At 40.8% G+C, this 72,089-nt stretch overlaps 1 protein-coding gene across 1 annotated transcript; it reads right to left on the reverse strand.

Moving 5' to 3' along the window:
• Positions 10,597 to 34,482, reverse strand: RAB12 (RAB12, member RAS oncogene family). Its single transcript, XM_021385866.1, has 6 exons — positions 34,239 to 34,482; positions 22,008 to 22,068; positions 14,747 to 14,885; positions 14,147 to 14,236; positions 13,193 to 13,297; positions 10,597 to 12,714 (listed from the first exon to the last, which is right to left on the reverse strand). Exons 1-6 carry the CDS (start codon positions 34,480 to 34,482, stop codon positions 12,601 to 12,603), a joined length of 753 nt encoding a protein of 250 aa, XP_021241541.1. The 3' UTR covers positions 10,597 to 12,600.

The raw sequence follows: 72,089 nt of genomic DNA on the forward strand, positions 1-72,089 counted from the left end.
ATCTAATATCAACTCATGCAATAAATTGTTTTAAGAGAAATATAAGGCAACGTTAAAGAGATGATGTCTGTGAATGGAGAATGAAAAGGATTATTTTTATATATTTTTTTCCCACGACAAAGATATTTTGAGTCAGAGAACACTGCCCACATACATTGGAGCAGTCTATAACCCACATACACGGATCCCCCAAGCCTGCTTCAGTTCCCAGCAGTGTAAATCTAGAGGATTTCCACTGGAGCCTGCCAAGTTAAAGCGCTGTGAAAAATGCTCGTAAAGGCCCAACAGTTCTCATTTCACAAGACCATATAGGCAAGGAATGACAGGCCCATGGGTAAAAACCAGCCTAAAGGCTCCAGATGGTATACAAATGAAAAAGTGACAGAAAACTTACCCTGACCACCAGTGCCACAGGCAGGGAGACGGCAGCAGCGTCCTGCTGCAAGGGCAAGAAGAAAAGGACACTTCATTACTGGGTGACACCAAGAGAAGCAACCCCTAATTCCTCTGCGCTCTAATTTAGTTGAGAACATAATCAATTGCTGAAATTGTTTAACTATTTTTAAACCTAAGGGAGCAAATGGAAATTGCATTTTAAAGACAGAAACTTAATTATGCTTTTTGAGAGCTAGCTATTTGCCAAAGGAGAAGAAGCAAGGCCAGCGCCACATTCCTTACCTCTGTCCTCATCGGTGGAGGTTTCTGATGCCTCCTGCCCACTCACCAAACGTGAGATTCCACCGTGCAGTGCTTCCTTTACTGCAGATGAGGCTGCAGTGGCTCCTGGCAAATGTTTTGACATAGCTGGTCATCAGGATTAAAACAGAGTAATCAATGGGTTTTTCATTTTGTGTTTGTTTTTGTTTTCCTTGTTGCTTTTAGGAATGCCTGTAATTTGCAAGATCACATCCCGACCTCGGCTCTCAAGATCTTCTATTTCGCAAAATACCTTTGCTGTAATCAAAGTTGCCATTATAGCACGGCTAGGTGTACTTGCTGTGGCTTTCATCTAGCTAGATTCAGATTAAAGGTCTCTGTGACCTTTGGGCTGCTGAAGGCAGCAGCAGGGAAGCTGCAGCAGCACACGGTCCTTTACAACCCTGCTGGGAAGGGCCACGGGTGCAGCGGCCCTTCCTGCAACAGCTCTTGCCTGCCTGGCTCTGCTGGAGTCATGCCTTTCCTCCATGAAATACACTGTTGGCTCCACCACCATTCGATTGCCTGTAGTTAGATCTTCAAAACCATATGTTCTTTGGTCCTTCAGCCCATTTATTAAATGCATGAACAGTTCTGTCAAGGAATGTTTAAACATTGTGCCGAGAGACATGGTTTAGTGAGAACTATTAGTGATACGTGGATGGTTGGACTGGATGATCTTGTAAGTCGTTTCCAACCTTGGTGATTCCATGATTCTGCTCAGAAAGTTCTCATGGTTCAGGTGGGCTGAGAGTTCAGCCCCTATTGTAGCTCTGGGCCACACCTTCAGCTTTGTCTCTTCAGCTCTAGATTTTTTTTCTGAAAAAAAATGTTCCTTCTGGCTTTCTTGAGGTTTCTCTGTTGTTCATTGTTAGATACCAAAAGAAGACATGCTCATGTACTTTTGAAAGTTCAGGAGCAGCAGTTTGTTTGCAGCTTAAGAAGTTGAAGACTGGGGAGAAGGAGAGATACTCACAGCAATGTTAAAGGTATTTGATACATAATCAAATACAAATATTTTGATATATAAATTAGGAGCACAATTTCTCTTGACTTTCCTAACAGTGAAAGAGATGATCACTCCTGAGAATGACTTGGTGTAGAAACCTAATTTAAGCATCCAGATTTCAATGAGTTAAGTATGTGATGCGATGACTCCTTCTCACTCCTTTCATTTTTCCATTGCTCACACGCAGGAAATTCAGATGTATGTTACTACTTCTTTTAACCACACAATGTGACCTCGTACTACTAATGAGATTAACCTTTTGAAATGTGAGGAAGAAATTAGTCTCTTCAAGACTAGAATCATGAGTGAATATAATCAGAGGTAGCTTTGTGAAGAGCTCTGGGTACGCCAGAACCCTAGATCTGAAATTTGTGTTTATAATGAAAAAAACAAAACCTTATTAAAAAGTTATTGAGCAGGTTCAGAGTCACAATTCCAATCCATTCTGCTTTCATCAAGAAGAGAGAACAGTTACTAAGGATGTGAACCAAGATGTGAACCCAGATCTCCACCCACAGCTTCAGTGGGTGTCAGCTGGGTCTTGCCCTTGGCTAATCATACAACAACAGGTATTTTGATTCTCATCTAAGTCTAAGAACTAAAATGAGCTCTTAAAATGCAGCCCCAACACTGTTTGGAACTGAGTTTTGGGTGTGTCACATATACTCATGACAGTGTTTGGCTGTACTATGTTTTGACCACAGCTGCAAGCACTCATGTAGTCATTCCCTTAGAAATATCCATCTGGGCTATGGAAATATTAACAATATTACCAAATAATAATAGAAGGGAGCTTATAAACAGGAGGGAAACCAACTTTTTGGTAAGTTAAGATAGTGGTAAGACAAAGGGGAAATGGTTGTAACTAAAAGAAGGGAGATTCAGGTTAGATGTTAGGGGGGAAATTATTTACTCAGAGGGTGGTATAGCAGCAGAACAGGTTGCCCAGGGCGGCCGAGGATCTGGTGAGTGGCAGCCCTGCTCGTGACAGGGAGTTGGGATTGGATGGACTTTAAGATCCCTTCCAACCCAAACCATTCTATGATTCTATGATTCTCTGAAAATAACTACTATTCATTAAGAAAGAGCACCATCATCTGAATGAATGAAAAGAATTGTGAAATATAAGCAATATTATCCGGAAATTAAGAAAGAAAAAGAGGGGAGAACAAAGAAAAGCCAAGAGAGGCCTTTTTTTTTTTTTTTTTTTTTTGAATGTGTGTGTTGCAATACCATAAAATACATATAAATGTGATAAAGTTTGAGGAATTCCTTATGTCTCTGCCAGAGGTGAATGGTCAAGGACATGGCCCTTCTGACTTCTGTCATCATTTTCAAAGCATTTTACTTATATTTAGGTGTTTGTGTATCCACAGGGGAGGAATAAGAAGGTATAAAGTAATGGCATTATGTAGGTTTATCCCATGCAGAAAATACTTATCTACTTTAATCCATCTCCCTTTTGGTACTGTTGTCCTTTGTAGCAGATGGGACGTCAAGTCAAATATCGCAATGCTAGAACAAGAGATTTTGCTACAGTTACTGGCGTAGTTTTAGCAAAAGTAGAATTCTAGCTCTACATATTTTAGAAATGACCGAAGTACATACAGAAGGATTCCAGTTGAAGGATTCTTGAGTCGTACGTTAATAATTTTGTTGTCAGGACCTAGAGTACATTCTTAATAATAAGCCTGCGTGCAGCTGCTGCGGTGCCTGCTGGCACTGACTGGCAGGACGCTGCTCTGGTGGCTCATGGGGGCACACCAGGAGCTCGGCTCAGCTCAGCTAGTGCTGACAAGGTAGGTATCACCCCCACGCATTCTGACAGCCTGACAGTGCTGGCTTAATACTAACAAGCACAATTTCGTCTTCCAGTAGCTCATTAACATTTGCTTCTTTAGTCTTGTTTCTACTCCGGTTGCTTCCCCACTTCCATTCCCTCATCTAAATGCAGTCTGCAATGCATCCAGTCTCCATTTTCTCTTTGCTTTCTCCTCAAACACTAATTCTTCTGCCTAAAGAAAGAGTGGCCTACCACCTGCCTTTGCTTTCACACAAAGGACCTAAATGAGAAAGAAGGTGACATGCCAACTCATGGGCTTGGGAGGGAGGTCAAGGCGCTGACCATGGCTGAGATGGTTTTTGCTGAAGAGCTTTTAAGGGAGATCAAAGATGAGGCTGACCACAAGTGCCTCATATGCAGCATGCCAGAGGAAGAAGGAAACAGGCCCAGCTCCCTTAGGTCAGCCACCACTGGAGCCACCCCAAAGGAGGCTGAGGGGATGGAGAAGAAGAAGGGGAGCACAAGGCACTGAATGCCCCAAGTGAAACAGCGTAGATGTGGCTCTTAGCTGAATTACTACATGGTATGCCACATTTAAGATCTGAGGGTTGGCTGTCCTACATCCCTACTCACATTTGCATTCTCTGCCTATTCATTTCATTTACTCTTCTGCCATGCAGGAAAATGGGAACCTCAATGCTCTATTAGAAGGTGTAACACTTTGAGAACGACATCAAAGCAGCCAAACCTCCTCTTCCTCTCACTGCTGGCATCCTGTTTCTCTCCTCATGGCAGAGCTGGAGCACACTGGACTTCAGCACTCTGGGACCAGTAATTAGGTTTTTTATATTACTGAAACGAGTCAAGAAGATCCACATTAATTTGGTTGGACAAGATAGACCCAGAGGTCCTTTCCCACCTCAGCCATTCTGTGATTCTGTAACTGCTTTCTCACCGCTTCAGAGATGGGCAGGCACCTGGAGACAGCTGCCTACCACTTGAGTCAAAGCCCTCTGATAGCCTTTTCTCTCTCAAACCAACAGTTATTTATGAAAGTTATTGAGAGTTGGGCAATGCATGGCAAAAGTCAATGTTACTGCGGAAAATCTGAAATTCTCTTTGTCTTCCTGACTTCATTGCATGGTGTTTCCATTTACTGGGAAAACAAAGGTTTATCTGGTCAGGATATCTCTCCTCCATCATCCTTTTATCAGCACCATTTTCAATTTCAGCAGACACCTATATGTTAGGAGTGCCTTTACGAGCTCCTAACCCAGCCTAGCACAACTGCAATGATTTAAGTCTATCCTATCCAAATACATTTTATACTCCAGTATCTTATGACCCAGGAAGACATAAAACTCAATTTACTCATTAACCTTAGCTTCCTGAAACAGTAATTACTGCGCTGTGGACAGTCAGTAATTGAACTGAATGAGAGTGGCATGCAAATGCTGATAGTAGACATTGCTAAGGGATAACCCCACATGCTAAAAAAAAAAAAGGTCAGACAGCAGAGCAAAGCAGCAAAAAAGGAATGTGAACAAAGTAGCACATACAGGGATTAAAGAGATGCAAATGATCAGAATCATAGGAACATGGTGGCAGTAAGCACAATATTAGATTAAGTTTACAGTTACAGCTAATAGCATGCAACTATTACTTATTACAGAACCATTAGGGTTGGAAAAGTCCTCTAAGGTCATCAAGTCCAACCATCAGCCCATTCTCACCATGCCCACTAACCATATCCCTCCGTGCCACAACCACACGGTTCTTCAACACCTCCAGGGGCGGTGACTCCACCACCTCCCTGAGCAGCCTGTGCCAGTGCCCAACAACTCCTTCTCTGAGAAGAAATTTTTCCTAATATCCCATCTACAATACTTTTGCATTGAAAAGCATTTTCTGCTGGATCTTTTCACCAGAGAATCAGCTCTTGCTTTTCACAGCACTGTCTACAGTTGCAATTCAAGATGTCAGGCTACATTTTATATAGCATAGTACACCTTGCTCCAATTGCAGCAAGACATTACAAAGACTGGAGTTAGCAAAACAAGATTCAGTTTGAAGTACACTTGTCTTCCAGCACTGTTATTTCCCACTTTTCCCCCCCATCCATTGAACCATGAGTGCATATCTTTTCAGGCCCTTGGACAGTACTTTTGCATTTTTAAGTTTGACCTAATTTAAGTGCACAGGACCCTGGTCTCTTACAGCTACATTTCACATCTCTTCATGGCACTTGCAGAAATTTCTCAGTGTTCAGATGAGCGCACTTATTAGGCAACTTCACATTCTTCTCACATTTTATTTTAAACTTGTTTTTGTTTATTTTTCTGGTTCCAGCTCTCATTTGGTATTTTCTTCCCTTGCTACTAGAACGCTCTCCCGTAAATACAAAACACTACTTAAGAGCTTTCACCATCGGAGTTCTGAACTCATACACAATTTGGGATACACTTTCCAGACATTTCTTCTCTTAGATTTTGAGGCCACTTTATTCACTGACCACAGAGTCCTTGAGAGTTTTTGTTCTATGAGGATCATGACTGAGGCCAGAATGGAAACTTTGGTTCAGTTTGTTTGCCAGAACAGTGATCATATAGCTATATCCCATCTGTGTACTTTAACTTATTTTAACCACATGGTATACACATTTTTATAGGGTCAGTAGTGGTAGTTATTCTGTGTAGAAGGAAGTATTTAGAACTCATACATAATGCTGGAGCAGTTACATAGGAATAGAGGCAAGGTATGATATTAAAGGCCTCCAAAGCGGGGACCTTGGACGTGATTTAGACATATAGAAGCCTGGGCTGATAACAAAGTGGGTTGAGGACAACACTAAAGATGCAAGTATATGCACCAATAGCCAAATAAAGATATGTAAAATTTGAAACTAGGCTAAGTGTTAGGAATAAAAGAACATACATCCAGTGCAGAAACTACACATCTTGTTGCTACCTCCCTGCAAATTCCACTGAACAGAGATTTGTCAGGGATATCAGACTGACAATGACTTTGGGTACTAGGTAGATTCTGTAAGCAAAGCTGACGTGTAATAAAATGATATTGGTGATCTGTTAGTATATATGGTGTCCAGTCATCATAAACCACCACATGAAAAGGGAGAGCCACTTCATCAAATCCACCTGGATTTGCAAAAGCCATTTGGTCATATCCCTCACTGAAGGCTCTCAGATATACTAAGATGCCACAGGATAAAAGAAACAGCCCTTTTCTGGATAAATTACTGATCAAATGATAAAAAGCTATTGTGTAAGCTTCTGCTGAAACGACATGTTTTAATGCAATGCTGGCCTTCTTGAAATAAGATGGTAATAAAAAAAAATGTACACAGGAGAGCTGTAAGGATGCTTAAAGGTATGAAATGGTTTCAATAACAGGAACAACCTATGATATTAGGACTTTTTGAGCCTGGAAAGGATATGACTGATGGAAACATTTGATAAAAGTTCTTAAAATTATGAGTCATATGGAAAAGGTAAAAAGGAAACAACTGTTCCGTGTTTCTTCCAGTATGAGAATGATGGGAATGAAATGAGCTAACAGATGATAAGTTCAAAATAAAGGGAAGCACTTTTCCCCACAATGTATATTTATTCTGTAAAATTAGAGCAGATGGCAGGTACTGATGATCCACACGGATCTAAACAATTGTAAGCAATTGATCACACATATTCTTGGAAGAAAAATCCATTATGCTATTAAGATACCTCAGCTCACGAACAGCACAAGTCTAACATCGAAATGTTCTAGGCAGTTGGGAAAAACCCTTACTCTCTTTTAATCCTGTCTATTTCAGGATTGCAGTGTGTGTATGTGTGTGTGGGGGGGGGAGGTGAACAACAAAATAGAAAAATCCCACACCTCTACATTACATTTGTCTATAACCATGGGGGTCTGAGTTCAAGAGGCCTGAGGCATCCCTTCCAATTTCCAGTTCTTAAAAATCGAAACCATACTGGAGGAAACAAAGCCACTCCCTTACATAGGTCATCACTGGCTGCAGCTGAATGTTTCCATCTCCTCTTTCTGGTGATTATCAGAGCTCTCTGGATTTTGTCCCTCTGCTGACAGACCACTGGAAATTCAATCTTCAGCAGCTGATACCTCTTCCAAGGAGAGGTGACTGTGGTCATCTGTAGCATAAAGTCATTTTATGGTTTGTTAGACAATGCATTTTTGTTGCCCTACTGCCTTCTCCTCCACTTTTCACCCAGGCCTGTATAATTCCATACTGTCTGTGTTCTCATAGCTACTAGGAATTTGCCTCGCTGTTCCCAAGAAAGACAACTGACTGGTTGCTGTAGTACTAGCTGGCTCTTAGAGACCCATAACTTCACGCCAGCTAGGGAAGGTGTCTGCAGGACTGCAAGTGCTAGCATGTTGAGATATACACACAGATTTTATAACTTGTAAATGCAACATTTAGAAAATGTAATAAAGAACTCTGGGTTAGAGGAAAAAAATAAAATTTTAATCTAAAAGAAAATCTGAATTCCCTCATATCAAAAATCATACCCAATAGCAAACAGTATTCCACCTAAGAGACCACAATCTTCTTCAGTAAATACAAGCTTAAGATTATAAATAAAATAAGAACAAAATGCTTCCTAGCTACTTGTTAGGATCCACAGGAAGCTGACTTCTGCTAGGGATGGCACTTGACCACACTGACAGAAAATTTTGTTTTAATGGCATTGACTCTGTGATCCGCAATGACAGAACAGCACCCTTAAATAATAACTGTATCTCTGAAATACCCTGAAGTCAAAATTTTCCCTCTGTAATTTTAGTGAATAACAAAACCCCTTAACTAGAAATAGTCATGTATATTGTGGCTGGAGTCAGAAGAGAAAATGATTTCGCTCAAGAACACCTAATCAAGTAATAGCATAAAGAACAGATAAAAGAGGCAGATCAAAGAATACAATGAATAAATAATCACTCCTAGTAGAATCACAAGTAAAAAAATCACCTTCTGGGGAGGGGGTGCATTTTGATTCATGTATTAGGAAGCAAAGGTCCAGTCGGGGACTTGATGTTTAAAGAAGTTAAAGAATTGGGCCCTCCGGAAGTACAAATAAATAAACTGCACCTATCACACAGGTCACTGGAAGTTAGGTAGAAGGTTAGGAAGAAGTATCCTTTCTGTCAGAGATGATACCTGAGCGTATATAACTTTGTAAACAAAGAAAATGCTCTTTTTTTTTTTATTATTATTCAGATAATTATTTTCTGGTATCAACACAACACACCAGTACGCTTCTTTGGCCATATTTCCAGCGCCCACAGCTACTCACCACTATTTTATACTTAAAACTGCTACTTTTGAAAGAGGAGTTTGGGCAACGGGTGTTTGCTCAGTAGGAAAAAGAAAGCAGCAGCGGCAAGCCCAGCAGGACAGCGCTCAGACTTCTTCACTGGCGGAGCTTCAGTGACCTCTAATGGACAACTTCCATCAGTGCGCCTGCCCTTACAAAAAAAAGAAAACAAACCACATCAAAGCTAGTCTGTAAAAACTCACTAAGAACTGCGCGTTTCAGCCTAATATGAAATTGGCACTTCGAAATATTTAGAACTATTATTCGAGACCACTGTACCTGTTAGGATACCGCCTTCATAACCGGTAACACTAGCCCATGGGATAACAATTAGCTTCTGGATTCACTAGAAATTCTTCACACGCTTGGGCCTACTTAATTCCCAGTCTTGCTTAAATCTAGCACTTAAAGTAGTGATCATCTTACAACATCACTTTCACAAACAAGGATAAAATGGCAAACCAATTAAGGCAAAGCCTTTGTTGCCAGAAATTGCTGGTAGTAAAAGTTAACATCGGTTGTGTCCCTCTGTTCTGCAGATTTGGAGAACAGAAGTTGCAACTGTCACAGCCCCTTTAGAACAAAAGCGTGAGTGCAAGTCCAGAAAATAGCTGTGACTATCAAGCAACTCAAGATGTGCTCCTAAGCCAGTAACTTTCAGTTCCTTCTGTATTGTGACTCACCATTACACAAAAGAGAAATTTCCAGCCTTCTCATGTTGCCTCTGTTACTCTATATAGAAAGAAATGATCTGTGAACTCAGCCCACTGTTTGAATGTCCGTTATAAGCAGATCTAAAACCTTTACGGAAATAATCAAAAACTGCATCAGTCTCTTGACAGAGAAGAACCTGAGCTTTGGTAGAAGATACAACGCTGACTGGAAATACTACTAACGTTGTGCCATTTCAGGAACTTACTGGATTAAATCCCAACCAAACTGAAATCAGTTGCAAAACACCATTATATGGCCAGGATCCACTTATCACTATTTCATGAAAGTCAAGAAACCATCACTGCTTTGGAACAGAGGTTACAATTCTTTTTCTGCCACTTTTTTTTTTTTTTAAATTTCTGCTTGCCATGCTTGTTTATCAAGAGACGCTGCTGTCTATTTTCTGTAGTATGAAAAAACTACTAGGGACTAAAAGACCTAGCAGCATCTGACAAGTGCAGTGGTAAAAGCGATTAAGTGTGTTGGGCTCACTGTTGTAAGGAAACAATGCATACACACACCCTGAAGAAGGGGAATGGGTTACTCCAAACCACAGCTCCTGAAGAACGATGATCTACTACCACAAGTTAGAACAGATTTAGAAGTGTAACTAGTCCTCAGCTTTCCCCCCATGATCTCCCAATGGTTGTCCAGGTCATTCTAATACTCCATCATTAGAGATCAGCAAGGGTTGGGTTGACAGCTGAAATTCTATATGAGGAAACAGGACGGTAAGAATCATTTTCTTACCCACCCATCCTTCCACTCCACATTGCAAATGCTTGTTAAGATATAAACAAACATTGACTCACAAAAAGTTGCAGAGATCAAAGCAGGAGACAAAACTCTCTTTAGGGTCATACTAAAATGGATCTGAAGCAAAGGTTTACTGAACTTTTTATGATTTCCAATGAATAAACAAATACATTCAAGCATTCTTAAATAAATATGGCTCTCAAATGCAATAATTTTTCTATTTTAGTACAACAGAATGGAATTCCAATCTACCTATATACAAACAGAACATAATTACAAGAAGAAAGTTTATCTAAGTCAGATTTCTTATTTTTATTAAATTCAAAAACTGCAGAAAAAAATCACAAGATTCTAAATACATATAAAATAAATCAGCTAAAATAGAATTATTGTCAAGTTAAAACCCACTTTTCCATAATTTGTCCTTCCATGCTATTGCCCACAGTATCATCAGAAATCCTACAAGTGCTTTAGAAATTGATTTTATCTTATCAATATGATAGTAAACCATAAGTTTACTACATAAAAAAAACAAACTGTTTAGGCACAAGGTGGCAGAAGACATAAGCACAAATATCAACCATGCTTCCTTAATTTGTAATTGAAATCAAAGTGTGCTAAGACCTGCATGGTATTGTATTCAGAATGTCAGAGCTTGCTTACTGAAATGAGGGATTAAAAAAATATCTTTTTAAAATGTTCACAGTTCTGTGTGTCTTTTTTCCTTCCACAAAACACAGAGAAGCTGCTTAAGTCAGTGGTACAACTTACTGTTAAGTGTCAGTGTTTCAGCTAGAGGAGTGGCAAAAGTGACAAAATGGGATCCAGCACCAGAGAATGAGAAGTAGAAAAGCTGTAGTGTGATAAAGACTGGTTAATATTTGTGTTGCCAGTGTAATTAATAGTTTTGTGACCACCAGCTAAGGTAACATGACAAGCAGTCACATGCTGTTTGAAGGTATCAGCTGGACTAGGTCATCCCAAGACAGCAAGTTATCAAGGTGAACAGTTAACGTTTGCTGCTCTTCTAACTAGACCCAGATGAACTGTCAAACAGAAAGTTAAATAATAAGGAAATTAAAACAAAACTGGATGTTCCATACTGTAGATTTTACCTTTTACCCACGATTTGATACTTGCCATTCTAATAACAGGTGCAGTTCCACTGTCATTCATAAATACAAAATTTTATTTGCACTTCATTAGTTTAGAAAGACCACAATGTTTTTCAATACCACAAACATTCAGGACACACCAAGTTATTCAAATATGTAACTACTGATTTACCACAGCTAAACTAAACAGTGCATTTTAATAAAAGATATACCAAAGATATAATTCACAAATTCATTATCAGACAAAAATCTAACACAGTATTTGCTTGATGGGAATAATTTCTACTATTAGGAAAGAAAAACCTTTTTACCTTTATTTCCCCTCCCCCCAACCCTACAGATGTCCAGACAAATACACATATATATTCCTTGACACAGGAAAATCATTATTTTTTTTTTAATAAGAATTTGTCTAGGACAGCAGCATTGCTTTTTATACCTTCTTATAGAGTTTGAATATATCTCAATTCTTTTATTGAAACTTATTGATTCTCGCAATTAGGTTTATGCTTACGCAGAAAATTATATACGCAATTTCAGCGCAATCTTAAATTTGCACCAGATGTGATGTCTTAGTACACAAAGGATGGGTTCAGCATTAAACAAAATAAATAAGGCTGCCAAAAATTAAACTTAGCTTTTCAACAAATCCAGTCAGCAGAGGATGCTACAGCCAAAAATGTTTTCACTACATTAAAATGAAACATAATGCTGATTATGGAAGCTTTGTACATAAAGTCCTCTGTTTTTCTTTTAAAAAAATTGTCTTTAAAATAGTCAGCAAAGCACCATATACTTATCTTCATACCAGAAGAGCTTCTGCTTGCCTGTTTATAATAACAAGAACTATTACAACATTTATGTCAAGAATAGGTATAGATTTAACTTCTTTTTCTTTCCTCAACTGAAAGTGTGGTAAATCTCAACCAACTGTACAGTATTTATAACACTGGGGCAATGAATGAAACATCATTGTGAGGGTCAAGGGTAATAATTAAATGTTATATAGTTGAATCCTACACAGGATTGCATATTTGCATATTTACAAGTTAGTGTGTAGCTCTGACTCGAATAACAAAGTGCAACAAGAAACTGCCAAATGATTGTAGTGCAGAGTAGTACAGATACTTTCTTTATCCTCCCACTCCTATTTTTCACTCTGTATGGCGTAACAAGTCAACAGCAACGGACATGTGGCCTTGGAGGAGGCAGTTCTGGTGGGATTTCTGGCTCTGGTTGCAGGGACAGGATACTGTTGGACAACTCATTTCTTATAACATCCAGTGGCATCTTAAAGAAAAGAAAACATCACCTGTAAACGATCATCTGCACAGAACTCAGCACAATGAGATAGTTACAAGAGGTCACTGTCAGCCAAAGCCTCCACCTAAGGATTGTCAGATCTTACTAATTAGTGATCTACATTCAAGCAAGTTGTGCTAATCATTTATTTTTCAGTGAAGTCAAGAGACTCTGTCAAAATAAACTCACTTCCAAAAATGACTAGAGTACAAAAGAAATGCCTGCAAACGAAAGCAGGCAAGTGTATAGTCAGCTGCCTATATGAAGTTATAAGAAATAGGAACCACAGCAAATAGAAGCAGATGTCAGGCAGTAGAGACTGCAAACTACATCATGCTCCCCACATATTAACTTCACCTGACAGCGTGCGCTTACCCTCTATGCCTTCCCGACAAAAACAATCAGAGATTCAGTATTTAAACACGGACCACTTATGTGGGCAGAAACTACCACCTCAATATTTTACCTTTTTCAGAATGTCATCAACAAGCTTTAGAAATATTTCATCCACATTAAAATTGTCCTTGGCACTTGCTTCACAGAACCGCATCCCAGTTATTTGCTGTGCAAACTGACAGAAGAAAAAGTAAAATAACTACAAAAACAACAAACATACATTCCTCATTAAACCTTTAATAAGCTTCCCTGAAATCTGTGACTGATCTCTTATGCAAGTAATTACTCTGAATCTCTAAGGTACAGCAAATATTACCAGATATAGCTAATTTTCACTTAGATATGGTTTAACAGAAAAGTGTGCCGCACTTCTCTAGACCTAAGTTTGAGAACTTAATATCCTCAGTTGGCAAGGATTACTCAGATTGCCAAGGAGTAAGAATTTTTCAGAAGAAAAATGTTTGTATATGTCCATATAACTAGTGTCCTGATCAAGATAGTGCTGTAAGTCTCATGGCAAAACATTCTCCCTTCAGTTTTCTTACTACTTTTGCAATGAAGAACAAGAAGAAAAACCAACAACTATGGAAGCAAAGCTGAATTAAGTAATCAAGCAGGACTCTTGCCAGGGTAGTACTGAAAGACCAATATCTGGAAGAAGGATCACAAAGATGCGCTGAAAAGACGTATCTCTTTTTATGACTCAAGTCTTTACTATATCCCTTTTGACAGTTTACACGCCAAAAAGAGGTATTCACTACACTACTGTGTACTGGGGCCAATAATCAGACTAGCAGTTTATTCCTCTTTTAAAGCAAAGGCATACTACTCCAGTAAGAAAGCACGTAATGCACGCTGTATAAAAAGAAGTAAATAGAATATGAATTTTGACAAAACATCACCATTCGCAGTACGCTCCTCAGGCCTAACAGTCTGACTAAGAATAGCCATGGACTCTCAACAGCAATGTCACAGCAGTTTTGCTTTCAGCTGTAACTTAGAATTTACTTATACCTGTTCTTACCTTTTCTCCCTGCTGTCGAGTAATCTCTCGATCAACTTCACAGTCCAGTTTATTTCCAACTAATAGAAGCTCTGCATCTTCTGAAGCGTACTGCAAGTAAAATATTTTAATAAACTAAAGCAAAAAATGTAAGGCTTCACACAAATACTAAAAACAAAAAGGGCAATTCCTTTACTAAGGAAACATCTATACAGTTTAATATGTTAACGTTCTTTCAAAACATTATTTTAAGAATTTTCAATTTCAATTTTGAAATATCATTTGAAAAACATTATTAAAGAACCAGTTGTTCCAGTTTATCTTGGAGTGAACAAAATGACTTATTTCTAGAGACCAAAATTTGTTCTTTCCCCAGTGCATAATGTTACAGATTTCCACTGGCACTTCTAGCTACTTTAGTCAAAGGAAGCAGGAATGGACAATCATTTTGCAACGGAACACGTCAATGTTAAATTCCTGCTAAAAGAATCCAGTGCAAACCAGCAGTCATTAGTTTAATAATCCTATAACTATGCTGTTAGAAGTATATATTACTGAGTCCTTTTGAGAAAGAACTACTTCTCCAAAAAAAAAAAAAACAAAAAACTTAAGAGAGCCTACCTTATCAATCATTTTCATCCATTTTGGTAAATCATCAAATGTTTCCTTCTTGGTGATATCATACACCAAAATAATTCCCTTGGCACTTCTGTAATAAGCTGAGGTAATGCTGTTGAATCTCTCCTGACCTGCTGTGTCCCTAAGAAGCAGCAGCAAACATTGGCACAAACGATTCATGGATTTGCAAAGTACACAATAACTTCGTTTCTATTTTCATAAAGACACCCTTCCACACTCATTAGATACCCCACACAGAAAATTGAATATGTGTGTGTATTTCAGGAAAAAAAAAATGGAGCAGTACTTTCAATTACAAAAAGTTTTCACATCAGAACTACTTATCCCCTCTAATTTCACCAAGAAAGGCCACCAAACAGGTCTACATGTGTCTGAAAATGAAGCTGTCCAGTGAAAATGTACCAGATCAAGCTGGCTTTGTGGTGTTTGGTTGTTTCTTTTTTAAATAGCCCTGACAAAAATGAAAAAGAAATGGATACATGCTTAGCAAACTAAAACAGCTGGACATCCAACAATAAAATGTGCACTGCATTGATTACTATGATTTGAACTTTCAGAGCCTTTTTGGATCAACCACAGTAATTCAGCCATGGTTTTATGACTAATGCAGAGGATAGTGGCAGAATTCACTTCTAAAGAAGTGACTTCTAAAATAAGTAAACAACCCCCTTTATAGAACAGCTTTTGTAAGTAGATTATTGCCTTTCACGCTTACATCCACTAACCTGAGGTGGTCAAATACCATTTCTGTCCTCACTTTCAGTGTTGCAGGCATTTCTATCACAGCGCATTCACACTGGAGATCATTTTCAAGCAATGTCAACAATTTGCCTGTACTAACTATAGTTGATACTCCAAAGTAGAAAAGACAAAATTGTTTTTTACTAAACCCTGTCATGGAAGATTTTTGGCAGTTACACTAACAGAACAGCTGGTGTATACCTTAAGTCTTAAAATGTGACTGGTACCAAAAGCAAATAGTAAGTTATATAGTGCTTTGAAGAGATCAAAAGATAGGTCAAAAGATGGAACAAAATTCAGAGTGCATGGGAGAAAATGCGTTCACGTGCACAGGGACCCAAAAGCTCAAAAGGAACTCTATTCAACAGTCACATTTTAGACAAAAGGATAAGAATGAATTTGGGAATGAGATTAACAATGGAGAACTGAAACACTTGTTACCAAAAAGAAAAAAAAAATGTTATGTTCACAAAATGCCACATTGATTTTCCTGAAGAATTCTTTTAAGGTTTATGCACAACAAGTAGTAGAATAAACTACAACAAACCTATCATGCTCTTCACAAAATCTTTAAGGATCTCAACTAAGCAGGCTTAAAAGCGAAGTACTTAACTTTCTCCTGAAATTGCCACAAGTGTACTTGATAGCAACAAATTTTTGGCAGGTGATTTCACAAAGTAAGCACTGTCTACTAGAAAAAGATGTGAAATCTCTGCTTCACAGCCTGTGGAAAAATATTGACTAACGCTTTGCTACAAGCCAGTAGCATCACGATATGGAACTTGGGGTAGGGAGGCAGGAAAGAACAAATTCCTACTGCATACATTTTTATTCATATCCCATTCTCTACTCAAAACTTAAGAACTGAATTCGCACAAACCTTTGGGACCCTACAGAAGGTGAACACAGGTAGACTGTTTCAATGAGATCAAGTTCTAGAAATATTTCAGACAGTTTTAGGGGTTAATTGGTTGCTTTCGTATCACGAATGAAGTGTTTTTTATCAAAGCAATACAAGTTCTGGCAGCTGAAGTCACATACGTAAATATTACTTAAAAGAAACAATTCTATTTTCTCTTTCCTTTTTTTTTGTGATGGTCAAGTTTGTTTTTGACAGATCCTTTGGAAATTCATTCCATGAAAAATTTATAAATTCTAGTATGAACCGTTGATTTTCCACATATGGATAGCATTGCTTCAGTACTTACAAACAGGCTTCTCAGAATTATAACCGTGTAGAGCAGCCTCTGCCATCTGTTGCTAATCCAGCCTACTGACCAAGTGTATTAGGGATGGGATCCCTTTAGCTCTATCACTGCATAGACACAACCAGATGGTAGGGCATTCCCCGTATGGAAGAATGCATCAATTCAAGTTGTGGTCAGACTAACAAAAAACATTGCCTTTTTTGCTGGCCAGTCTTCCCTCTCTTCTTTGTACCCTTATCAGAGCAAAGAAATAGAGGAGCCATTTCAGAACTAACTGTGCCTACATGTCAATGTTAAGGGCTTTTAGCAATTCCATCACAAAGGGGCTCCTTCTGAAGTACCAGATCACTCAGTTCATACGTTAGGAAAATACACAGGAGAAATAAACACTAACATTCAACTACTCTTTCTGAAGAGACCAACCAACACGAGGTACACTTACATGTAAGTACTGGAGTCAACATTAAACTCAGCTACTACAGTTATCTCCGGCCCCACATTCCCCCTAGCCTGCTGAGTGCTTTATCTCCCAGTCTACCTGGCATTATCAACCTCTCCTCACAACAACCTCAAGTTCTTAAAATATTCATAATACTGCCAGAATCTGTCCCCTCCGGTCCTGCACTCCTCTTTGTGTAGATCATTTGTGTGTAGTCTGCCTTGCTGGCTAAACGAGACACATCGCGTGCTGTGGTTGGTTCGAAAACCCCACTATACATTCAACGAACAGATGGCCACCAATTGTCACCTGCCAGTCACACTAATCACACTGAATTATGGCTGACTTTCTCTGTCTTGCTCTGATAATCACGATGTCCACACACCTTGTGTAACCAATGCATCCACTGCTGCAGCGAATTTAAATGAAACCAGACAACGGGTTTCTGATTGTAAGCACGATCTGATAATACTTGTTTCCTCCAAAAACTGGAAGAAAATAACATTGTATTATCCTTCAGTAGCAAGGAAAAAATTGGAACATTATCTCTAAAATAAGCAATAATCAGCAGTGAGCAGTAAATTCAGAGCGCAACCCCAAACTAGCTAAATAAGCTGCCACTGAGTATCAAGTTGATCTTACACAGGGAAACTTATCTTGTACCAGGAGCTATGGCCTATTTTTATAAAAATGTGTGGCAAATTCTTCCAGCATTGAGGAAAAAAAAATAACAAGCCCTAAAGCAGAGCTAATGTTAAAAGCATATCCGTCATAAAATGTCTTCCTTTCATGTGCTGTACTGAAGAAATTAAGTTTGTTACACTATCGTCAACGTATTACTCTCCCACAGTGGGGACACTTGAATAAAGATAGCTGTTGCAAGGACCAATGGAAAGCTGCGAGACGAGCATTATTTAACTGCACTAACAGCATGCAACTTCGTGGATTTCATGAACAATGCTAATGCTGCTAGTTCCTTATTTCTCTTGCAAGAATCAACATAAAAGTACAAGGCAGTCCAATTTCATTCAAACTCCAGAAGTCCAAACAATAAGTTACTACAGCTTCATCGATGGTTTGCCATCAGTGAGAAAATACAACAGATGTCTCCTTTTTTAAATACTAAAATAAGTTTCCTTTTACCGATTTTTCCAAGAACTTGTTTTAATGGAAAAAGCACTGCAATTTCCAAATGCTAACTACAAATATTCAGCATATGACTCCTTCACCAACTACAGTCTACAATTAAAAAAAAAAATCCTGCTTGACTCTTTTTCTGCTTCGTTAACAGAATCTAGACACCACTCCAAAAAATACAGACAAACATTATGCCAAACAAAAGCAAATTAAAAAACACCACCACCACGACACAAAGCCTTTTTTCAAGTGTTGACTTGCTGTATTCTCAGACTGCAAAAAAAATAGATAGACTCAAAACTGTCCTTGGCTCTGAAGTTAAATTCATTTTTTATGAGTGGTAGAGTGAAGTGGTAATAGGGAGGGGATGTATTTTTAAACAGAAATAAAAAATTTAACAATAATTTAACATTTGCACTTGCTTTACTTGGAGTCATTTAAAAAACGTTTTTAAGTGATTTTAGGGTTAATTCTACTTGTTAAGCTGAGCTTTCTTTCCCATTAAAACAAAACAAAAACCAGAAATTATTTGCAATTTTTTTATTGCGTGAAATAATTTTTTGTCAGAGGTACTAACCTGTAAGAACTACATTCTGTTACATTTCAGGACAGATGATTCTTCACTCACATTACTCCGAGCCTCAGAAAATTTACTGCAGTACTGCCCATAAAAACTCTGAGCTGGCAGCATTGCAACTTTTAATGACAAACAACTTTCTGAAGCAAACCCCAGATTTCTTGCCAGGCGTCAATGGCCTTCATGGGCACGAAGCCCACAGCTGCTCTGGCAGCCCAGCAGGACACTGAGCACAGCAGCAGGGCACCGCTGCCACCAGCAGCTGGGTGCCTTCAGACTGGAAGCCTGACCTGGATGCTTTTTGCCTTAGCTAAATGCTCAGATTACTCAGGTGACGGGGCACAGTCAGATCCCGCTGTCCTGAGCGACTCCTGTGCACCTACACTCTGAAGCAGGAAGGTGGGTTTCCTATCATTTGGTCTGGCTCTGAAGAAGCACTAATGCAGAGATGCTCAGATTCACTCTGATGATCAGGCAGACTGCTCAGTTACTTCACCCATTGCCTAACTGCAACAGACACTACTTCTGACAAAACATATGAGCCAGTTTCAGCCAAGAACTGCAACTCAGAAGCTGACCTATTGTATCTACTACTTCTGCCAGCCCAAGGGTCACTGCTACTGCACTGGGAGGAGCAGAGAAAATGAACGCTACCGAGCATCCTCAGTGCTGCTCTACTGTTTCATCTTCCAAGGAGCAGGAGGTTGTTTCCTGATTGAAAGTCAGGGAAATAGGTTGAAGGTAGCAGTGCTACTACAAGGTAGCAGGGGCTGGATAGGAACAAATAAGCTAGAGATAAGAACAGAAGCCTCTTTGATCCTCAAGTGTACAATATTCCACTGTAAAAGCAATATGGAGAAAGTCTGATCTGTATGCCACTCTACTAACAGCAACCAGGTGGCAGCTACTTTCAAAAGGAAACATCATTGATCAATACATTCAGTGTAGTTCGCTGCTGTTTTTTTTTCTTTTCATAAATAGAATTGGCAGAGGTCTGTGGAAAACACTGCTGGCAGAGCAGTCACAGAAGAGAGAAGTCAAGTGACCACTGAAAATCCAATCTGGTATTGAAAAAAACAAAACCAAACAACCATTCTTGTTTGATTTCTGAAGTAGAATTATCACATGACTGAAAAAATAAACATGTTTGGATGCTTCAGAATGCAACCTTCACTTTCAGGAATCAAACACACACATTTTAGAAATGATTTGTTCATTTAATTGTTCATTTGTTCAAAATACAGGTTTTTGTGGTAATTACCGTGATCTTTATAAGTAAAGACCACCAGGAAGTATGAGGCAACCTTGTCTCTACGCAGGTAGGAAAGGAGACTGAGTTGGGATCAACCACATGACTTAGGCGGACATTTTAAAACTTTAAGTGCTTGACTTTGTAAATTGCTTTCCTGTTTTCATCTAACAACTGAAGGTACAAAAAGAACAAATAGGCCCAACAACACACTTCAAAATAAATTAGCGAAAGTGGTGGTTATTTAATTGCTTTTCAAAAATTTTACAAGCATGCCATGGCAATTTTAAGTGTAATCTGTAAGAACAGCATTTTAACAGCAACTGTTGGAGAGAAAGTGACACTTGGGAGCTGGAAATTGTACTCATGGATTTTAAAATATTTTCTCTATACAATGTGTTTTGTTCACCATTTTAGCAGGTCTTTGCACAGGACTACTGGTCACTTTTTAGCAACCTATCCATTTTTAGTTTTGAAAGTTTCCTGTAGCCTACTAGCATATTCTCAATATGTGGAAAATAATGGTTTAAACATCTCTTTTCCAGCAAAACATCTCTTATTAAGTATTTATTCAACATGAAAAAAAAAATTGATTGGCAAGCTCAGCATATTTCATAGCAAAATTTTAAGTTAGGCATATGGTAGCATCTCCTTATCAAAAACTTCTGTTACCTCCGTCAGCTTCAGCAGACCCTGGCTAGCAACTGCTGGCTCAACTGCCAGCCTTGTGGACATAGGTTTCCAAGCAGGGACACGTGATGGATGAAGACATGCCAGTAACATTCAAGTGTTAGGTGACTGATGATACCAAAGATGATGCAGCAGTTAACTCAGAGGGAAGCAAGACAGACACATGGTGTGACAAACAGAGTTGATGGTGACCTGCCAAGAGGAGTTAGTAAGCTGAATTCACTGCATCCATGTAGTTAAGAATGAGAAACCACCAGAATATCCCAAAAGTGTATCAGAGAGTATTCAGAGCTTTTTTCCCCCTCTAAAGATTGTTAGCAGCTGTATCAGCTTAACTACAATGCCAATTATGCATCAAGTACTGTTAATCAACCAAAGCTAAGCTTCTACATAGTAGTATGTAAGATTAATGTATATTAACATAGCTGGTTTATTCTCTCTTAACAATGCTTATGTATTAGATGACTCTGCAAAACAAAGGAGTACTTAAGCTCAGTAAGTCCTAAACAATTTAAATTCTATCATTAGCATGGGGAATTGTTATGAGGACACATGTATCCTACTCTAGAACAGAAAAGCTTAGCTCAGACATCAAGCTTTCTGCAGTAGGACACCATTTTTAGTTAACGTATACTGTCTTAGTTGTATGAGATCATTTTATGTCTCAGTGCTGCTGTAGGGGGTATAATTTGCTTAGTCTTGAATGCTCTTCACTTTGAAGTTATCAAATGCAGTGACGAGGAAACAGCACAAGTTTTAGAAAAATAGTTTCGCAAATATTTTATGGTTGCCTTATAATTGCTTTTGTAGCAAGTCAGTTTAGAACAGTCCAGAAAATAATTAAAAAAAAAAAATCCAACTGTGTCTATTTAACACGGTCACTTTCTTTTGTTTGTTGAACTCCTATTTCTTGTGTAGATGATTTCACACTTCTATAAAAAAGTCCTTGAGATCTCTGTGACGCATTAATATTTCAGTAGTTATACTCATGCCCTATTTCTAACCCTCTTCCTCCTCCTTCATCCTCCCAAAAATCTAAGAGCTATTTGGTTTTGCTTATGTCAGGTGGGAATGGAGGAGAGAAACAAAAGGCTAAGAGCTAAACCAGCTTATAACAGTTAATAGAATTAGACAAGCATACTGATCCATGCTATAACATAAAAATTAAAACATACTGCTGGTTGCACATTTGTTTTACTTACCAGATTTGTAATCTAATTTTCTTTCCTCTTAGCTCTACTGTTTTGATTTTAAAATCAACACCTATAAATAAAATACAGTAAACAGAAAAGTAGAAATAAGAAGCAAAAGTAATGAGGGTGTAAATTATTACTATTATTTTTGGATACACTTTTTTTTTTAAATCAGCTTTTAACAGGTTTGTAGTAGGCAAGATCATCACACGGATTTGACTACAACTAAATAGTCCATGAGCCTTCCAATTTGGCAGCATCACAACATAAACTTTCCACTTTGTGCAACAGTTCCAGCAGCAGGTGAACCCAATACAACTGCAAAACAATAGGCATGGCTGGTTGTTTCTCCCTTATTCACATTGACTGTCAAGGACAAGCATGCTCTACTTTCAAGTAGAGCTTGAAAGCTGCCTCGGAGGCACGAAGCAAACCCCATCCCTCCACACCAGCCTATGAAGTGGAACAATACACATCTATACCCAAGCCAGATGCTTAGTCTGCTACAGTGGAAGTGCTGGAATTAAGGTTGGTTTACGCAGTTTGTCAGCACCGTCATTCTTCATTTTTACAAATGTTTATGAGTAAACTGCTTAAATTTTGAACAACTTTTAAAATTCCTTTTATACCAGTACGTTACTTTCAACCATCGTCTCAAAATACCAACCAGATTTTGAACACAAGCTAAAGAGCAAAGATAGAACCACGAAGACCTTGTTACACAGAAAGACTTTAAGTCCATAAAGATAATGCCAGCAATCAACACAAAGACATAGTATGGTCAAACAATACCTAGACACAAAAGAAAACCACCTCAAACACAAAAATATTTCAGGGCACAAGCATCCTAGAATATCACAGTACTCATAAATTGTACACTACATGAGCAGGTTAACATTTGTATAAATACTTTTGCTTTACTTCTTCCTTCTGAACACCACCTCTTCTGACAGCACCAAATCAAAAAGCACGGAAATAAAAAGACAAGAGAACATCATTCAGACTGGTACGCTTACACCCACACAGAAGTGCAGAAGCATGCTGTGTTGGAAATACTTTTGCCATTTCACATGCAAGTGTATACCAAGGATAGGCACGGAAGCGAAGACAAAGAGAAGATATGCATTTCCTCTCATAGAAACTTAATATTTTCCTAATGTCTGTCCTTAGTAAAAGCCAAGTGCCCTTGCTGATACTGTTAGAATCGATACCAGACTGTAATTTCTATAGAAGGAACTGAATTTGGCCCTTACATCACCTTTACAAAAGTCTCAGGGAAACAGAATTACATATCACACTGGCAAACTAGTCTAAATATGTGGAAGGATCATTGATCTTCATTCCGCTCAACAAAAATGCCTTCAAACCAACAGCTCACAGTTGTGCGCTGCATAGTGATAAAAGCGTTGGTTATCACCACAACAGTTCTCCTTCCCCAGGTCCCATTCACACCTCAGTAGGGTTCTTGGGCAATACAGCAATCAAAGTAATACACCGATTTGTTGCAGTCTACAATTTTAATAGCAATTTAAAAGTACTCAAATGCAAATTGAGAAAAAGTATAAGAATTACTGAAGTTTCAGAACCTTTATTAATCTTAGTTTTAAGAAATATTTTTAGCACTTTTGAAAAACCAGTATCTCTGTTGTTAGCGTGAAAGTCAAAGAAAGTGAAATGGACACGCTATTGCTCTACTATCCAAAATGTGGGAAATAATAATTCTTGTCATTACTAGTTTTTTATTAATGTTCTAACAGTTGCTTTAAAACACCAACTATATATACTGCTAAATGCCTTTTCTCCAATAATTGCATTTAAAGTATAAAATACACTTGTCTTAATGGCCACAACTTGCCTACTACGCAATAGCAACTTTACTTGCAAAGGAGATCATCAATATTAACATAAATAGTTTCAAATCTCTGCCTTCCTCAAGCTTCAGTATAAAAGTGCCCCATCACCTCAAGTTCCCAATCCTACTATCGTATGAATACAACTTACTGTAGGATTTATTATTCATCTGAGAACTCTGGTTAAAAAAAATAAGAAAGTCTACCTTTTCCCTCTCACTGAAATATTAATAAAGAATCTGTGGTGCTGGCACAGGTGGCATAGTTGGCTTTGGTTAACAACCGCGCTTGCAGAGGAGCTTGACCTGAGTACAAAGTCAGAGAGAATGCAGCTTCTGCTAAAGAAGTCATCATGCTGTCACACAAGGAAAAGGCTCTATCAGCTCTAACCCAAAACTGTGTATTAAAAAAATAATGAACTACAGAGAAAATCCAATTGCGGTAATACAGGAAATTTTCAGCTCGGGACTTCTTGGGAACATGAGGCACACCATATGCTAATGAAATCAAGCAGAAAAATCCCTACAGATTAAAAGGATTGTTTCAAAATAAATACTATGTCCCTATCATTCTTGGAATCACAGAATCATTAAGGTTGGAAAAGACCACTAAGGTCATTTAGCCCAACCGTCAGCCCATCCCCACCATGCCCACTGACCATGGCCCTCAGTGCCACATCCACATATTTCTTCAACACCTCCACGGACAGTGACTCCACCACCTCCCTGGGCAGCCCGTTTCAGTGCCTCACCGCTCCTTCTGAAAGGAATTTTTTCCCTAATATCCAACCTTCTTATTCCAAAGGCAAATCATTCTGTTAATCACCTTAAAGTCACAGCATGAAACATTTCTTTACTGTTAAATTTTGCAACAAACTGTGCAAAATAGTAAGTTTCGGAGAGGTATGTTGTTCTATAAAACTGTTTGAATCATCTAGCACTTCAATCAGACAGCTTGCCAGAGCTAAGCAAAGGTTGCTCAACCAATTTTTATAATTAGTAATGCTCTGCAAGCATCAACACAATTCCAAAAGTTTAATGTCTGCCAATACTGAAGGAAAAATACTGGCAACTGTTCTCTTGCAAATGAAGAAATGAATTCCGATGCCTGTCAGGTTTCATTACTGTGTTTCACCACAGACCAGTCAAAGGTTATACTTTGAATTTACATACACATTAGTAAACAAACATTTCTTTTCCACTTTAATTTCAAACATCAACTTAAGAAAAAGTTCAATGAAATAAATAATTAGCCCGACTAAGGTCAATGAACGTAACTAAACCAAGTTGTGCTATCGATATAATTCCTCCAGGTACTAAAAACATGAGGAAAGCCTATTAACAGGTCTCAGGAAGTCAATCAGGAAGCAAATGCTTTCCACCACTGCGGATAACAAACACTTGTTAGTCACACATGACAAGAGGTAGACAACTGGATCTATCCATTCGCGTACACCAAGCACAAAGAGCAGTCTTATGTGTTCTTATAGCCACACTTGCCGAACACTTGATTTGGACCAACCGCTGAAATCTCCCATTCAAACTCCAAGTTTAACAAACTCAGGCATTTGTTCCGTTTGTGCTTAGTCCCACCAGAGGCTGCTGCAGTCTCGAAGCTGTGTGCTGTACAGTGTTGTGCCTGAACACAACCAGTGACAGGCCTGGCATAACACCCTACTAGCACAGCCACACAGCGCATGCCCCAGTGATGGCAGGCTCTACAAGGATGTCAACAACAGTTAACACAAACAAGCCACCCAGGCACCTTCTGTCCTTAATTAAGCAAACAGAATCCAGTATGTGGTTTTATTCATTCATAGTTCAATAAAACTGAGGAATCAATAATCACCGTTGACAAGCGCATTAAATCTGAACAACACATCTTATAAAAATAAAGGATTGTAAAAGGCTCTCTCCAATGGCAAAATGTGGCTGGTTTTCACAATACTTAATTTGCATTTAAATGCTTACTGATGATTTTATTGACAACAAGTCATCAAATGCACACAGCAGAGCCGGCAGGTGCATGTTTATGGTTACTCTGAATTGAGTACCCTTTGTCAGGCCACACCAGAAGCCTGGCTACCATCTTCTCCTCCACTCCGGCAGTCTTACACACACCACTGGCAAGCCATCCATTCAGTTCTTCTACTATGATATTCCAACAGCCTTCTCTTCATGAATTAAAACTGCTACTTTGGATGTCAGATTCTGCCACAATTTTTTTCCCCCGGCATGGCCTTTTTCAGCAATCCTAACGCACATCCCATAAATATTTAGGAGTTAATGAAAAAAGGCACAAAAACACAGATCCCAACCTCAGCTTTGAGCTTCTGATATGGTATCTATGAAGCATTTTGAAATCCCCTGATTTAGGTTGCACTACCACCAAACTGCAGGTAAGCCCTTCCCCTGCCCCTGGCTGGAGAGATGATGAGCAAAGCATTAAGTACAGCAGCAATTATGCGGCACACTGAAGATAATACTATTGATTCGGTATTTTGAAAAAAAATCTACAAAATACACTGCTTCTGTTGTGAAAGCACATGAGCTTTAGATTTAAAAAAGCTATTTCATGCAAACAAGAGCATCTACTTCAATGTGTACCCAGCTGAAACAACGCTTTTCCAGGAAAAAATAAAGGGCTACTGGACTATGAGGCAATTAGAGGGGTTCGTTTCCTTTATTTTGAACTCTATGCAACAAACAGCTAAGTGAACTGTCTGCACTCCTTTCTAAAACAAACAGCCCTAAAAGAAAGAGAGCAGGCACTCAAAATAGAAGTGCACTAATGAAGTTCTAGATAAGGGCAAGTCAGTGTGAGCAACGTATCTCGTCACTGCACCAAACTAGAAGTTGCTCCAAACTGAAAACAAATCCAGTACAAAAGAAGTCTAGCCCGAAACAGGTTATAATATACAAATTACTTCTTACTCTTGTTTGCGGCAAGAACTCTACTAAAACATACACTGGAACACATACAATGGTGTCCACTTTCTTTCTTTAAAACAATTTGCCTAGAAATAAAATAAATAGTGAAGAAACTTCTTACTCTGCATTCTGCATCATGGCTTTCAATTTTTTTCTCCCTTAAGTGGCAGAAAAAGGAAGTGGAAGCTGTTTTGTTCACACAGAGTGACCTTAAGAGGCCAAGACTTCCCGATCACAAAGTTCAGGCAGGAGCTGGGAAAACACATGCAAATAGAGCACACAGAACCCCTCCAGCGAAAATCAATTCCAATAGATTGAATTTTCAGAGGCCTATTAGCTATTCCCAGCAAAGCAATGCAATCAGTGAAAAATAAGCAGACTGTATTTGAAGAGACACAATCAGTTTAAAAATTCAGAGTTTGCATACTAATTGATCATTAGAACGGACTTAAAATGCAAAAGCTGGGACCGTTTGTTTACTTTGGACATCTGACAGCATTACTGAGAAGTTTTCTTCCTTCCGCTACAGTTGACGACCGTGCTTCTAGAGGTAAGATCCAGCTCTGCTACCAGCTCATTCAGCATCTGCTATAAGAGAGTCCTCATCTGTAAGTATTGATTGCAATATGGTAATTAATTGAAATGACAGTAGTACGGAACTACTGATGTCAAGGAAAAGACACTCGATGGCTTTGATACCGACTTCTACCATTCATCTTTGGGGAAAAAATATACAAAGAGTATAGTACATGGGTGTGGAGGTAGAATAAGGTTACTAAAATTGTTTGAAGAAAAAAATAAAGCAGTTCTTAATTGAAGTTGCAAGATATGTAGTTAATTTTAAGAACCACCAAAGCGGAAACACCTCTTTCAAACCACACGTTCTACACGTAAAGATTAAAAAGAGATTTGGAAGCATTAAGCGTTAGTCGCCTATGAGCCAGTTTGGGGATTATTTTGGAGGCAGGTAAAGCACGCTGCTCATAGGGCTCTGAAGTGTAATTCTAGAACAATTAACATGCAGAAACTTGAGACTGCTCGCCTAAAATAAGAGCGCACACGTAACTCTACTGGCAACTGTGCTACAGACCAAAGCAAAACAGACGCACTGACAACAGGAAAAAAAGAACTGGTTACGTATATGCAGTGGCTGAATTTTAAAGGTGCAATTATTCGGATTTTTAGAAAGCCACAGTGATTTTGGAATGCCTAATGCACACTTACGAAAGTCAAAGATGTTCAGTATTCCCAAACTTAATGAAAACAGAGGTTATTTCTTTATAATTTTACCGTCTGTGAGAAAGATAAGCCTTTCAGAAAGTGTAAACTTTTAATCTATTTACAGCACTAACTTCAAAGCGTGGACCAAATTTTTGATAAACAGAATGAGGTGAAGGACAGAACAGAATGACTAAGATACTCTGGGCCTTCTTGAAGACGAGGTATTTGCAAAACTCCTGCCTGCGGAAATGACAAACATAGCAAGCCAGTGATCTACAACTACTTGACCTGAAAAGAAAACTGAATGTGAAAGACAATTAATGACAGTACTTTATATTTTAAAAATGCAGAACCTATTTCAAAATGAGACTGAACACGGCATTTTGGTTTGACTACTGTTTCCCATTCCTCGTATATCAGAAGAAATAAATTGTCGAAGTGTTGCCACGTGCTGTTACATAGTTGCAGTCTTAACAAGTGGGAATAATAATACTCTCTCCTGCACAAGGACAGCCTGGTGAAGAAGCTTCACAGAGATTGAAGGCTTTTTTGCTATGAAGGGCACTCTACGGATTCTCTTCCATTTCACAGGTCAGCTAAAAACACAAGTATTCCACAAAGTGCACATGTCATCAAATGAACATCTATTTAAGTTCACAGCTTTCAGAAAGAAACATTAAAGTCCATAACTGAGAATCATATGCCCCCTATATTTATTTTTTGCTTCTGACACGCTCAGCTGTTCACAGCCCAGACTGAGTTTGACAGCTGCATTCCACTCTCCTTACAAATGAAACTCCACATTCGACACCATTCAAGTGGGCTCTTCATGCTGTCTGTTGGTGTACTTGCATATTCTCATATATGTACTGTCGATGGACTGTAAGATATTTGGATAGCTCTACTGTCTTGATAAAACCCAGCACCTGGATATTTCCCTCACTTTAGGCTAGCAATTGGTTTACAAATGAGAAAAATGAAGTCAATTTCATATTTACTCATCTTCCCAAACTCTGGGTAATGCAAAAAATAAAAGTAAGAAACCAAAGAGCTCTCTGCAAATCCCTGTTCCCAAACCCTGATCATTTACAGCATCACCCTACTACATTTTCTTATTTTAAAACCTAGATTTGTTACCTTCTGAGGGCTCAAATGATTATGCATGGAAAATACTTGCTGACTACACCGATGCCATACAATATGCTTAGTTGACGCATACTGGGCATGGAACTATGGATAGGTTCTTTCACTTGTGGTTTCCAGTGCCAACTACAAGTGACAACAGTACTAATGGTAAAAGGCAGTTCCCAAAGAGCACGGGCTTCTGCTCAAAGCTGCGTTTCCTGAACTTATGGTTACAGAACTGAAAACAATGCAAGTTCCTGCATGCTCCTCAGTTTTCTTAAGGTTTTATGTAAGGTCAAATTGGTTTCTGCGCAAAGCTCAAGCCTCCTGCTCTATACTATTTGTACTTCATCAAACTACTGCAGCACATCAGCAAAATATTTGTTGCTTCATTTATGCTAATCTACACTAGTCAAGAAGCCAATAAATAAAAATAAGTATTAATATCCTGAACAAATGAAGATGAGGGCTATTTCTCACATAAATATCTAGTACTGTTGGCCAGAACTTACTTCCTTTTTTTTTTTTGTGCAGCAAAGATTTCAGTCTGAGTACAGAGCTGAATTAGAGTATAAAGCCAACAGAAGGCTGACTGCTACTTCATTATGATGTGGAAAAGCAAAAGATATTTACTTCCACCCTTTTTTTCTTTCTCTCCATCGCTGTTTTTAGTGCCATCTTATGGAAGGCAAAAGAAACCCTCACAGAAAAATTAAAATGAGTTAAATTTGTCAGAAAGAGTCTAAGGTGAATATAATTGATATTATAGGAAAAGCTTACGGGAACGAAACCTAACATTTGTGTTGTTAGTCCAAAGACGATGAAGAAAGAGGTTGAACTGTGACAGAAAACTGAAACATAAATACATACATGTACGTATATATTTATGTATCACGTATACATATTAAAAACAGAAGTTGCCTTATTTAAAGTTGGTCTGATTAAGTTAAACTGAAGTTTTCACCATCGCTATTGCCTATTTGTTGGAAGTTAAGCATTTTGCATGCATATCTTAGAAAGAATTAACAGGAAATCGACTGCTTGGAAGAAAAAGCTACGGAGCTCTGTAAATCTAGTGAGTTCCCGACGCAGGCCAACATTCCACTTCACAGTATATTAAAGCAAAGGGAATCAAAGCCAAAGTGCATTTGTGAAGCCAAAAGGATTTTTCCCCATAGCACATCTGCATACCCACAGGCTATACAGTTAGTCCAAAGGAGATCACAACACTCCCATCCTGATCTACAACAAAACTTCCCATTACAAACTCGGCTGAGTAGCTCCACCTATGATTTTCCTTGTAAACCAGGCCTGAAGGAGGCTTTGGCATTTGCTACAAGTGGTGGTGTAGCGTCTGGAGAACAGCTGCTAAAGGGAGCTGGCCACGAGCCTGCAGAGACACCTCAACTCTTACACTACAGAAGGTAAGGCTTCTTTCCTGGGATGCCTTCATGATGGAAAAAAAGCTGAAGGATGGATGAGATTGGGCCTCAGAAACCTTACATAGGCCAGCACGTGAAAGATGAATGGAGGAGCTCAGCATGAGGTGGAGGAGCAGGAGAGGCGGCTGTCTGAGCAATGAGTCAGTGCAGGGCCTCCTCTTTGGGTGAGCGGGAACCTCAGGTCCTAAGACAAAAACCAGGAGGGAAGGGTAACGCTTAGGTGGCTAGGAAATAATGCCAAGTACAGGAGTTCAGTAGATCTGTCACGGAAACAGCAGAAAGAGTAGCAATGTGCAAAGACTGGGATATGGATGGGACAGCAGCTGGAGAGTACAGAGGACTTGAAAAATAAAAGGACTCCTGTTTTTCATTGTTAAGAGTCTGAAAAACCTCCTAGCAACAGCTTTAATCCTTCTCTTCTGTGAAAAATACAGGTGTGTGGAGGTAAAGTACCGAATCGCAACTACAGATCAATTTTTATTTTCAAATAAAATGTATATATACATTCATTGACAAAATTAATTAATGATGCCAACACTACCCTCGCATAAGCATTCCACCATCATGGAAAAGGAGTTACCTTAACTACCCTGGATTTAACACTGGTGTAAATGAGTAACTTCACATCACTGTAGATACAGAGGAAACATTTCTAAAGAAAATGTCTCTGTCCAAACAAGTAATAAAGATAAGTTATAACCTAATAATAAGAACAAACATCCAAACCTAGCACATAAAATCGTGAACAGCAAAATCTATTTCTCATTTGACACCAGTGTGCAGAAGTCAGTAAATATTTGAGCACACCAAGTATTCTCAGGACGATGTAAACAGCAGATTAAGGAGACACAATATTCTATGCAACTTAATGCCCAAAATAAATACATCAAAAGAATTTTAGATCAACAGCACATCGTGTGCTGCTATGAATAATGTGCTGAAATCTGCCAAGCTATTTTCAAACGCTTTCAAAGAACTTCAGTGTTTTGAGATGAGACAGAAGACACGTTGGTGTGTTTGTTAAATTCTGTAATAAAATCCGGCAATGAAGGCTTTGTAAATTAACATTAAAATGCTGAATATTTCTTAATTGAAGCCGCATCTCCCTGTTTATATAGAAACACTCAGTGGCGTCCCATTAATAACCTAAACAGCAGCTGGGGACAGAAGTAAGCTGAACTCTTCCAATAAGCTTTGGGCATGCAAAGTTTTAGACATTAGCAATTCCTCCACTGTCAGAGAAGACCTCTGAGCAGCCTGTACACTTCCATACAAGAGGTTAAGGTGTCATACATGGTTCTGTTTGGCCTACACTTCCACAGGTTTAGTACAAAAACTTAAGAATTAAGGTAGAGGCCACCAGTATCAAGATAAGGGAGTTAATGATATGCATACCCAGCTGTATCTTCCTAATATAAGAAGATACAGCAATGTTTAATTGTTCTTATATTCTTATATCATCTTTTCAAATTTAATTTGAAAGTATATTTGGTTTGTATTGCTTACTCTGAAATTGCGCATGTCAAACTGTTTCAAATCATGTTTCAAAACATCCTCCACTTACAACTCAAAAAAAAAAAAAATCACTGCAGAAAGCAGTTGCAAAGGAAGAGTGTATCATTTGAACTGTGCGTCAAACTCTGACCCCAGATCATTTCTGAATGTGGATTATTTTCCTTCTACACAACATACAAACAGCAGAGGTTATTTTTTTCTTACGCTATGGTGCAAAAAAAGCAAGGTGCAAGCTTTCAGTCACATCAGCGAGAAGTTCTTTCACTTAGCAGTTGAAGGATGTGGGGGAATCTCAGCAGCTCTCAACTTTAGTCAAAAGACCTTGAAAGAATGCCATTACTGTCAAGTTTCTACATGTATTTTGGCACAAGCTGATTTCCCTATGCTGTTTTATGTTGGCACATTTCATACATCAAACATTACGTAATCCTCTGTCTAGCAGCATACCACCATTTATTTCCTGTCTTTTGTAAAATAAGGAAGCTTTCTGCTTCAGTTACTGCCTCGGTTATCTAGGAAATCAGTGTGCTTACACAGCACCAGACTGGAAGTCTGGACTGGGGTCTAGGGCACCTCCTCTCACTTCTCAAGATTCACATCAGGGAACTAACCCTAGCTAAAGGAGAGCAGCCCAGCCTGAAAGGAATGCTAAATGTAGGTCATCCCAAAGATGCACAAGTTCAAAGCAATACAGTCTCAGAGAACTTGTAAAGAGACATTCCACTGCCAATTCTACACTCCTAGCTTACTGTTGTTTAATCAAATTGGTCAATCTATAAAAGTCATCAGCATTTCTTCGCTACAACAACGTATCACTTTGAGATTATGTTTCTGACTTTTCAGAAGTCAGAAAAAAGTTAAGTTACCAACTTAAAAATATCAGCACTAACAGGCTACTGAGAGGAAAAGCCACAGCACTATCAGAGCAGGATTTTTAGAGGATATAGGAAAAAACAGGAATAAAAGAACTGACAAAACACTAAAACAAACAAGAGTAACAATTGTTCTGTCACAGAAGGATGGGATTGGAGGGCAGTGACTTAGTTTCCAGAAGGCAACACCATCCTTTAACATCAGATGCTATAGGTTTCTTCACATTTCAAGCTACAACTAAACTACACGCACTCATTTCACAATGACACAGACTTAACGACTGGTTTGCTGCAGGACCTAAGTGCTCAGTTCTCAGAACAGGTCTGTAATAATGCAGAGCAACCAGCTCGTTTTCCTCCCCTTACGCATCCATGCATCAAAGCACAGCAGGCATTAAGCCACCTCAAAGCACCGCTGACTAACCCACGAACAAGACGCTGCGGAGCTGCCCCTCAGTTTGTCGAACGAGGAGCAAAACACGCTCCGGAGACGCTCTTCATAGAACAGAACATCAGCTTCCTCAGATCTAACACTGCGGAGGGTTTCCTGGCAGCAGGGATCCAGAGTTAGTCGGGCTAGGGTCTGGAGCAGCACTTGGAAGTCCCATCAGCAATGTTCAGTGCACACTGCACAACTCCTCAGCTCCTGAAACACTTCTGTACCACCTCAAGCTTCAGCACAACGACCTGTTTTACCAGCTACCCCTAACACTTTTCAAACTACCACAGAATCACAGAACTGCAGGAGTTGGAAGGGACCTCTAGAGATCATCATCAAATCCAACCCCCCAGCACAGCAGGCTCCCTACAGCAGGCTGCACAGGAAGGCATCCAGGTGGGTCTTGAATATCTCCAGAGAAGGAGACTCCACAACCTCTCTGGGCAGACTGTTCTAGTGTTCCATCACCCTCATTGTGAAGACGTTCCCTTGCATATTGGTGCAGAACTTCCTATGCGCCAGTTTATGGCCGTTTCCCCTTGTCCTGTCCAAACATGTAAGAACGAAACAGGACACCAACTCCCCCGCCAGACCCGGCCCAAAGTAGGCCCTCCACCCCCCATCCCACAGCGCGCTGGGAAGTTGGGCACGAGGGTTCTCACCACAACTCCACGCACTACCACCCGCGCCACGGCCAGGCCTGGGGACCCCGGGCACCCTCTGCGAAAGGGAGAAAGAATTACAGCTCCCCAGGGGACGGCCCGACCGGGCCGTGTTTACACCGCGAGAGCCCGGCAAGGACAACGCTCGCGGGGCGGTCGGGGCGCGGCCGGCGGGCTGCCTTACCCACGGTGGACTTGCAGGCCTCGCAGAAGGTATCGTCGGTGAAGCGCTCCATCAGGCTGGTCTTGCCCACCCCCCGCGAGCCGATGATAATCACCTGCAGCTTGAAGTCGGCGGGCCGCGGCGGCTGCTTCCTGCGGCGGGCCTGCCCCCCGGACAGCGCCGGCGACCCCCCCGCCGAGCCCGCCCCGAGCTCCAGCCCGCCGCCCCCCGCCCTGCGCTGCGCCAGCCCCGAGCCCGGCTCCATCAGCGCCGCATGCGGCGCCGCGCTGGCGCCGCGTTCCCCGCCCGCCTCCGCCGCGCCCCGCGCCGCCGCCCTGCCCGCCGACGGCGCCCACCGCCGCGAGGCAGCGGGAGGAGGGGACCGCGAGGACGAGGCACGGCCGCCACCCGGCCCGGCCCTACGGGAACGGGAACTCCGCCGACCAGCGCCGCCGCCACGAGCGGCGCGCCCGGCCCGGGCCTCGCCGCGCAGCGCCCTCTACAGCACCGGAGCCGCGGCCCCGCGCCGCAGTGCCGGGGGCGGGCAGTGCCATTGCCCCGCCCAACGGGACGGCCTGGGATGGCGGCCGAGAGCCGCTGCGATGGGCGCGATCTTAGCGGTGCCTTCCGTCCGCCGTTTCTGAGGGAGTTTCGGCTTCCTCGAGAGGCTGGGACCCAGGGCCTATAGAATCAGAGAATCGTTTGATTTGAAAGGGACCTCTAAAAGTCATCTAGTCCAACTCCTGTGCAACGAACAGGGACACCTACAGCTAGGTCAGGTGCTCAGAGTCCCACCAACCTCCCTCTCCAGGGACGGGGCATACACCACCGCTCTGGGCTACCTGTCCCAGTGCCTCACCACCCTGATTGTAAAAAACTTCTTCCTTATATCCAATCTAAATCTCCTCACTTTTAGCTTGAAACCATTTCCCCTTGTCCTGAGTCTGTCCCCTTCCTTCTTATCGCAGGGGAGTTGGACTAGATGGCTTTTATAGATCCCTTCCAACTCAAAAAGTTTTATGAGTCTATGATTCTATGACGTGCCTGGTCAGTCAATAGCTGTGGCGTACCCTCATGCTGCGTGCCTGCCTTTGTGCCTCCAATCAATGTGTATTCCAGTGTAGGTTTTATTCCTCCCTGGCTATTGCCTGGGGCAGTCTCTACAAGCACGCATAGATTTTTTACACCAGCTAGTTTGTGGCTCTAAAACTTTTCTTTCAGTGTCTTTCCCACTCGGAGATACAGCAATAAGTCCTCTTTTGTCAAGATCTAACTACAAACCTCAGGCAGAAAAACAAGCACCTGGGCCATCTGCAGTACCGCAGAAATTCTCTCAACTAGTTTACTATTTTTCATTGCAATTTTTTTTTTGGACAGACTTTCTAGATGGTCTTCAGAATTTGGTGCTGTATGTCAGACAACATAATTCATTGCTTGGAATGTAAGTCTTTATTCAAGGAATTGGATATTCACTAATACTAGTTTTTGGTGTTGCTTGCCAGCTTTGGGTGACCTGATTGGCATTTCAGTCCCTGGCTGTGAGATCTGAGATTCATGCATTTATCTTGATCCTTTCCTCCCCTACTCACACCAGAAAGCAACCATTGGAGGAAGAATCATTACCAAAAACATAGAAAACAGGTCATTTGGCTGAGTCGAGAACAGATAGTATTTTGGGACTGGAAAGGACATTTAGGAACTCTGAAGTAAGCTCAATAACAGGCTCATCACACACACACTTCTTTTAAATTTTAAAAATGTTTTTTGTTTTGAGGGGGGAAGGGCTAGGATCTGAGCTACACACAGTTATAATGTGGACTGGTTTTACTGAGGGTTTTATTTTTTTAAACCGAAGTACTGTTACTACTCACACTGTGAATACTGTTTTATTGTTATAGAAATTTATATTGGTACTGTTCATCCGTTCATATATACTTTTTCCCTAAATGGGACTGTGTGTGTATGATGTATTAAGCGTATGTGCATCAGTAGAGTCATATCTGCACCAGAAGAATGTACCAATATTACTGTACAAATCATTTTTAGTAAAGGTGAACAACTTTTATGGATACTTTGGCCTATACTTCAGCTAATTGATATACATAAGTAAAATATAAGTAAATAAATAAAATATAAGTAAATAAATAAAATATAAGTAAAATATCAACATGAAAAATGACAACAATCATTGAAAGGCAGAGAAAAAGTTGGAATTTTTATTTCCCTATAGTTGGTGAAAAATAATCAATATGGCAGTAGGTAGTGCAGTCACAGTTGCAATGTTTTCGTTACAAATGAGTTTGGTATTGGCTAGCAGAAATAAGCTTGGGGCAAAGCTCACACGATCTGTACACAATGTGGTTGAAAGAGAGCAAGAGCTTTCGATCTCTTCAAAGGCAAAAGAATAAAAGAAAAAAGAAAAGAAAAAAAGGCTAATTTTCTTAATAAGTAGATGCATGGGGAAAAAAAATATTGTTTCAATATATTTTTTAGCTGTGTTCTTAGGGCAAATTTTATTTAAACATCCGATTCCTCCTGAACATCCCCATCAGTCTTAATGCAGCTTGTACACATGTTTAGGCTTATAAACGTGACAGAACAGTTGCTGCAAACTGATAAATGGTTTGGAGAGGGACGTTTGGAAAGGGTCCAGAGGAGGGGCACAAAGATGATCCAAGGGCTGGAGCACCTCTCCTATGAAGACAGGCTGAAGGAACTGGGCTTGTTCAGCCTGGAGAAGAGAAGGCTGCGAGGTGACCTCATTGCAGCCTTCTGATATTTGGAGGGAGTTTATAAATATGAGGGAAATCAACTTCTTACACGGGTAGATAGTGATAGGACAAGGGGGAATGATTTTAAGCTAAAGGAAGGGAGATTTAGATTAAATGTCAGGGGGAAGGTTTTTAGTGAGAGAGTGGTGAGGTGCTGGAACAGGTTGCCCAGAAAGGCTGTGGGTGTCCCGTCCATGGATGTGTTTAAGGCCAGGCTGGATGGCTTCTTGGGCAATCTGATCTAGTGCTTGATCTAGTGGCTGGCAGCCCTGTGTGTGGCAGGGGAGTTGGAACTTGATGATCCTTGAGGTCCTTCCAACCCAAGCCATTCTGTGATTCTATGATTTTGTGTCTGTACAGTTAGTTTCCACTGTACAGTCTTTCATGTATCTTCCCTATATGTCATCCGTCATCCTTCACACCTAAGCTATTGCTGCAGTGTATTTTTTTGCATGCAGTTTGTTTAGCCTCCCACCATGTTTTGTATGTTTTCAGGTTTAGTCCAGGCTGAATTTATTTCAAAGTAAATATTTAAAAGAAAAGTATTCCTTTGGGAAGTAGGGAGAGAACAGGGTTGATTGACTAGAGCAGCTGTTAAAACCAGTGTCTCTCAGCTTGGAGGATATTGATAGAATATTAACAGACTGGTCACCTTTCCAGTGGAGGGAACTCTTGCTAGTCAGCTAAGTGCATCAGCACAGTTAATTTATATGTCTCTTTAATCAATCTTTCACATAGTCTTTTCTGAGATACTCATGTGAACTATGTTACTATTATAATTCACGAATCTTTTCAATACCCATTTAAGTTTTCATTATACCTATGTTATAGATGTGAGACCGAGGCCCTGTTATTTTTGGCTGTGTCTTATTTTACAATGATTTGAAACATTTTAGATGATTATTTGGTGTCTTAAGCCTTGAACCTGTTGCAAACTGGTTGAATATTGCTGTTTTGAAAAGGGTGGCAAAATGGTTTTTAAGACTATGTTAGTCAAAATCATAGAATCGTAGAATAGAATCATAGAATAAACCAGCTTGCAAGGGACCCACAAGGATCATTGTGTTCAGTTCCTGGCTCCACACAGAACTGCCCAAAAATCAGACCATATGTCTGAGGCCATTGTCCAGAGGCTTCTTGAACTCCGACAGCTTGGAGCGTTGGTCACTTTCCAAGGGAAGCTGTTCCAATGTTAGAGCAGCCTCCCAGTGAAGAACCTTTTCCTAATATCCAACCTGAACTTTGAATGAATACAAGATGGGGGCTTACCTGCACATACGACCAGAATGGAGTCCAAAACCAAGATTTCAAGTCTTGTAGTGTAGCACATGGGACAAGTTATATCACCTCAGAAGAGTCATCCTAGAAACAGCAGTCTTGAGCTACCCAGGAAGAAAAGCTCAGCACTGAAGTGTAGCCAATATCTCTCTTCCAGGCAGACTTCGAAGTTTTAAACAGCTTTTGCAAGGTCTAGAGCAGAATCTTGATCCTCCCTCCTAGACCAATCTCCTAAGTATTCTGCTGGGGAAAGAAAAATAAAGTGTGTTAACAGCCAAATGAGTGCTTTACAGACAATTCTTTCTCAAATGTAAATGAACTCAGTGACTTCTGTATTGCAAGACCAAATTTTATCTTCCGTTAACTTCCTTGCTCCTTTTTCTGTTCTGTAAATTTGTGAAAAGATGTCAATATTCTGTGTCTTTTAGCAACTTCTTTTTTTTTTCTGTAAACAATCAGTTACCTTTTTTGCCAGTATTCAGAAAATTCATCAACTCTGAATATTTCCCCCTTTTTACAGGTTGATCAACTGTGATTCCCATGTGAATTTGAGGTATACTTACTACATTATTCTTATTCTGAGCAATAAGACCCTTTTTAAATGTGTTTGTTTCTCTCTGGACTTAAAATTTGCTTGCTGTTTGAGTGAACTGGAAAAAAACATTTTTTTCCCAGGCTACCAGAACCCATTCTTAGATTTGAAAGACTAGCAGTTCTGAGCGATACTGCACCCTATTTCAGTTCCTTAATGTCTTTTTTTTCCCCCTTGAAAATTCAATATTAGCATCATTGCATCCGTATTGTTCTCATTTTTGACAAATTCTATACATACATGGGATATTTATCATCCAGTATCAACATGTCAGATTGACTATGATTAAATCAAAGTAGAAACCAAACAAAAATTAGAGTCTGCAAACAGCCCTGCATGGTCTTTATTGCGCTATTGATTTTAAGCAGATCTCCTCATTGATTTTGGTGGGGAGTTTGGCAAAAAATCAATAGTATGAGATGGCTGTTGATTGCACCTCAAAATCTGTACAAAGACAATAAAAGGTTTCTATGTGAGGGGGCCTTTTCACTACTAGCATTAGTGTAAGAGTTAGTGGGGCATATTCTGATCACTGTCACTTCAGAACGAGTTTTCCTTTAACAGATGATGCAGCTCATGCACACAGAAAACAGGCTGTACACGTGCAGTTCATACCTTTCTTTATGCAGGAGTGAACAGGCAACATCATGGATTTCCACATCATCGTGGGATAAGGATAATATCTGCACATATAGAGGTTCTTAGGAGAGATGGAAGGAAAGAAGTCTCTTTAATGTTTTTATAAATGTTCTAGATGCACATGTTTTCAGGCAACACTAAATTAGGAGCTGCTGACTCCCTCGAGAGCAGAGAGGCCTTGCAGAGACATCTTGGCAAACAGGATGGTTAGGCAATCACCATACACATGAAGTTTAACAAGAGCAAGTGCCAAGTTCTACACCACTGGTGGAGCGGCTCTGGAGTGATATACAGGCTGGGGCTGAGAGGCAGGAGAGCACTGTGGAAAGGGATCTGGGGGTTACGGCTGACAGCAAGTTGAACCAGAGTCAGCAGTGTGCCCTGACAGCCAGAAGGGCCAACCACACCTTGGGGTGCATCAGGCCCTGCACTGCCACTGAGGGAGGGGAAGGGCTGTCCCACTGTGCTTTGCGCTGTGCAGCCTCATCTCCAGCCCGCTGGAGTTCAAGAAGTGTCTGGCCAACACTCTCAGAAATATAGATTGATTTTTAGGTGGTCCTGTGTGGAGCCAGGAGTTGGACTCAGTGATCCTTGTGGGTCCCTTCCAACTTGAGGTATTCTATGGTTTCAAGATTCTATGATTCTAAGTAGACCATAGTTTAGATAAGAACGGGGAAAGAGGCACTCAGTCCCTGTTTTTAACAAATATGGAAATTCAGAATGCCTGCACACTTTAGCTATGGATTTGTGTAGTCTTCCACAAGAAAGAGTTTGTTTTTTGAAGGCAGCAAGCTCCCCATCTCCTATGAAAAGATGTCTTAGAAAGGTATTTTGCTGAATTTCTTGGTTCACAGAGAATTATTATCAAAGGAGCAACATCTTTCTTTTCATTGGTTTCAGTGGAACAGCTTTATAGTTTTACAGTGGCTTCAGATTTAATTTTGTAGTCACACTTTACATTCAGTTTTACAGTTCTGTTTGTTTTAAATGTAACAAGATTCATTTTTAAAGAAGACAGCAGTTTTGAAAGCTTCAATACATGTCTAAGAAATATGGAACTCCATCCATCCATGGCAATCAAACAGGCTTTACTACTCTTGTTGGTCATTCCACATCATGATCTTTCATGGTACCCAAAATTAGAAATACCGACTATCTTGTTGATGTCTGTGCAATCAGATTGGATTTTTACTGGTGCATTATTTATTTTTTTCTGAATCAAAGTTTGGAATAAACTTCAGAAGAGCTTTGAAAAATGTAAAGAGTATTTTTGCTGATGCAAGCCCATTTACCTCTGTCCTGTTTCTAGCAATGCTTCAAATAGACTCAGATATAATACACTTGCTATTGAAGTGAGAAACTCAGCAGAAGGCAAAAAATAAAAATAAAATCCTGCACATAAATGGATTTATAAGCAAATTCTTGGGAAAAAATTAATCATCCAACTATTGTAACATGATAAAAGATGAAACATATCTTCAAGGCATATGCAATCTTATGGATCTCAGGTTGTTATAATAAGCTTAACTGACCAACTTTCCTCCTTTTCATTTGTTCTTTTCGTAGCAATTTCAGGGAGCTATTTGTTAGATAGCTTTTTTTTTTTTTTTAAATTCATTTTAGTTGAAATCATCTCTGAGGTTTGATAATCAATGTTGCCAGTTACTATGATTAACTTGGGAGCCTTAAGATTGAAGAGTCACAATTAGATTAAGATATTAAAATACATTATTCATTACAAAGAATAGTAGATTTTTTTCCTTCTTAAATGCAGTCATTATATGGATTGGCTCTATTGTAACAAATCGCTTTTAAAAACTCAAGATTTTTCCTTTCTTATATAAATCTCTGAAGTAATACAGAGTAAATTCCCTGTAGATGAAGATCTAGATCTCAGAGAAAGTCAGAAATTAAATGTTTTCTATCCCATACAAACACACATACATGCACACACATACACATATGAAAACTAATTATTGTTTTTAGTTCATGAAATGTTAATTTTGAGATCTTGAACTGCTAAGAACTTGAAAAGTTTATGCATTTCAAGACCACTAGGTGCTGCCTGTTCACTTCAGTATATTAAACCTAGGCAGTCTCTTATAAGTGAGTGCGAGGAAATACGTGAATTATTCATGATATCAAACTAAATTTGAGACCTTTTGCTTCCAAATGTAGCCTGAAAAACTGAGAATAAAGCAAAAAATACAGCAGAGAGCTTATGATGTGTAATTAGAGGAGACATATCCTCGGCCACTTAGTTTTGAACCCTTAATTAGTGACATGGTGAATAAAAGATATCAAGAAAATCCTGCAGAAAGTCCTTCCAATGTTTTAAGACGGGAAAACACAAAGAGCCCTCTCGTATTCTGGTCTGACTGGCATAGTAGGGATTTACTGTCAAGCGATTACTGAAAATTGAAAAATGTAATTAAGGCTCACTTAAAAGTTTCTAATCTCACTTCAGCTCTGACGCTCATTATCATCTTAAATGTGACATCCATTGTTTTTAAAATAACAAGTGAAGAGCTGGGTTCCTGCAGTTAACACTCACTCTTTCCTAATATATTTCATTACCTGCTAATTCTTTGTATGTAAAGGACAGGCACGAAGAAAAGAAGAAAGTTTTTCTACGTTGTTCTAGTAGAAAGAAATAGTACAAATTTCTAGCTTTAAATGAAACTGTAATAATAGTAAATATGCTTAGGAATTAAATGCCAGTAGCAATCACAACATGTAAATAAACCATCCAAAGACAAATGGAAGTTTATGGCTGCATGGAACAGCTTGGAAAACTTTGTGAGTTTGCTGTTCTTATCAAACCTGTATTCCTACATTCAGGAAGATGGACTGGGTTGAGATAAATATGAGACAAGAAATAGAAGAAATTTGTATTGACAATGTGTCAGTATTCATGCGTTATGATAAATGAAACTGTTATTGAGATAAAACATGCAGTAAGAAGAAAGTGAAGTAATTTCTGTTTCGTTCCTTTGATATTACTGTTCTCTAGTGAAGAAGGGAAGACGTTTCATTGTTCCTTTGATTCAGGTAGACCATTTCTTCAGTAGCAAGAATAATGGAGATGTGAAACTAATGTTGAAAGACAGACCAAGCATTATCGGCAGTTTATGCAAAGATCTGGTTAAAAATTTGAAAGATTTGTTCTCTCCATGTCAGGAAAATGAAGCTAAGAATGAAGCTGTATTGCTTTCAAGGTCTGGAAAAGAAATGCTTGAGTAAACAATAAAACACAGTACATTAACAGCCTGGGAAAAAAAAGATTTATCACCTCTGTAAAAATTCTATCAATGTCTCATGTATAGATTGTCTTAAGGGAATACGTAAACAAGTGGCAATGCCCAAGAGAGCAGGCTAACAATAAAAGCACAGGAAAGATTCTGAAGCAAAGTTTAGAAACCATAAAATCCTGCATGTTCAGCTTTCAGTTTCCCCTCCTTTTAATAGCACAGTGGAAATTATACATCCCAGAATGATATTATGATCCAGAAATTGGAATGCGAATCAAAACACACTCCACATTATATTCATCTGCTAGAAATCCCTACACCATTTAAGCTAATTGGAGGTTTATTATTTTTTTTCTCTTCTAATTTCAGTGTAGCCTCATCCATCACTGGTTTGGCTGTTCTTGCACTTTAAGCACTAGTTTAAGAAGAGGAGGCTGCTACTGGTCCTGAGGAGCAGGAACGACATTCCCAACCACATTTCTGAAATCCTTCTTTTTCACAGGTACAGTCAGGTTTGGAGCCATGCACTCCCAATGTTCTCTGCTGCAGATGTTCTCTTCTTTTGCAGAGAAAGAGGCTTGGCATCAACTATTCATACTGGCAGCATTGTGTGACATTTATACAAACGTGGACAAATGAAAAACAATGCATACTGGAGGTGGGAGCAGCAGTCAAGCTCATCTGTTCTACTTTTTTTGTAGTGCGTATTCTATTTCCCAGCTCTAGAGATGAGCATCATTTGGGGAAAACTAATTGTTCGTACCATATATTTCTCCAGTGCATTTGCCAGGAAAAACAGCTTTACATCATGGCTAGGGTACTGAAGAGGTCCTGGTGCCAGAACCTGCCCCAAAGAACAGTGACCAGCTGTACAGCGTCAGTACTTTAAATTCCAAATTCCCAAAAACTCGTAAGATTTAAGTGTGTTATTTTCAGTTACATGTGACAAGCTTGACCAAAGGACATGCTTAGTGCACATCACTCACTGCTCAGAGATTAATGTGTAAATGCCGAGCCTGTGTCTGATCACACTGTTACAAGGTGTAGAGCTTTACTTGTAGTGAAGCTGGCTTCTTTATGACAGTGATGATAAGATCACTGTAACAAGCTTCCCATTTTGTGGATCAAATATTTACTATAAGCAAGGAAGGAAAATACCTGGCTGCATTTTCTAAAATTAAGTATATTTGTATCAACAACTCATGTGTTGAATTTCATAGAATCATAGAGAGGTTTGGGCTGGAAGGGAACTTAAAGCCCACCCAGTCCCACCCACTGCCGTGGGCAGGGCTGCCCCCCACCAGCTCAGCTGCCCAGGGCCCCATCCAACCTGGCCTTGAGTGCCTCCAGGGATGGGGCACCCACAGCTTCTCTGGGCAGCTGTGCCAGCGCCTCACTGCCCTTTGAGTAACGAATTTCTTCCTAGTACCTAATGTACATCTACCCTCTTTCAGTTTAAAGCTGCTACCCATTGTCCTATCACTACAGTCCCTGATAAAGCATCTCTCCTCACCTTTCCAGTAGGCCCCCTTTGAATACTGGAAGGCCACTATAAGGTCTCCCCAGGGCCTTCTCTTCTCCAGAACCCCAACACCCTGAGCCTACCTTCATAGGTGCTCCAGCTCTCTTATCATCTTCGTGGCCTTCCAGAGGGCTCACTCCAACAGCTTTATGTCCTTCTCATGTAGGTGCCCCCAGAGCTGAATGCAGTACTGCAGATGAGCTCTCACAAGGGAAGAGTAGAGGTGGGCAACCACCTGCCTTGCCCTGCTGGTCACGCTTCTTTTGTTACAGTTGGCTTTGCTCTAGGCGCTGCATTTCTAGCATTGTACTAGCGAATGTGGAGGAAACTCAGGGACCTATTTACTTGCTTAAATCTCATACAAAGTAGCAAGACAGTTGATCTTGTTACCATTATAAAATTAAACCGTCAATCAATGTATTTTCATGGAAGACGCAGTTTACTTTCCAAGCATTGCTCTAAGGATTGCATCTGTCCTCCAATTTGCGTCCCACAGCTACTTTCTGGATTTCACCCTAGTGTTCCTCCCTTCCTTATTTGATTCCTAAATAGTCTTCATTTTGTTACTTTGTGTGTGTGTGTGTTAAGTGAAAGCCTGTTATCCCCCTAGAACAAACTTCAGACAAGATGAGCAAAGGAGAGTAATTAAGCAACTCCTGCAGAGGCTCTTGTGTAATACTATGCTTTTTAAATTTTAAACCTGAAATTTTGATAGTTTTAATTATTGCATACTAGTGTAAGGACCCTCTAATTACTTTTTCATTTTCAGTGACTTAACTGATAGCAGAGAGTGTACCAGTAATGATCTTTGGCTACACAGTGCTTTTCTCCTTTTAGTGAAAGGACAAAACATAATTATAGCTTATTAATGGACAAGGCAACAGTTATATACATACAGAAAAGAATTGTATGTTTCTTATACAAAGCTACAGAGGGAAAACATTTGATGTGTAGATGCATTCTGTTTTATGGACTTCTTTTTTAATTTTGTTTTTCCTCTGAATACTGTCTTTTTCATTGGCTCATTTTGTGTGCTACACTATTTTGTTATTTAGCACCATATGTACATTTCTGTCTTATAGAAGGGGAAATGGACCAAAATTAAAGGAGCTTTTAGAATGGTTTTATTGGTTCTACTTCAAATGATTCCATCTTTTAGTTAGCCATAGATTTGAAAAACAGGAATTTAGAGCATGATGCAAAATTTTCATGCTGCTGAATAACTCTTGCGATCTGCAAGCATCCCAAATGACATTTCAATATGTGTTTTTGCTATTTTAAAAACTCAGTTTTTCATATAATTCTAGTAACAACAGGTAATATTTGAATTTAAATAGATTCTGGAATATTTAGTAAGTCTTTTGGCTGCAAAAAACCCTGCACATATTGCATTAATAAAACTAGACCATCTGCTTCCTGCCATGATCAATACATTATTTGTTAGGGAAGGGATAAATCTGTATTATAAGTTGTAGCTTTTTGTTTGTACTCCAAATCCTTTCAATTCAGTTCTTTAAAAAACAGCAAAAAGAAGTATGCCCTCCTACCCAGCCCCTAACAAATATTACCATGACTCAGAAATGTAATTTGAGATTAGATTATTTCCATTTCAAAAAGAGCTTTGAGAAGAGCAGATATGTGAAAGATGCAAAGCCACCACAGTCTTTGTGGACCACAATTTCTGAACTGTAAAGACTTCTATGTTATTTGTTCAAGATCTACCACAAGATGGCTCTCTAGCAACAAAAATAGTAAAAAATAAATCCAGAGCTAATTTTAAAAATATTTGTCGAGCTCTGACTGGGGAAAAGTCCGCAGGCACAGACCTTTGTGTGGTGCTGTTGGAGTTCAGGAAAAATAGCTCAGCTACCCCCTATAATATCAAACATATCAGGTGTTTTTCTGTTTTCTTTTCCCCCTCCTACCATGATGTTATTTGCTTATGGGAAGCCACTAGGATATAACAGTGCTCACTCAGTGATTCAGTGGTAGGTAGCCACATCCATCTGTGACAAGTTAATGGTGTATTTGTTATGTGGATGCTGAGTGTAACAGCATAAGAACTCATTGCCATTATTAGCTGAAGAAAAAATTAAAAAAATTATGCCCAATATAAAGAAAAAAATGAAGCATTTGTCCTTATTTTATACAATTTTGTTCTCTACTATAATTTTGAAAGGAAGACAAACATGCTCCAAACATCCATTTTTTTTTTTACTAAGGTTATATACATAGTTATTAGCTGACCGACACCCAGATTTGCTTTTTGGAAACAAAAGTTTGCATTTATGCAAAGGTCTAGAGAAAGAATTTGAATGATGAAAATACATACTCAGTAAAATTATTATCCATAGCCATGGGCGGTAATAATCTTAAACACATGTGTATGTTTGAAGTGGCTGCTAGGAAAGGCCATCTCCCAAGAGCATGCACTGATTCTGGTAGAGATGAGAGCACTTCATATTTTTGTCCTTCAACTCATAGGTTATTGTCAAAAAGAAGAACTTCTCTACCTGTAACAAGAGCTAGAACAAACTTCAACTCTTTTAAAGGGGGCAGCCATTTTTGGGGAGATGCTGGTTTGATCTATACACAACCACCACTGGACACCCAAAATGCAAAACACCTAGTCTAACTTCACTAGCCTAGTTTAGCTGAATTTGCCTTAGAGTTTATGCAAAGTTAACTTAGCAGCAGAAGAAATAACTTCAGCATCTAAGACTGATTTTCCCCCTTCTAATGTGAGCAGGGCAAACAAAATTTAGAGGAGAAAATCAGAAATTGTCCTTAACTGCATTTCATCTGTGAGTCATGGCTGCTGGCTGTAGTTCAGTAATTGCCCACCTGAGAACTTCTGTTCCTGTGAAGACAAAAATCAAACAGATTAAATTCACCTATTTGAATTTCCCCCCTAGATGGAGCAGAAGAGCCCTTGCAGTCAGTTAACAACTCTCAGCTAAGACTTGTACCCATTAAGTTCACAGCGAGGCAAAATTATATTAGTTTGAACTATCTTCAGCAGCTTGTTGAGATAACACGTCCTGTAGTTAAGAATAGAAGAGATGTAATGTTAGAATCTGGTTTTCCTTCCTTTTCAGTTGCTAGCTGCTACCTGAGACTTGCTACCTGTTAGCAGCTGTGTGGAAAGGCTTAGTGAGTACCAATAAATCAAAGGCTGGCAAAGATTTAATGTGTTAGCGGGTTTGTTGTGACTGAGCTTTGGTTGGAGAGCTTAGCCACAATCCATTGTTATTATGATTCTGATAGAGACCACTTCACAGAGGCTTGTGGTGCTCGTAATGAAATCTAAGAGGATTACTGTTTTGGACAGAGATTTATATCTATTCTTCCAAGCTCTAATAAGAAATCGTCCTAAGCCACACAAAATGGGATCTAGACTTTCCTAAAGTTTAGTTGTGTTCTGAATGAAGACTTTGATTCAGGCAAGCTATTTACAAGCATCAACAGATCCATGGAGACTTCCCGGTTGTCTGCACGGCTCCCTGTAGAGCAGTCCTGCAATATTCATAGAATGGCTTGGATTGGAAGGGGTCTGAATGATCACCTAGTTCCAACATTTTTGCCCCCTTTGATAAAAACTCTGTCTTGCAATTCCTCAGCCCCAACCACATCCAAGTTTCTCATAAGGGGATTTTGCTGCCACGGTGACTTCTTTTGTTACTGTCCTTCAGATAAATCTTTTTTTCACTGGGGTACTTGCACTATCTTGAGCTAAGTTTACAGACAATGCTAGGAGAGTTGCCCTGTTTTGTTATAATGTGAGCCTTGTTTGGTTGACTATGAAAAATTGTGGGATAGAATATGTCTGTTGATTGACACTAAGTGAGACACAGAAACAACTGGATTAAACTGGAAGTCATAGCTATACTTTCCCCACACGATATTCCTACCCTACTGCTCATACCCTGATCGCTCTCTTCATTGGAAAGGTAATATCCAGTTACAATCTGCTGCAAACTTAGTCTGATGAAAATGTCTCACTTCAGGTGTCCTTAGATCTGTGCAATGGACCAGACAGATTATATCTGTTATTACAGAATCACTGAGGTGAGAAGGGACCTCCAGAAGTCATCCAGTCCATCTGCCTTGCGCAAGCAGGGCCACCCAAAGCAGGTTGCTTAGGACTGTCTCTAGTCATGCTTTGAATAGCTTCATAGATGGAGGCTTCACAACCTTTGGGCAACATCCTCAGGACTTTGACTGTCCTCACAGAAAAAAACTGTTTTCTTGGTTTCAGATGGAGTTTCATGTTTTTAAAGTGTCTTTCCCCTCTCATCCTATCACTGGGTACTACTAGGAAAGCCTGAATTCATTCATTTCTGTAAGTTATTTATATAAATTGTTGAGATCTCCCTGAGCCTCCCCTTCTCTGAGCTGTACAGTCCAAGCTCTCTCAGCCTCTCTGCGTTGGAGCGTGTTCCTGTTTCTTCCTCGTCCTAATGGTCCTTAGCTGGGCTTGCTCCAGTTACTCTGTGTTTTTCTTGTAACATGAAGCCCAGAACTGGACACAGTATCTTGGCATGGCCTCACTGGTGCTGTGTAGAGAGCGAGGATTCTCTTACCTACTGGCAGTACTCCTAATGCAGCCCAGGATACTGTTGTCTGTTTTTGTCACAAGGGTACATTGCTAGCTTGTAGTCAGCCTGTTGTGTCTGAGGTTAGCAAGGTCCTTTTTGGCAAAGCTGATTTCCAGCCATTTGCTGCTCAGTGTTTTCTGGTGCCTGGGATTATTCCTCCCTGTATGGAAGACTCCTCGTTAAGCTTCATGAGATTCCTCTCTGCCAAGTTCTACAGTCTGTCAAAGTCCCTCTGAATAATGTCACAACCACCTGGTGTATAAGCCACCCCCTCCTCTTCTGTGTTACTTACTGAAAGGGCACTCTCTGTCCCATCATCCAGATCTTTAAAGAAGTTTAACAGTACTGGCCCCAGATGAGCCCTGGGATACACCATCAGTGACTTGCCTCCAGCTAGACTTTGTCCACAGATCACAACCCTCTAAGCCTGGTTGTTCAGCCAGTATTCAACCCACTGTCCACTTATCTAACCCGTATTTTGTTGTCCTATTATGATGATGTTATGGGAGACAGTGTCAAAGGCTTTCCTAAAGTTGAGGTAAACTGTGCCCACTGCTCTTCTCTTTCTCACCAAGCTAGTTATATTACTGTAGAAGGCCAGAAGGTTGATTGAGCAAGATTTCCCCTTTATAAATCCATTTTGGCTACTCCTCATCACCTTCTTGTCCTTCATGTGTTTGGAAATGCTTTCCAGTATGGTTTCCTCCATCAGCTTTCCAGGGAATGAGATGAGGCTGAGTGACCTTTAGTTCCCTGGATCTGCATTCTTGCCCTTCTTGAAGATAGGATTGATATTTGCTCTCTTCCAGTCTTCAGAAACTTCTCCCAGTTGCTATTGGTGTTCAAAGATAATCTAGAGTGTCCTTGCAGTGAGAACAGCTAGCTCCTGGGTGCCACCCATCAAGCCTCACAGACTTATGTACATCCACATTGCCTAAACACTCCTTAACCTGGTCCTCCACCAGGATATGCCTTTCTTTTTTCTTCCAAACTTTCCCATTGGTCTCAGGGGCCTGGGATTTCTGAAGAATGGTTTTTTAGGTCAAGAGTGAGGCACAGAAATCATCAAGTTTGCCCTTCACATCCCTTACTAGATTCAACTCTAGGTGAGCCTTGGCTTTTCTAAACCCGTTACCTGCCAAGTCAGATAGACTGTATATTCCTTCTGGGATGCCTGCCCCTTCATCAAGCTTCTTGTATACTTGTATGTCATGTCTGCTGAAAGTACTTCAGCAAACATGGAGAAGAGCAATGAGATTCTATGCCCATCACCAGCCTTTTGTCAAAACAGATCGAGCTGAGTTTGTCAGTTTCTCTTTTCATGCACATCTAGAGACTTAGCATAGTTTTACTCCTAGCCACTGGGAGAAGCTATGGTCTGAAAGGATGCAACATCACCTGTATACACCAGTGGGGAACATCAGCTCAGAAATGAACTTGTTGGCACAGTGCTGAAAAGCCTGCTGCACCAACAATTCCAGCCCTCCTAGAAGGACAAGGGAGAATGCTGTCAGAGTGTGTGTGTGTGTATATATATATATATATATATATAGTGGGGATAAAACAAAAGAAAATGTACTCTCAGTTCCACAGAGAATCCAGCAGAGCACTCTGTCACCAGCTGGATCATCTATACAATGTGCAGCACAAGCTGCACAAGGGCTACCAGGCTCAGATGTCACTTCAGTGGGAACAGAAGGAAGCACAGCGGATGCAGCAGTGTCTTGTGATCTGAAGCAGACTTCTTGCACTGAGCAGTGCCTTTGAGGTGTGGCAGCCCTCTCTGTTGCTGATATTTGGTAAATCCAAACAGACTTTTCATGTCTACTGCTCTACGTTCACAGGAACAATGGATTTTTTGTTATCCCAAGGATAAAGAACATGATAAATATGTTACATTGTTGTACTGTTTACTTCCTTTTAGCAATTTTATGTCAAAACAATGAGAAAGGTAGCTTGGCCAGTTGGTGTATTGCTCTTCGGCAAATGAAGTTTTGGGATGCACAGGACAAACTGTCATTATAGTTGGTGTGTCACTGAGACAACTAGAAGAAGATACAACGTAGTAAAAATCTCATGATCCTCTACAAGGTTAAAATTAAGAAATCCTTGCAGATTTAAATGGAGAAAAAATGTCTTTTAAAATTATTCATGATTATATAGTAAAATATTAGTAATGAAGACAGTAACAATGCCTTGTAAATAGAAGTGTGCAGTATAATCTGCATTCTCAGAAGTAATCTATTTGAGTGAAATAAGTATCAATGAAAATAAAACAGTACATTTTGTCAGTGAAGTTCAAAGGTAACAACACTACTACACTGCAAAATTTGCAGTCTATGACTCAAGTAGTGATGAAAGTCTTAAGTGACAAAGCACAAAGCAGTGGATTGTGCAGAATGTAGAAATAGAATCAACATAGACTCAACACATAGAGCATCCATATGGAACAAGAAGAAACAAAGTTGTGGAGATGCCCTCATTGTTTTTTGAGAAAAACATTTCCTTCTTATAAAAAAAATAATATATTGAGTTAGTCAGCAGTGAATAACATTCTCAGGGTATTAAGGCGTTAGCTAATGTATTTCATCTTGTGAGATCTGTATCATCAATCTATAGTTGCCCTCAGCGCCATACTGGTTTATGTAGGCGCATGTGGTTTATCAAAGTGTATAACATTTTGTTAGATCTGGCAGTCTCTAGGATGCTGTCACACCACTAATCAAAATTAGAATTAGAAGAGGCAACGCTTTTCTCCTCCTCTGTGTGGGGAGCTTATGCTCTTAGACAGCTGACAGCACCAGAGACCCTTCTTTTCTCATCATTACAGCTTACAAGTGCCACAAGCACATGACCAATTTTCAACCAAAAGATGTAATTCAAAGCTAATATTGTTGAAGATCTTCACTCAAGGGATACACTGAATGGACGGTTTCCCAGTGACCCATAATGGAGCCTGGAGCGCCTGTATCTCCTCATATGATTGAGTCTGATCAGGCATCAGAACTGCTAATTTTCAGTTGGTAAATAAAATATTAAAGATTGTACTGCCTACACACCACTGGTCCATCAAACTGCACTTTCAAGAAGGCACACATTACTGTCAGCATGGGCTTGAGTAAGTAGGACTGGAGTGAGCAGAGCTCTTCTAGTTTTCTCTCTCAGTCATCCAGCTAGAAGAAATAAAATATTAGCCCTGACTGAGATTGTCTATATCACTCTGAAAGATATGCGTCAAAACCCAAGAAGCTGAAGCACCAAATCCTGAACTGCGCCTCCCAAGAACAAACACATACTTTCTGCTGTACAACACAAATTCCTCATCAGTGGAAGAACTGCAGGTATGAAAGCTGAGGTTCAGAATTCTCAGGCTGTATCCTGCTTTAGTGTACAACATTTTATGTATTGAATACATTTGTTTTCATATCAGCAGAAACAGAAACAGGCAAATACTATGTTTTAGAGTTACCTTGAATGTCTTAAAGCAACTCCTGATGCTGGTACTGGGTATGTTGGGAATTACCAGGTTTTGCCCAGTTCTCTGTTGGTGTGACAAGGTTATAAAATGTTCTTTTTAAATCAGTGCTCTATCAAAATATATTCAGTATAATTAATGTATTGGAGGTGTTTTCTAGTGAGGATATAGCCATTATCAGAGACAACAATAAATGGACTAAAATATATTTGAAAAATCTTCTCATCAAGGAACAGCGTCTTTCAGGCTTGCATGCTGCCAAGTAAATTCCTACAGGGTCTTCCAGGATCAACCTCTAAACATGGAGATGCACAGGTTCCTTCACACAGATAAATAACCTGCAGCAGAACTAACCCCCTAGAAACAGTCACTTGCATGCCTTAGTGCTTACAGGACTCAGCAGTTCTATATTTGCATCAGGCAGTTACAATTGCCAAGAGTAACAGTGTGTAAGTGGTTAAATTATCACATGAAAGAGATACCACAGCACTGTAGTTGACGTCTGTGCATTGGTCCAAGAAAGTGTTTTCTACAAAATTCTGTACTAAATTACAATAATAATACTTTATTTGCTTAATGTCAAGCTATCATCAGTCCCATGCAAATTGTTAACTTAGCAACAAAACACCATGTAATTGTCACTACAATCTTAAGCCTGAGCAGTCTTGATTTTCAAAATAGTAGTTCATCAATAAACCATTGTAAAGGCTTTAAGCTCCAACAGGAATGCAGAAAGGAAGCTCTTTTCATCTGCAATGTCAATAAGCTGAGATGAGACAAGAAACTAGATTTATCAAAGTGACAAGTGAATATATATATTTTAACTGTAATGAATAAATGACATCCTTATTAATGATTTATCTACTTTCAACTTTAACAAACAGTTCTAGTGATAACTACTAGATTTTTTTTTTTTTTTTGCATTAGGAAAGTAAACTGACACACACCTAGCATAGTTAAATAGAGCCTAGTTCAATATTCATAAATGATAGCTTTGTATGTAGAACCCTAGTTGGTAATTACAACCAGAACCATTCATTTCATTTTTAAAAAGTAGATACCTGTGAGTCATTACTCAGAATTACTTGTTATCCTTGATGAACTTAGTCTGTGCTTGCATCTGGTACCAGACTGCATGCTAATGCCAATCAAGAGCGCAAATATGCAAAGAAAAAATATTTTGGGATGTGAATTTTAAACACACTTGGTGTCATTTTCATTCCATTCCCATTGGATTGGGGACTGTACTGGTGTGATGGTGTGCTCCCCTTGCCACACAACTTGACCTTTACTCCGTGTAATGCCTGCATCCCACTTAAGCAGATAACCATCAATGGCAGCCATGATGGATGTGACTGGTTGTGATGGCTGCATCCGGATCAAAGTAGATTTGTGGAAAACAGATAACAGCACAATAACCAAGGGCTAATTTGAACAATATGCTTACCTAGCTACTGGTCAATGTCCAACTCAAGCCAAATTTGAATGAAACTAGTATGTACAGTCAGTATGCAAATACGATTTTGAATTATTCTCCTTACCTGTACCTCTCCTACAACAGCGGGGTGCATGACAGGATCTCCTCTTGAGTAGGGATGTCTCTCAAAGTTACACCTGTTGAAGAAATCCATAATGCCTTAATGTCAAAATATTCTTTGACACTACAGATCCTCAGGAATTGACTAATGGCTTGCTAAACATTTCAGGCTTCACTAAGATCATATCTTTAATTGACTGTGCACATATAATCCCTTAGACATTAGCCATTGATCAAGTGTGGGACTAGGAATGGATGCACCCAGGCTCCTTATCTTTGTGGTTCAAGGAGTTTAGAAAGCAAGGAGGCCTACACCCTGAGCACTGGGAGGTTCCAGATCTCTTGAATAAGTGGGCTTAACCCTATTCTCTATGCAGTAAATAATCAAATGTACCTTGCCATCTCAGATTTTAAGTTGCTCTATTACATATGATTAAAATTTGTTAGATCACTACAATATATCAGTCAATACATTGCTGCTTTGCTCTTATGAATAAAGTGCATTACTACTTCCACTACAGGTGACAACATCCTCTTTAAAAATGCTACCACTGGGGCAAGAAGAAGTATCACTATACTTAGAGAAATCTGTCTCTATTCTCGTGACGGGAAATGCACTGTAAATGGGCATTTTTCCTATCCCTTAGTCCATTCCATTTGTTCTTATTCTCATACCAATTTCAAGTCACTCACCCATATCCTGCACATTAGGGCTGGTTAGGACGTGCTATTCATTTATCACACAGGAAACAGGCTGCTTCACCAGTCAGAGGTTTTTCAGGAAGGCGTCAGTTTTGGTGTGGCTTTTTCTGAAGATCTGAAAAGTAAGAGAGTGCCCATATCCCAGGACAGCACTGTGATCCCCAAGAATCACAGCTGCATGCATGTGCTAATTCAGAAACTTTGATTGTGAAAATATGTACTTTGACACACTTCCATTTTGTGTAAACAACAGAAACGGTTTGTTTTTGTCCCAGTAAAGAATGAAAACCGGCAGCAACAATAAATGTCACAACCCGAAGAGCTGCCACAAAGCAGAAATGTCATCCTGTGGTCAAGATTTGGAGACATTTAGTTTGTAGATGCAACACAGCTTCTGAGACGAAGAGAAAAAAAGATGATGTAGCTGATTTTCTGCAATCAGCTTCTATTTTCTCATATCCTTTTAGTTAAAGTATCTATTTTAAAGTTTCCTGTAGTGTCTGTTATCATCCCCTCTAGGTAACACAGAAGAAATTTTGAAACACAAATACTCAATAATAATAATAATAATAACAATAATAACAAATATGAATGTCAGGGAAGCAATTACTCCAATTTTGGCTTTGAAAAGCTCTCCCACGGAATCATTAAACAACCCTGGTTTTCTCTAACCTCAGTACATTTATCTGTAGGGAGATTAATGCTCTTTTGTTTTGGGTCATTTTTCAAAATGTTTTCCTCCTGTTTTCCATTCATTTTTCTCAAGATGACTCTACTGTGATGTTATACTGGTTAGGACACCGGCTCCTCACCTCTGAAGAGATGGAGGAAAGATTTTAGCCTTTCATATTTGCCTCTTACATTTATTCAGTCATAAACCACTGCACAGGAGGAAACAAAAACCAGAAGGAAATGCAGAACTGGAGCAGAGACAGAGCACAAGTAGTACAACTACGAGGGAAATACTTTTTAATCTATCAAGCCTATTTAAACCTGCATTAGGTTGTCAGCACTCAGGTCAATGTATTGCAAGAGCTGCACTGAGGGGAAGTTGGTATTTGGCCCCACTTCTGCTGCTGAAGGCAGGTTTGGCGTGTCACTCTGGCAACAGTTCTCTCCCTCCTTTGGAGGATGACAGACCAGACAGTCTTGAAGAGAGCTATTTGCATAAAATGTGTTGCAAAAACTGGATTTCCAAACAAAGGCTTCTGTTAATGTATTTCTTCTATTTCAATAAGAGCACATTAAAAAAAAGACGGTTATTTGGAATTGTTACACATTACGGTGAATACAAATACACTCTTATAAATGAATAAAATGCTAAAGCTTCTTATGTTAAGATCTGTCACTCAGTCTCAGCAAAAGTTTATCCTCTTCATAACGGTTTAAATTTTCTACTGAAATAAATATAAATCAGCGCCTCATTCTAAGTCATTGAAATGGTGGTTTGCTTTGTTTCTCAAAAAAAATCAGATGGGATCCAGTTGGCAAGCTTGCAGTGAATGCCTTAGTGGTCAGAATAATCACCTCTAATCATTTCAAGCCTGGAGCTATTCTGATACAAAGAGGGAAAATCCAGGCGTTGCTGTCTCCATGTTCATGAGAAAAACTCCATCTCTGGGTGCAATGCCCAGCGAAGGCGATGACCCAAGAAAGCGGGGCCAGAGAGGAAGATAAAATAAGCTCAGCCCAGCCTGGAAATGCTCCTTGTCACGGTGGGGACTCTTTTCAGCATCAGGAGGGTGACTACTGCCATTCAGACAGCTTTAACCTAACTGGAGAGGTGTGGGGGGAGAAGAAGGATAAACGCGAGGCAATGCCTTGTGCCATACTGTGCGATGGGCTGTGCAATTCATTGGAGAAGCACCACTCTGGAGCCTCAGAGAGCAAGTTTTGTGAAGCTGGCTGACAGGAAAAAGTGAGTGTGTTGTTTGCGATGGTTCATGCCTGGGAAGATGGTCTCAATCTCTTTCCCAATGGGAATCTTTTACAGAAAGTCATAGCAAACATCAGGCCAGGCACTAGGCAGTTCTGAGATCTCACTGTCCTCACATTTCAGAAATGGTGTGTATAGGCCATTTTGTTATTTACACTGGAAATCACAGCTTCCTACCAAAGGCTGAGGAGGCTAAATGAGATTTGTTAACACCTCAGGATTTCCTGCAGGGCTGAGGTCCATGCCCTGTGTGCGGGTGTTGATAGTGTCGCTGTATGAAAAGGGAACGGCATATAGAAATCAAAATGATTGTTCAGCATGAATGTGGTTTGTGACCATGGACTTTGCAGTGTATATGAACCATCTATGGTCTTGTCATAAGAAAATGGGAAGAAGATTTATCACACACAGAAAAATATGTTAACAGATCTTTTCAAGTTTAGTTTCTACCCTTTTGCTCAGCTTATTTTCAGTTATTGTAAGAGCTGAGAATTGCCTCTATTTACTTCTCCTCCCTGTTCTTTCTCTCAGCTCTCCCTGCTGCTCAAACTCTGCCAGGCTGAAGCTGCTGTGCTGGAGGTGCTTTTGGATCTGACTGCTTCCCAACAACATCTAGGGAAAAAGGAATCTGGACTTGGACCAGAAAACAGCAAATGGAAACGGGGAGATAAGCTACGTATTATAGACCAGTTGTTCTCAACCTCTTCTGTCCCCAACGGCACCATGCAATCAGTTCTTGATTACCCACGCTCAGAGATGTAGGTTGGCCCATGTAAAATGTAACTAATGAAAACCATATGGCAATTAAACGATGAAAATATTCAGTGAAAATTATATGAGGGAAGGGAAACAGCCAGTAAAACTCCTGAGAGCAGAGCATGATGGTCTCCAAGCTGACTCTGATTTGAGCTGTTAGGTCCACACTACCCTATGCCATCAGCTTCCGGATAAAAGTTGCTGTAGGAATCTCTTTGAGCAGGCTGTTCATCTGCACCTCAGACAGCCTGCTCTAAAACAATGCAAAGGCAGTGCCAAACAAGATGCAGGACCTCCTTTCTTCCTGCCTTTAAAGACAAATGATGATCACAGACTTCTGAAATCTGTCTTGATCCTTACTGTCCTCCCCTAAATGGTGGATAAACCAGACACTTGGCACAGAGCTATTCTAGTCTTCTTACTGACGCAACTAAAAACCTCAGTTTTCTAATCTCTTACCCAGCAGAGTTCAGAGCAAGATCCAAGCCCTAGGCTTATTTGTTCCTGACAATGCTGTGATCAACTGTTCTTCACTGGGAACACTGCCCTCTTCCTGCAACAATTATATTTCAAATCTGCCACAAGAATAATTAGGCTTGAAAAATTTTAATCCCACTTAATAGTTTCCCCCTGGGCTCTCAGAAGAAAACAGCTCAGCTGCTATCCACTGCAGGTGAAGTTGCTCAGTGATCATCAGCACTGAATGACAGTACCTGCAATCACAACAGGTGAGCACCACTGAGAGCTTTGTTGTGAAACAGCCCAGCTGCTGAAATGAAGAACCCAGTACCACAAAAGAGTCAAAATATTGCAGTCTGATGAAATGTAAAGGACAGGCTGTTAGCAGTTCATTGTTGCACCACCAGGTTTCACAGTGCTTTACTCACCTAGAAGACAAAACTGAAGATGTTACTCAACTAATATGTGGAAGATTATCAAATATATCCGCAAGTTTACCATCTTTATCCTGGCCTGGTGCATTTCAGCTCTCAGTAGAAGGAAACAAGAAATACTACGTCTTCAAAATGATCCTCTTAGAAACTGCTGTCTGCTGGTAGCTTGATGAAAATACAAGAATGCTTTGCTGTTTGGGAACACTGAGTGTTACCCTATGGGATTACAAGTCTCTGTAGTGCATTGTGAAATCAGTGCTTAGCTTTCAGAAGACTGCAGAAAACCTCAGGGGGATACTGGAGACAAAACTGTTGGGAGATAAAACGGTAGTCAGGACTCTTGCAATGATAGGTCCAAAGCCATCAGATTCCCTATGTGCTGTAGGACATTACTTGTATTGAAATCAGAAGTCTGCTGATTGCCACTATACCACAGTAAAATGGTTGGAAGGATATTGTGTCTCTTCCTGCCTGCTACAAACTGTCAGATTATGCTTTTGGTGAGAATGGGATCAGTCTGACATTAAATAATAGAATACTCAGGGGAAAAGACCTCCATATATGTCAGAGATATAAAACTCCAAGGAATAATCTGTGCAGGTTTACGGAGAACAAGTAGTACCACCCATGCTAGATTGTTTTTTGATAGAATTACTAAATTAATGGATGGTAGGAATGAAATCTATTAAACAGTTCTGAGCTTTCAGTAAGGTATTTGATATAGTGTGTCACAAAATCTTGTGTGAAAAATGAATATCCATCTGACATGCAAAGTAAGCATTATGAGAGTTGAGGATTGAATCAAGGACTTAAGGGGAGAGAAAGAAAGTTCAAAAATAAATGACAAACCAGAAGGAGGAATTTACTCTGGGCTCTCCAACATCCAGTGACAATTTCGGCCCCATTTTATGCCTTACTAGGGAACAGTCAATTCGAGGGAGACGTGACAATGATTAGGAGATTCAGCTGAGATAGAAATCTAAGCAGGAATTGATAGGAAGATGAGTTTCCCTTAGGCCTCAGCATATCTCAGTAGCAGCACCCCATGGCCACCCCCAGAAAAACAAAGAAAACCTTATGTGCAAGGGAAGGGAAGATGAAGGGGAAGGCAGCACACTAGATTGCAGCGTTAAATGAAGGCCTGGATTGGCAGGCCTTGGTGCAGAGACTGAAAGGAGACTTGGTGACCAGCTGGCCTCCAGCTTAGCTCCTCTCATTGTCCCTCGGGGCACCCTCTGGGCATTGGTTTTCTTTTGCTTTCTGCTTTCTCTGACAGGTGTACTCTGCCTGCAAGGCTGAGAAGCCAGCGGAGACTTACAGAGGTGGGAATTGAAGAGAAGAGAAATTAGCAACCCAACTCACATATTGCACAAAAAGGGTATTTTAAGGAGTATGCAGGAATGTTTTATATCATGTCACAGGAAGGTCCTGTCTGCAGAGTGTTGATGAAACTAGACTTCAAATACAGCTTTGCTGTACTGATTTTTGTTCACATTTCTATGTATCTTCAATAATAAATAGCATCTTCTTCCTACCACCTCTCAGGTAAGCTGCATCTTGTAAAAAGAGTATGTCTCCGAAATGATCCTGCAGGTGCCTACATCCTCAGGTACCCACGTGGGTGGCAGTGCCATGCCAGCGGCCTGCCCAGGGAAGGGGCGAGGAGCGGGCCCCATGCCTACTGGGGAAGGGGTAAGGAGCAGGCTCCATGCCTGCCCAGGGAAGGCGTGAGGAGCAGACCCTGGGCCACGCCACACCTGAGGCCACTTGGCTTTTCTCTTTCCTGCAGTCACAGCCACTGAATTAAAGATATCTCCTGGATGCGTGGATGACACCTGCACTACCAGCTTCTTCCAAGCAATTACTAAATAGACAAGGCGTGCTTTTTTTAATGTCCTATGCCTGGAGAAAAGAGGTGGAACAAGTGAAGTGAAGGAGCAGAGCAGGCCTGTGGCACACAGCAGCCCTAGAGAGCCCCCTGAGCCCTCAGAGCCTCACACCGAGTGCCAACACCAGTTTCTCCAACTTCTTATAAGCACTGATTTCCCTCCTTCCTCCGTATTAATAACACTCAATCTGGAGTGTGGTTGGCTACAGCCACTTGTATATCTGGAAAGTGCCTTTTATTCCTTTATAAGTGGTGTAGCAATTTATATTCTGAAGGTCCTGGACCTCCTGTAACTCATTTTTTCAGGTGTTTTTAGATTTCTGAGTAAGTATAGTAGCAACCGTGAATGACAGTAAAACCTTGCCTTACAGAGAGACTAATTTTCTTCTGTTACAGAGATTAGTGTTATTCTTTCTGAATACAGAAGAAATCTCTTGGCTGATGAACTTTGCTATGACACCGGGAGGGAATGGCTCCAGACAGTTATTCCCTTTCTTCCTCCAGAATCGCTTCACTCAGCAGCTATTTGTTGGATACTGAATAAGCCAAGGAGCAGTGCCAGTTCCTGCTGAGACGCAGTGATCAGCTCTTGTGCTGGGGGAGCAGGCTACAGGATCTGAGCCCTGCCAAGGACAGCTGCCTGGAGCCCAGATCCAATAGGGGAGGCAGCCCTTGTGAGCAGCCCAGGCTCCTGGGGTCAGCACTGGCACAGTCCACTGGGTGCAAACACCTGGGTTTGGAAGGAGCCGGTGGTCCTCTTTGGTTAGCATCCCCTACAAAACACATTTTCATCTAATTTACCCCTCCTGGTTTGCAAATAAGCAGGCAATGTCACACCTGCTAAACAGCTAGAATTATGCAGCATCATAAATTAAACTTTTTAATTTGCCAGAATTTCTGGTTTATAACATTTATCATACCGAGTTCTCCTTCAAAGAGGTAGAAAAGCTTCCTGTGCTGCTGTATACAAGAGGGGAATCTCTTCCCCTTGCCCAGTAGTGCAGGATGAGAGGGTGGATGCTGAGGGATGGTGCTAGCAGCAAGAGAAACTGAGCAGAGGAATGGATGGTTCCTTGGGGAGGCATTAGCTCCAGGGTAGTATGCTGTGGTTTGCGCCACAAATCCACCACAGCTGCTGCAGGTTGAGGAAGTAACAGTGTCCCGCTGTCTGGGTCACCACAACTTGAAATGGAGCCCTCAGCAGCGCTGCTTCACTGCTGTCATTGCAGTTCCTATGAACAGGACCGTGATGCTCACATTAGCAATGCTGTTCCCTACTGAGCAGGCTGGCATCAGCTACAAACACTTTGCAACACAAGAGGCGAAGTCTCCCTGTGAAGCTGGGTGGTTTTGACCTCTGTCCTCCCTCAGCTCACGGATCAAAACTTCTTAACCTGTGAGAAGGGGAATCATCAAGAAGAGGTTATGTCTGTAAATGCATTCCACTGATGAAAGCTGGGTTTTGAAGACTGATGTCTCTCTAAGACTCTTTAATACTATGAATATCTCTAGGAAAGTTATTAATGACTCTAGTTTTTATGTACAATAGCAAGGTTGTGTTGGTGCTTCCTAGAAATTAAATCAGAAGTGTGAGCTTGTTTCAAATCTGATAATTCTGGACTACAGTGGTGTGCTTGCAATGTTCTTTTCCATAAGCAAAAAATCTGTCAGACCAGATGTAGATATATGTGGATGTGGTTAGGTAAGTAAGCTGCATTTAAAGAACTTAACCCCCAAAATGGTAGCACTGCATGGTCTTGTTGTGGTCTCTTCTGAGGGAATGCAATCTCTTGATCAAGTTAAATATACACATTGCCCATTTGTTGTTAAAGAAATTCCAGGTCCAGTGGAAGAGCAAGCCCATGCATTTAAGTTGGTACCAGTAAGTCTTCTGGAAGCTGAATCAAATAGCTTCAACATGCCTCATCACCATGCAAAATGTATTTAGAGCTTCGCACCTGTGAGCTGGAGTAAAAAATATGCTAACATATACAGCAATAAGGGATGATTTGTGATGTTAATGGCTTTCCCATCTATACATTAACAGTCAAAATATATTGCATAATTTTTGAAATTGCTTTAGCGCTCGCAGCACAAATGGTGCCTCCTGATTGGCTAAATTCAGTGCCATATGTTCTATATAAAGTGTATTTATACTCAACCAAGATATAAATTGTAAGGAAGCCTTGAGTACAATGATAAAATTATAAACACATTTTCCGCCTGTTGAACACAGAATTTATATCTGTAATCTTATCTTGGTTGTGTTGCAACAGTCAGCTTGGCTTCTATATTCGCCCCCAAAGGCTTTCTTCAAATATTCCCTTACTAGAAGTATTTTTTGGAGCTCTACTACCAGACAATTAAGTGAGTACAAAGAGCACAATAATTACTTCACGCAGCCAGTGTCATGTCATGTGTGGTAATGTCTTTCTTCCTTTCAGTTTATTGGATCTAGCGATATGCTACACTGATAGACTGCCTTCCATTTCTGCATTAAGCTCCATTACCTGCAGTTTTAAGAGAACATATTGGCTAGATTTTTCATTCTCATTAACTGATCACAGCATTTCAAGTGTTACCTCTCTATTATACACCTATGTTTATGCATAGACATTTAATTAGTCCATTTCCCAATTGTTTGAATTGCATTATCATACAGTGAGACACTTTAAATCTACACATCAGGCCTTGATCCATCCCCTCTGAGAGAAACAGTACAAAGCATCAGACAGTGGCTGTCCTTCACCAGTACTCCAGTAACACCTGTCTGTGGAGGTAGATGGACTTCAAGGACAGCACACTCTGTGCCTGTCTCTGCCACTGTGGGACCATGGTCTCAGGATAGGCAGACCTCTAGTAGGCTCCTGGGTCAGGGCCTCGGTGTGTGTGCTCTGTTTGAAACAGCTTTCTGACAATCCTGGTAGGCATCAGCAAGGTTGGCTGAGTCTTTTTTTTTCCTTTTTCCAGAGAGAAGTGAAGATCCATTTAAGGGCTGCCAGCTTTGTTAGCTGATTGATGGGCTGCTGGCCTGACTGAGCGCTGCTCTGAAGGTTAGGTTTTCCAAAAGCCAAAGCAAACCCCCTCTGCCCCACCCCACCCCAAGACATGCTGGCACTTGTAGAACAAGCAATTTATCTGCCTGGCTGCTGGACGTATTAATATTTGAAGTTAATTTGTCTGCTTGAATAATCTGGTGCCAAATCATGTAGCCATTTATTAGCTGTAACGGGAAGATGCTGCTCTTGCCTAGCCGCCTTTAGGGGTAACCAGCATAACCTCAGCACACTAACACGGCTGATTACCGAAAATTACATTGCAGTATGGTTCTGACTGCTTGGTTACAAGAAGTATTTAGTAGCTTTATGGGAAAGGTTGGACTAAATTACAGTCGAGATAAAGTGTGACAAATGAATGTACAGTTGTCCGAGCAGTTCCAGTGAGGGGAGGATGTCCAATTCTCTGTGTCTCAGCTAAATAAAACTGCAGCAAGCATGCATGTTGAAAGAGAGCACTCAGAAGACATTTTCCCCTGCTCTGTCTAGGAGCAGGGGAAGCAAATCCCACCCGAGCCAAGGCACTGCCTGGGCTGTGCTGACAAACACCATGGGACAGTGGAAGGAAGAGCAATGCTGTCAGCATGAGTGAGAGTCCTGGCTGGAGGAGAAACATTTGGCAAAGCTGTCTGTGTGAGCAGACGCGAGGTGACCACAGACCGGCCCTTGCAGCATGCTTGGAGATTCAGAATGTGGGTCAGAGTAATTTGGCAAGAGAGGACATTTTCAAGGGTGAGGGAGGAAGGAATGCAAACAGAAAGAGGGGGAGAGCACAGTCTGAGCAGCACGCTCCCTCATCTGGTAGGAAGGCAGTGCAGTTTAACACATCAGAACTTTATTCCAATTACAGCAGCGCTCACCTACTGCTCCTTTTGGCTGTCAGACTGAGGCGCAGCTTAGCATGAGGCTGCCTAAGAAGACAGAAGGTAAATTGCTCATGTATTGTTACTGGATGAGATGGAGACCTGTGCATGCACTATCTTGTGACAGAGATTGGTACAGGCAGCTTAGAAGCACAGGGATGTGAAGAATAGTTTGTGGGGTGTACTTTGCTCATATTCCACCAGGAAAAGTTACAAACCATTGGTAGATGTTTTTCAGTGGTGCCTTCCCTGAGAATTTCCTCAAGAGCAGAATGTTCTCAGATGGAGACTGAAATCATTCCCCCATACAACGCTACAATCCACCAATGTGGCTGCATTTGTACTGTTCCCCTCCCCTTCCTCTAATATCACTGGACTGGATGAAATTGCAGCCAACCTACGTGGCACTCTGTGTAGTCTGCAGTACTGATGAAATTCCTGTGCATGGCCAACAAATGTCATTGTCCTTATGTTGTGGTGCATGTGCAATGTGAGGACTAAGGACGTGATCCAGCATGGTGCTCTGTCTTCTGAGTTATCCAAAGTTAATAGCTCCTGAGGGAACAGCTCTTCAGGATCAGATGCCACCGCCATGTACAACATCTACAGTCTGGGAGGTTACAGGCACGTCTTGTGTATCTGTACCATTTGTTCGTGGCAGAGCAGAAGTGCTAGCAGAGCTTTTTGTTGTAGTAACCATTGGTTATAGACAGCACTTAAAATGTGCCGAATGCTGTGGATACAGAGAAGGCCAAGCATCATCCCCACATTTTCTGCCATGCACAATTCAATTCTGTGTCTTTCTCATTTCAGCTGAATGGGCCAATCTGCCTCCAGGCCTGGTTAAAAATAAGTGCCTCGCTGATGCTCTCAGTCTGGCCTTTTCACTTTGGTGTCTATTTAGGTTCATTTTAATGACACGCTTAAATCACGTGCTTAATTTTGTATATGTAAGCGATCCTACACATTTTAACACAAGTAAGCCCATATTTAGAACTGTTTAGGCTTATAGTTGACTGATGGCTGTAGAACTATGTCCTACAAACATGCTGTCATCCGTGGTGGGCTGGCCCTGGCCTGCAGCTGAGCCTCCCACAGCAGCTTGCAGACTGCCCCTACCCCAGTGGGATGAGGGAGAGAGCAGAAGGGCAAAATCGGGGAAACTCAGTAGTCAAGGGTGATAAAATGTAAGAATACAACTCTTAAAGAGCATCCAAAGGAGGGCTATGAAATTGGTGAAGGGTCTGAAGGCAAGATGTATGAGGAGTGGCTGAGGTTCCTGAGGTTTGCTCAGCCCAGAGCAGAGGAGCTGAGGGGAGGCCTCATGGCGGCTGCAGCTCCTCACAGGGAGCAGAGGGGCAGCGCTGAGTTCTGCTCTCTGGTGACCGCTACAGGGCCCGAGGGAACGGCATGGAGCTGTGTCAGGGGAGGGGCAGCTGGGAGTTAGGGAAAGGTTCTGCATCAGGGGATGGTAGGCATGGAACAGGCTGCCCAGGACAGTGGGCACGGCCCCAGGTGCGGGAGTTCAAGGGGCACCTGGACAGTGATCGCAGGCATAGGGTTTGAATTTTGGGTGGTCTGTCTGGAGCCAGGAATTGGACTCAGTGATCTTTGTGGGTCCCTTCTAACTCAGGATATGCTGTCATAGTTTGATATGTGAATTAAAGAGGAAGAAGAAAGAAAAAAAACACAAAGGATGCAAAAAACGGTCACTCACCAGCCACAAGTAGACCAGTGCCCAGGCAGTCTCCAGCAATGGTTACCACCCCCTTAGACACTTCATCTCCATGTTTTACTGCAAAGCATGATGTTACATGGCATGCGATATCGCTTTGGTCAGTCTGGGTCAGTTGTCCTGGCTGTGTAGCCCCAGCCTCCTCCCTGGGAGGGGGCAGGGTGAGAAATGGAATCATAGAATCATAGAATGGCCTGGGTTGGAAAGGATCTCAAAGATCATCTAGTTTCAATCCCCCTGCTGAGGGCAGGGTCGCCAACCACTAGATCAGGCTGCCCAGAGCCACGTCCAGCCTGGCCTTGAATTCCTCCAGGGACAGGGCAGCTACAACCTCCCTGGGCAACCTGTTCCAGTGCGTCACCACCCCCTGAATGAAAAACTTCTTCCTAATATCTAACCTAAATCTTCCTTTAGTTTGAAACCATTCCCCCTTGTCCTAGCACTAACAACCCATGTAAACAGTCGCACCCCCTCCTGTTTATATGCTCCCTTCAAGTACTGGAAGGCCACAATGAGGTCTCCTCAGAGCCTTCTCTTTTCCAAACTAAACAAGCCCAGTTCCCTCAACCTTTCCTTATAGGAGAGGTGCTCCAGCCCTCTCCTATAGAGATGGCTTTATCATTGTGTAAATACTGACCAGCAATACCTAAAACCTCAGTGTGTTATCAACCCTGTTTTCGTCATAAGTCCAAAACACAGCAGTGTATGGCCAGTTATGAAGAAGACTAACTTGATCCCAGACAGACCCAGTACACCACCAGGACATGGCTAGTACAAGGCTGGATGAGCTCAAATGCAAAGTGTGTGTGACTATCAAGTTGCTTTTTGTGCACAAGTGGGAATAGACAAGAGGATATTAATGTAAGCATTTGTACGATGGGAAGTTTTGATGGCATGTTCTCTGGCATAGCAGCAGTACCAGTGTATGTCTAGAATGAATGACAGTTATGCTTTAATTGTGGCCTCTGAACAAAACTTCACACACACACACAAAATTACTGGAAATATCAGGACTGTAGAGATACAATTAAAAGTCTTCCAGCTGCTACTGAAAACACAACAGGAGAGTTTCATGAGTAAAAATATTATTGCTTGGAAAGGCTGTCAGTGAATATGAGATATTTATCTCCCCTGGTACTCTCCCTTAGACAAGCTACAGCAAGCAGTTCACACTCCTCATTGTCAAAGTACACCTCTTCTGTGCTTTTGTGCACCAAGTGTTATCAACAGACTTAGAAAAAATCATGGCAAAAATCCCAACCTCTTCCAGCCTCACATTCCCTTTCTACCTGTTACCCAGAGAGAGCACTGTTTCCTGCGATGACAAGACTGGAAGGGACGTGGGCTGGAGGCTCATAGTGGGTGTTAGATATGATCCTGGAGTGAGAAGCAGGACAACGGCACCCGAGGGCAGAGCATCTTCCAGAAAGGCTATCAAAGTGCCATGCTCTGCTGGACAATACAAGCTTGCAAGCAGCGCAGCACCTCTCCTGCTCTGCCTGGCCTAGCCCTGAGGCTGGGTGAGGTACTGTAGAGATGCCCAGAGGCGAGGATGTGGAAGGCAAACAGTGGCTGTTGGCAGAGGATGGTGTCATGGTTTTATGATTTTTAGTTATTGGTATTCCACATCATAACATCATGTAATGCACTGGGAGTTAAAGAGTTAATGCTCCAGTTCTGTGGATCATGGATCGTTCCGGGTACATGTCCCAGAAGAGAAGAAGAACTATATCTCCCAGAGGACTGCTTGCTGTACTGTTACCATTTTCCGTTCAGAGGGAAAGATAAAAACTGTTTGCATATCATGAGACGTTCTCTCTCTTCCCCTTCTGTTCGTCCCGGCAGCGTCTCCCTCCCTAGCTGCCTCGCCAACAGCATTAGAGTAAGGCCTTCAGTTTTTTTGGGGGGCACATTCTCATTTTATTTGATTTATTAGCTTCAATTCCAATTATATTGTATTATATTGTGTTATCTTGCATTTCAATATCTTTAGTAAATTAGTTTGTTTCTCCTCAGATCATTGCTGCTGTTTTGTTTTTAGGCCCATCTCCCTACCCTTCCCCTTTCCCTTTTCCTGGGGCATGGGTCCGTGGGTCCCCCACCTCATTAGTCAGAGAACTGGGCCGAACCTGCCCGTAAACCGTTGACAGATGGGCAACATTGGGTTGGCATGGAGCAAGCTGCCTCCTGTGAGCAGCTTTGGACCTCTCCCACAGGCAGCATGGGGATGACCAGGGCAATGGAAATTCACATGAATGTGTGATTTCACTATATAGATAAGGTCCAGGCTAGGGAAAACAAACAAGCAAACAACAGAAAATGAGCTCCTATAGAAACCACATTATTTTTCACATGGTCTGTTGGGTTTTTATTTCTTGTCACTGGTGCTCTGTCCCAAACATGACTACAGTCATTGGCTTTGCAGGATCACAAAATCACAGAATCACCGAATCACTAAAGTTGGAAAAGACCTACAAGATCATCCAGTCCAACCACCTGCCTATCACCAATAGTTCTCACTAAACCATGTCCCTCAACACAACGTCTAAATGTTTCTTGAACACCTCCAGGGACGGTGACTCCACCACCTCCCTGGGCAGACCATTCCAGCACCTGAACAGTCTTTCAGAAAAGCAGTACTTCCTAACATCCAGCCTGAATCTCGCCCTGTGCAACTTGAGGCCATTCTCTCTAGTCCTATCACTAGTTACATGAGAGAAGAGGCCGACCTCACCTCACTACAACCTCCCTTCAGGTAGTTATAGAGTTATATATGTAGGCTTCCTTAATGGGTATCAAAACAACAGAGGTAAACTGTACACTTTTCTGCTATTCCTAATTTTGTTTTTCTTTTAATACAGCTGAGTGTTTGGCAGTAAAATTCATACATGAGCTGCATTATTTTTCTAGTCAAAGTTGACAAAACATGTAGGTCACTCCAAAAGTAATGCTTCTTATTTATTTCCATGGAAACTACAACGGCTACAAAGAGCACAACAACACTATTTGATAGAGCAAATTCTCAAATACAAAATACTATTTTTCAACATAGTCACCACCACTTGCTTATGCATTTTTGCCAGCAATGAACAGGAGCCTGCATGCTGTACTCAAAAAAATCTGCACCAGCAGAGGTGACCCACAGTTTCACAGCTGCTATGATGGCATCATTGCTAGGAAAATGTTGCCCACAGCAGTCCATCTTTCATTGGCCCAAACAGATGGAAGTCAAAAGGTGCCAGACCCAGACTATATGGTGGGTGTGGTAGGACAGTCCAACCAAGGCTGGCAGTGTGCTCCACAGTCTTCAAACTGGTATGGAGTCCGGTGTTATCGTGTTGCAAAAGAATGGTTGCCTCCTCCTCTGGCCTGACCCTGGAAGTTTGAGCCTTTGGCTTAGTCAGTGCTATGACATAGCAGTCAGAGTTGATGGTTTGTCTAGGTTCTAGGAAATCCAGAAGAATCACCCCTTTGCAGTCCCAAAAGACAGCACACATCACTTTTCCTGCTTAGGGCTGTGTCTCGAACTTTTTCTTCAGCAGGGAATTCACATGTCGTCACTCCATGGATTGCCTGCCGTTTTGACTCTGGCTCATAGTGGTGACAACGCATCTTGTCCCTGGTAATGGTGCGACCTAGGAAATGGTCACCTTCAGCCTCACATTTGTTCAATAGGTCCTGACAAACTTGCTTACGGTGTTCTTTTTGTTCCTGTGTAAGCAGCTGTGTGACCCATCTGGAGCAAATGTTGCAATATTCCAACACTGACACCATGGTTTCCAGTGCATTGAAGCTCTGATATTTAGCTCTGTACACAGTTCCATGTTCCTAATCTGCCAATTAATGTGGATGAACTGATTGAGAAGTCCTTCATTTCATGATGTGACAGCTGTAGATGGCTGTCAGGAATGTGGCTTGCCTTCAAGTCACTGTCACTACTGCTGTGATGACACCCACCTCCTCACTGTGCTCACACCCACTGTTTGGTCTCCATAAATGTTCAGCAAGCATTGATGAATGTCAATAGGAGCCATTTGTTTCCACATGGAGGAATTCAATGACACATCTTTGCTTCATGTGCACTTCCATGTCAGATGTAATTCTGTCAGATTGCCCCTCTGCTGCCATCTGTCATATGGCAACAAAATGTAATGGAATATTGGTGTGAAGGTCCAGCCTCTACTGCCATACCACCAACATGTACCTCTGATGTTGTGGGCCAACATAATAAAATAGGAGGCTGAGTGTGTACAGCTGGGTGGTAAGGTTTTATATTTTACTATGAATACTATTTTCTATTCTTTGTTTTAAATTTTACTGTACATAGTCCTTAAGCTTTGCATTAGTACTCTGTGAAGCTATTTGGCCAGTCATCGACTCATTTTGCTGATAAAGAAGCCTAGGAATGCACTAGGAGCACTGCTGTTAAAAAGATAGAGATACCTGAAAGTGATAGCCTCTCACCATCAGCATCACTGCTCTTTTGGAAGAGCTTAGCAAAAATCAACGACCTCAAGTCCTGGACAGATGATGAATTGGGTAATACACGTGGCCAACCACTTAAAATGTCTCTTTATTCATTTATGTGCTTCTTATATACCAGGGATTGAAGAAAACATCCTTCCTCTATTCCTTCCAAACTAGGACTGATGTTCTTTGTACGTTCTACAGCTGCACTGGACTACTGATTTCATAATGTTCCACTAAAAAGGGAAGTTGGTTTATGAACACCTGAAATGGCTGTCACTGCAGTTTTCTTTCTATTGCCTCCTCTGCAACAGTATCCTCCAGGTAACCTTCAGAAGCTCCATGCTACTTCTTGAATATCTGCCCTCCATTTTCCCCTCTTCTTTCTGCTCCTTTCTGATTCTTTACTTTTTCTCTAGCCCTGGCACCTGAAGACCTCATCTTGCTTTTTTTTTTCCTTCTTCTTTTTTTTTTTTTTTTTCTTTCTTGCCAAAATATTTTACCTAAGCTTGGATTTTTATCATTCATTATTGATAGCTGTAGTAGGAGTGTGAGGACACAAAGTGACTTACTACTTTCCTAAGCTGGCTCCCATTTGAAGGCATTGCAGTTCAGAGTGGTTTGGCCATGCCTGTGTCAGAAGAACAAAAAAATCAGTGATATCATCAGTAGAGAAATTAAATACTCTGCAGAGCTCTATTCTTGTCATCTCCTTCCACCCCTTGTCCCCCAGGACCTACCTGTGGCAAAGCAAGTCTTGAAGAGTGCAGTATCTGAAATAATTCTGGCAATTTCTGACTTTGGGAGAGATTGCCATAATTCTTGCTGCATTTCAACAGATCTTGCTTACGTTTGGGATCACATTGCCTATGTTACTTTCAGTCTCAGCACTCCTTCAGCACACTTAGCTGCCTTAAAGTTCTTGGAACCATCAGGCAATACTGGACACAGGTATGCATATTTCAATGACAAAGTGGAAATCAAACTTTTAGCATCCTGTAATTATTACAAAGAAGCGTGCTTGGCTGATACACAGGGTCTGTCAAGCTAGTTTGGAGGAATACAATATTCGAGGTTTCCACATGAATGAGAGCATATCCTGCAACAGGCTGAAGTGCTACAGGGCTCACCCATGCACTGCCATTCTTCTCAGAGCTGGGGTTGTTTTTCTTAAGTTCTTCAGTACCTCTCTGCAACTTACAGCAATGGCCTGTAGCTGTCAGCTACATTTTAAAGCAATTATCTTTTAAAAGAGATGCTTTCCAGCTGCAGAGGAAGCCAATCCTCATGTCTTCAGATCTGAATTTTGCAGTGGTTTGGAACTGGCACTTGACAAGCTGTGCGTCATTCTATCCAGGCTGGATACCTCTTAGATTTAAAGGCTCTCAAAACATTTTGACTTTGATACATTTATATCAATACTGTCCCCATCCCAGATGGCTTGCACGTTAAAATAATCTTTTTAAGAGCTGAAATACTGAGCAGTCTGCAACTTCCTTGCTCTGGGTTTCCATATAGCTCTGGAAGGCTTCAGTACTGAGCAGTTGCTCTGCCTGCAATGTCTTCCTTGGTACTGCTGGGTGAGAGAGAAAGATCTGTAATCCCAAAGGACAGTGCAGCAAACCATTGCTTGTTCAGTCCTCTTTGCTGCTGTGTTTCTCGCACTGCATCCATGAAGGGGAGGCATGAGCATGCCTCTATGACAAGACTGAGTACTGTGTGCCCAACCAATATCAGCTCTTCTTCAATGACCAGCAAAACCTTTCTGGTTTTCCATTTGTGTATGTGTATCTTAATTCATCCAATTCACCTCTTCTTTTTATATAGTGGCATGAGACATCTTTCTTGCTATTGGTTGGATCAACACTAGATCACACAATAAGCATGCTTTGGTGTAGCTCAGTATTTAGAGG

The sequence above is a fragment of the Numida meleagris genome, chromosome 2 (assembly GCF_002078875.1).
Source record: "Numida meleagris isolate 19003 breed g44 Domestic line chromosome 2, NumMel1.0, whole genome shotgun sequence".
NCBI classification, from domain to species: Eukaryota; Metazoa; Chordata; class Aves; order Galliformes; family Numididae; genus Numida; species Numida meleagris.

What these genes read in the sequence shown, in the direction of transcription:
- RAB12 (XM_021385866.1), bottom strand. Translation starts at nt 34,482, where the DNA reads ATGGAGCCGGGCTCGGGGCTGGCGCAGCGCAGGGCGGGGGGCGGCGGG. An exon ending in GGCCTGCAAGTCCACCGTGG is followed by an intron (nt 22,069 to 34,238) that starts GTAAGGCAGCCC and finishes TTTTATTTATAG; the next exon opens with GTGTTGATTTTAAAATCAAA. An exon ending in TTGATGACATTCTGAAAAAG is followed by an intron (nt 12,715 to 13,192) that starts GTAAAATATTGA and finishes CTTTTCTTTAAG; the next exon opens with ATGCCACTGGATGTTATAAG.